Below are 69,633 nucleotides of genomic sequence, written 5' to 3'. Positions count from 1 at the left end.
TCTCAATGGTGGCTTATAAAAAGTAATCACCTAGAAATCTTAAAAATACTGAGGCCTAGTTCCTCTTGCAGTCTTCTACATAATTTGGTAATGGAATCCAGTATGGGAATTTAAAAATTAAAAAAAAAAAACTCTTCAAGTTGTTCTGATATGCAGATAAGTCTAAGAAACCTGGGTGGATCTGATAAGTACTTCTATAAGTGTAACTCTAGAACCAGCACGGCCAGCATCAACAGGACACATGAGAATGCAAATTATTGGGCTCCTCTCCAGATTTACTGAATTAGAATTGCCTGATGTGGACCAGAAACCTTGAACAGGCCCTCCAGATGATTCTGTCCAAAATGATAGGTTGATAGCCACTAGAACATAAACATTTCTTATGCAGTGCATCTGCAGAGGCTGTTGGCAAGAACTCACCAGAACGTATAAACCAACCTGAGCAAGCCCTTTGATTCTCAGCAAGTTCAAGAGGAAATGTCTTAAGATTTAAAAGGGAGAAGATGACCTACAAGCAGCAGATTCAGGGGATCCAACACCAACACCCTCCCCTGGTGCTTTAATGTATTTTTCAATACTGTCTTTAAATGCCAGCCTCCTTGTAAAGCTTCCTCAAAGCTCCAGTGAAAATCATTTCATTCTTGTGTTTATTCAGCAATATCTACATTTCTGTATCAGTTCTTATCACATCATATTGTAGCTCTATATTCTATGACTAAATTGTGTTGTCTCTGAAAACATGATGGCAGTCTCACTCATCCTTGGACCTCCAGTGTCTATTATAATACAGAGTCCACACTAAATTCTCTAGAATTATTTGCTCAGGGGAGGCATGAGGAATGGCTAGCTTTTGGGGCTACTAAGAAACTTCAAAGATGGATTTAGCTTTGTGACTTTATCACAGTCCCGGGTCTAATTCTGTTCTTTGAAAGCTAGGAATACCAAAATATTCTGCATACCAGGAGTCTGTTTCTGTGTTGGCTTTACACATCAAAAGATCTCAAAGATGTGTAACAATTATTGGCAACTTGTTTTTACCATAAGATGCATCATTGCCTAGTACCAAAACAACTCACTTCTACTTTGTTCATATTTCCACTTATTATAGGAAAAACATAATGTGAAATATAATGAACAAAATAAGGTTTCAGCTATCACAAAAGTATTTGTGTCCTTGGACCCCACCAGTTGCCTCTTTTCCAAGCACTGCTGTCTTTTGGTTCCTTGTGCTTCTCTAGTTTTATGATCTGATCTCTTCATCCCATGTCTGCTCACAACTGTTATTCAAATAAGATCAGCAGTTAGTAAATGAAAGTCACTTTTCAGTGTGTCTTGGTAAGGTCATACTCAGATTGGCATGTGTGTATGGTTATGTTCCCTACCTTTTAAAGTCACACATTGACAGGCAGTCCTTTAGTTGTATTTCCTAGGTACTTGATCACACATTCATTGACACCTCATTGTCACCTCAGTTACTGCCAAGATTAATAATTTCTAGATATTATAAAACCTTTGGAATGTATGTACCTGTTATTCTCTGAAATAGAATTTTTAAGCCTAGAGTGTAAACATGAAGAAAATTGATTTCGGTGTTCTGTGATCACCCAGGATTTTAATGTATGTATGCTGAAGAGCTTTCATTTTTTTCTCTATAGGCATTATATCTGATAGCCACTAATGGAACCCCAGAGCTCCAGAATCCTGAGAGACTGTCAGCTGTATTCCGTGACTTTTTAAATCGTTGTCTTGAGATGGATGTGGATAGGCGAGGATCTGCCAAGGAGCTTTTGCAGGTGAAAATATAATGGGACAATATGATGAGAGTTACTATGTTGAACTTTTCCTTGTTGAGGAGAGATGTAAGAGAGCTCTGTCAAGAGACACGTCATTAGAGTTAGTCTATTACCATTTGATTTTAGAGCACAGGCACATAAATATAGGCCTGCATCTATTGCATAATTGCTTGGTATATTGTTACCTTTATTCTGAGAAGTTGGCATTTTAATCTATAATTCTCTTTTGTTATTCTGGAATCTTATTTTACAAGGAAAAAAACCACAATGTTATAGACCCTTTGGTGCTGCTGGTTTTGTCATACGTTTTACTCATGCCCCTGGATGTTGTATTCAGGTGCTCTTGGCTCTGTGTAACTCTGGAATTATTTCTATGGCATGTGTTACTCTAGTGTTTTAGTAGTCAAATATCCTTTGATATGAAATGGCACCTGCTTGCCTGGCTGAACACGATCCAGTGGTGAGTGTCTCTGTAACCATTTGTCCTTTTTGTGGTTCTCAGGATTAATACATATGATGATAATTAAAACCTGTTATGTCCCAAACTCTTTGCATACATAATCTCATTCAATTCTCACAACAGCTCTGTATGGGAGATGTTATTATCTTATTTTTCAGATGTGGAAATAGAGGCTCACATAGCTCTTGAATGGCAAAAAGCTCTAATTTGAGGCTTGGACTGCCTGACTTTCTACCACATGCCTAATAGAAACCAATGTAAATTTTTTAAAGATGTGCTTATTTGACAAAGCAGCAGCACATGCCCAGGGTTACACAAATAGCTTTATTGCTAGGGACTGTTGGTGGTGAATATCAACACCTGGAACATCTAAGTTCAACAACTGCTTGTTCTCTCCATGACTTTGAACATACAAGCCCATTAAACAAAAGGTATAGCATTTGGGTATTCAGAGTGCTAACTGTAGACTCATTGTGTTCTAGCCTACTTCCTTTCATGGAAAAATATGTGTTTCTTTCACTTTTAAACTCGTCTAAAGACAGAAAATCACATCCAGGAAAAAAATCTCAACCCAAACCACACAAGAGCTTAACATATTTGGATGAATTAAAAAGGCTATGCTGTCTCTTTTCCAATACTTGTGAGCATTTCACAAATTGTCATAAGGTCCTAAAATATCAAATCTGGATGTTGCTCTTTAACCTAATTATTCTGGCCTCAAATCATGGGTGGAAAATTTGAGCTTGTGAATGCTTCACTTCCCTATCTTTCCAACCCTGTCACCCATATTCCCTGATGTAGATCTGTGTGGTTACACAGCTGTATAGAACAGAATCAACTATCTAATTAGTTCATCTCCCAATAGTATTTTTATGTGAACCAATCTGAAAACTGATTTTGAATGTAAATTGAGTAGTTTATTACATCTCTTCATTTTGTATATGTCATATCTCCTATATTAATTGATTCTTTTACTCTAGCCTATCATTGCCTGTTTTAGAGGATCAAAGGAGAGAGATGTACAGTATTCATGCCACTACTAAAAGGATGGAGAAAAGGCAAAGGTCTTGAACATTTGTGTGTTTTTATTTATGGCCCAAGTCAATTCATGCTGCTTCAGTTTGCAAATAAGTGTAGTGTTTGATTAAAAACCTGTCAAAGACTTGATTCCTACTCTCAAGAAATACACAATTTCCTTGGGTACATGAAAAAATAATGTAAGATTTTTAGAGACTTATGGAAGCCATTTGGTTTTTCTAGTAGTAAGTGACATAGTTGGCTAAAGAAATACCTTCATTGGCTCGGTTGATAAGAAAGTATCTGTAGCTGGGTATGGTGGCACATACCTGTAATCCCAGTACTTGGGAGGCAGAGAAGGGTGGTTCACTATGAGAAAGACTGAGGTCAGACTGGCCTATATAGTGAGTTATAGTTGAACTGGGGCTACAGGGAGACCCCATCTCAAAAACAAACCAAACAAAATAAAACCAGATAGAAAAAAGAAAAGAAAAGAAAATATTTATAAACAGAAGAATCCTGCTGGGCCTGGAAGTTGGTTTCAGAAAGCTGATGAAAAGAAGTGAAGATTGAAATTTCAAATAGAAGTGTCACAGTTTGTACACCCAAAGGCATGTAGTCATGATAAAAGGAAAAAATCATAGAAAGTGTTGCTGAAGTAAAAGTTTCATGTAAGGAAGCTGCAGAAGATTACATGAAGAGAGAGCCTGAATAAAGAGGTGGGATGGTTGACAGTGGGAAAACCTTGAGATAGTGAGAAACAAAGTTAAGAAAAGCTTTATCTAAGAAAAATTATCTGGCAGTGTGCAATGAGAATAAGCAATAGGACACTGGATACCCAGCACCACATGGCAGCTAACCATCCCTAATTCTAGTTCCAGGGGATCTGCCGCCCTCTTCTGACCTCTGGGGGCATTGCATGACATGGGTACACTTACATACATTCAGGCAATACATTTATTCATTGGATATGGTGGCACATGTCTGTAATTTCTGCATCTAGGAGGCAGAGACAGGAGGATCAACAACAGGCCACCATCAGCTACTTTAAGGCCTGGCTAGGCTACATGAGACCCTTTCTCAAAACAAAGAAACAAAACAAAGAATTAACAACAGGAGAAAATGGAAGCAGGTAAACCAAGGAGTGGTTATTATACTTTAATTGGGCCTTAAGTAGGAAATGCAAGAGATAAATTTAAGAGGCATTGTAAATTTACTTGGTAACTTATTACAATGTAGAATACAAGGGTATAAGACAAAAGTGACTTCAGGGTACTAAACAAATAGTTGCATTCAGTAAAAGAATGAGTTTTAGAAGATAACACATTAGGGGCTAGAGAGAAGGCTCAGTGGTTAAAAATGCTGGCTGTTCTTGCAGAAGACCTGTGGTTGATACCCAGTACTCACATGGCAGCTAACAACCATCCTTATCTGACCTTCGTGGACATGGCTACACTTACATGCATGCAGGCAATACATTCATTCACATAAAAATAATAATAATTTAAAAAAAGATAATGCACTAACCAACATTTATTGGCCCCTTTATAGCTTACAAGGGACTATCACTTGCCTCATTTAACCATTATAATAATCAGAAAGACAAACTGAAACAAAGTGTTTAACTCCAAAGCTCCTGTAGCTAATGTCACATAGGAGGACTCTGTTGGGGAGAATTTAGCATGCCTTTTAAATTGTTGAACTTAAACATTCCAGAGAAAATATCTAGCAGGCAGTTGAGAACTGGGACCTGAAGCCCAGGAGACCAATTCACAGTGCATACATTTTTGAGAGTTATCCCCTTAATTTTGATGACAGGTTGAAACTGCGAAGGAAATGAGATCTGTAAGAAATTATCTAGCCAAAAGAGCTAATGAGAGCCAACTTCTGGTATGAGAGAGATAGGAAGAGAAGTTAAAATGGAAAGAGATGAATCAGATCACATGCATGGGGAAAGGCCCAAGGTAGCATGTCACAGGTCCCTAAAGAGGAAATCATTTGAAAGAAAGAAAAGAGACATATTCGCATCAACTCTTGTAGATGGACCAAAAGAAACATGGTGGCAGCACAGCTATTGGGTTTGAAGGATAGGGACCTATTGGTTTCATAGTAAAATTGATTTCAGTAGTAGATTGAAGACTGAGAGCTGATCCAGAGACATCCATCAGTTTAATAAAGTTAAATAGTTGTTGGCCATTACAGACTGAGTGAAAACTTCCAAGCTCCTTGTTCAAGTGTTTTAAGTCATGCCAAGTCAGTTTCCACAGTGTTTTATGACACTGAAAGACAAAAAAGAAAACAAAAACAAAGGACAGAGGACAAAAACTGGCAAGGTTTTTAAACTAAATGGTGTCTAACTGGGTGCTCAAAATACATTTTAATGAAAAAGGGACTCTTGAAAATGTAAAGTAATATACTAGCTGAAAAAAGAATTCTAGTAATTCTTCTTTTTCCTTCCTTTCACAGCATCCCTTTTTAAAATTAGCCAAGCCCCTCTCCAGCCTCACCCCTCTCATCATTGCTGCAAAGGAAGCGATTAAGAACAGCAGCCGCTAGAACTGCAAGCCTTACCCTTCATCTCCCCGATGAGTAGGACTGTAATAAAACTCTGCTGCAGAAAACGTAGAAGAAATGACAGTCAATGGGGTGGGGGTTCCTTAACTTTCAAATAACTAGAAACTTCTTATAAGCCTTTTTCCTACTCCCTCAGATTATGTAATTTATTTGTAAGCCTGAATCGCAGCCCACACAGGGCAGCAATGTCGAAGTGACCAGCAAGTGGTCACTTCCACCGTGAAGCGAAAGAGCCAGTAGTGAATCCCCTCATTTTGTGCGTTCACTTTGAAGAAAAAGATTTCTCAAAGATGCACACTCCCTCTTCATAGTGTTGTGTTTGTTTTTAAGTTAGAGAGTAGTCCCTCTTGCATTCGAACCTCCTTCAAAACCCCCTACCTAATGTGATGTTTTTCACTTGCATTGTCATTAGATGTCCAGAGAAAAAGATGTCAAAATGTTTTTTTTAAAAAAAGAAAGCAAAAAAGCAAAGAAAAACAAAACAAATAAACAAAAAACAAAGAAAAAATAGAACAAGTATTGTGTGAAGCTGTGGAAGTCCATGCCCTAATAGAGTTGCAATTCTTTTATTCTTCTTCTATAGTGGTGGCTTGGTTTGTGTACCTGTTTTTCTGCATTTGTATTGGAAAAGGTTTCCTTTAAGACATTTTCCAAAAGCAGAGAGGAATATGAGTGTTCAGGAGGGACTTTGACAAACTGTATCTAAATAAAGTGCTAATTGTGAAATCCTGTCACATTTTAACAAGGATGCTTAAGTGGTAGCTAATTTGTCCTGTAAACCAGCTCGTTGGTCTTCTGATACCAGAATAAGGTCACATTGAAATTGTAGCTGCCCTGTTGGATAAGTCCAGGTCCTAAATTTAGGATATCCAGATAGAAAAAAAAATACACCCTACTTAAACAAAAATGGGACTTTCTCCAAGAGCCAAAAGGAAAACAAGATACATATATAATACAGAAATCCTGTTGATCATTAAGTAGGAGAAAATAAGATAATGAATTTAATCCTCTCCTGTGCTCCTGGAACACACGCATTGTAAAATAGGCATATTGTGAGAAAATAGATCCATTAACCAATGTTCTTCATGATCAAAATTATTGATTTTGACAATTTGTAACTCTTGGCATTTTTTAATGAACATCAGGAGAAGATATAGTAATCATTCAACTCTGTAAGAAATGGGAGGTCAGTGGAACCTGAATCCAAGTGAACATTTGACTCTAGACCCTTGTTCCTGTTTTTCCTGTATATGACCAATCTCTTTTTCAGGATATGTTGTATTCATACTGAGTTACTTGGGCTTTTAACTTTTAAAAATGTTGAAAATTGTCCTTGAAAATAATTTTGATTTGCAATAAAATACACCAAGAAATATCAGTCCAACTGAAATCCTTTGTGGCTTGAGGAAAATTCCAAAATTTAACTATTATTTTACCATATTTCTATTTATTAAAACCTCATTAGTTAGTACTTTCTGAATCTTCTGAGAGTAGAAAAATATCTGGAAGGTGTCTGCATGAGTGTATAGTCAGTCTTATAAATTCTGGAAATTTGTTTCTCTAAGCCTTTAAAGTGCTAACAACCTATGCTATAAAATATTTCTTAATTTTTAGAAATAAAGAATCTGAATAGAGCTTATCTACAGTCAGTGAGAAGAGAAAGAGACTGATAACATTGGTCTCTCTCCTCTGTGAGGTACATCTAGTCATCAAACCATCCATCCTTTCCTTCAAATGAAAGCACTTTCTTTAGAGTTTCTGCTAACTGTATAGTACATATGTGTATGTTTAAAAGATGATAGCACCAGTGGATTTCATATTTTCCTACATTATAAAATATGGGAGGGTCTTTCCCCTTCCCTACAAATATCCACGGTGGGATAAAACAATGTGAAAAGAAAATTAAATAACAATCTTAATTGCAAGATTACTTTGCAAAAAGGTGTCTGGACCTAAAATTTTAAATGTTACATTTCTCTCTTAACGAGAAAGAGAAGGAGAGGGTCTTAATTTTTATTTTACTTTAAATTATATTTTTCATTCATACCACCAGGGAATTTCACAAAATACCTGTAATGCAAATAGAATTCAACAGTTTGATGGCTATCCTCTGCCAGCAGAGAGAGACCAAATCCTGGTTGGGAAGTCCTAGTCATGAGTTAGCATCTTTTGCATGTAGTAAAGGCTTTTTGTTGTTATTTTGAAGACCCTGGAGCAATGATGCTTCAGATCACTGTAGGCAGAGAAATGGCTGCTCTTTATGTTTTTGGCTCAAGGCGTTAAGAGTAAAGAGCCAGGTACTTTATTTTTTAACCAAAATTTAATGATAATATTTCCCAGTAGGCATTGCTCTCACATTTTCAAATGAGAACAGCTTCTAAAGCCCCTTCCCCATGTTGGAAAGTTATGTATATTTCTAATAAGTATTAGAGAGAAACTGTTTCTCATGCCAAAATGATGCTGAAGGATTCATATTTGGTATACTCAAACAACTTGAATTCCAGATGATTACCAATTATTTCCCCCTCCCTGAATTTTTTTAAGCTCATCTTAACACAGGTGAGTCTATCCAGATCTTTACCATTGCAAGTATGCCCTGAGACAGTTGAGGGCACATTGTCCAATGTTGATTCCAAAATGTCCTGAGGTAGGAATAGGGCGGTGGGAAAGTCAGGGAAGGGTGAGAAGCACAGTAGAGATTATTTATTTAAGAAAGAATAGAACATTAATATTGTAGCAAGGATCCGGTACGTTGTCATAATCCCAAGAGGATTTTGGGATGGCACGATCCCCTCAAATCAGTCACCATGTTGGGTAATGACTTCGTTCTTGCTGATCTTGTCTATGTGTCATTGTAAATATTTGTGCGTCCATGCTCCATTTTGGCTACTGGATGGCCAAGTCCCATGAAAAGATTTAACTCAAGTATTTATTCTTCAATTGTGTTATCCAGATTTCTTTCAGTCTTGTGAATTGTCCCCTGATGTTTGAGTTTAACCACCTAATCCTCACATCTATCTCTCCCTTGTGAAGCACATTCCATTGCTAAAAGAAAAGAAATATAAAATTGCTTCCTGTTTTCTGTATAACTGTTGTAATAGTTTGAGATGTTTGTCTATAAAGGATATTTCTCAGCTCAAAGATCATGTAAATATTTATATTCCTTTGCTCAGTGGCTTGTTTATTTCTAATGAGGCTGCCAGTTGTCAGAGAGATTCTATAAATTCACATTTAAATAACATAAACAGGGATTACAACTATGTAAAAATAAGTGTGCATATGCACAAAGACTGTGAACACATATAATTGAAATCAGTTGTGTTAGGGTGGTGGGATTATGTGAAAATTTTCTTTCAGGAATTTTCTTTGATGTTATTACTTTACAATGAATAAACAACAGAAAGGAAACTATAGAAACATAGAAAAGATGCCAGAAGCAGATGCCTTTTGGCCAGAGCCCAGAGCATGCAGGGCACAGATATTTGCTAGTTACAATTATTTTATAGTCTTTATGCTTGCCTGGGTGCTGAGGTTGGCACATGCTCAGGTATGGCACATGCTTTCTTAGGAGGCTATTATATAAGTCAAAGTTAAGGAGATGTCACTGCTGGAACTCCAAATGCATTCTGCTATGGAACAGGTTGCCCTTGGCTTTGGTATGGCATCCAGGTGTCTACTTTGGTTGCTTTAGATTGGAGGGGTTACAATTTGGTTAGCCCCCTTGATAGCAGTTGTTTCAGGTGACATCTTTCTGGATTGTTTTCCAAAGACTTTCAGGTTCAATTTTGGAGGAATACAAGGATAAAATACCCAGCTACCAGCATTTCCTTGTATAACAAGAATGAATATCATTCACATAGGATTCTTCTTAACCTGTAGACAAATCCCATTGATTTCAATGGGAATTACCACTTACTAACTTACCTAATTCTGAAATTATTAAGACAAATATTTAGTATCACCCCTGTTGGCATTAAGTATCAGTCTTATTATTTTTGGCTTGGGATGGTCTCCTTGTGCTTTAGTACTGCATAATTATAAGTTTTAGGCCGTGGTTGTGGTTTTCAAGAGAAAGGGAGACCAGCCACCAAAAGAGAAGAATTTCCTTCTAACTCACCAAAGAAATTTTAGCTGAGGACTTTAATAATGCATGTTACACAATGTCATCAAAAGCAGACCCTAGCTCTAGGAAACTCATAGACTGTTCATTAAACATTATTAATATTTATGGAAGTCTTAACCCTGCCATCCCAGTTGAATGCTGAGGTCCTTTACTGAGCTATTGGCAGTTAATATTCACGTAAACAAATGAATGGCCAGTGGTGTAAACACCTCCCAGTCTTGGAACAAGAGGACAGCATTTGTAAACTAACAGCCTAATGGGCCTGTGATTTGGAATGACCTTAACACACAATTCTGAACATATATTTGCATGTGGATTGGGAAGGAAAAAAATAGGGCCTTGGAAATAATGGAAATATTTTTCCTATGAAAGTTTTTCATAAAAGATTTATTTCTGTAATTGTTCTGTTGGTTAGTTCTCAGTTTTCCCACTCCTTTTCTGGTACACACTCCTTTGGTGACCAAATATATCTAAGTAAACTTCTCATGCATGGGAATGTCTGCTACAAACGTGGGAACTGAGCTATCACCATGTGCACACCTCTGACCACAGATACAACTTGTGGCACTGACTGCTACTTAATTTCATTGAACTTGTTAAGAACTTAGAAAATCTGATTAGTGCCATCAGAATCTTCTTCAGAAGCTGCCATCAGGTGAATGCTGTTATGTAATACCAACAGCAAGACAAGTACTATGTTCCCCTGATTGAGTAGCTAGGAAGAAATTGACAGTAATACCAGAAAATGAGTAAGTTATAGTAGAAGGAATCCTAGCCAGGAAAGAGACCTGGCTTCGAATACGAACATTTTGCCTAACTTGCTGTGTGACCCTGGATAAATCACTTAAATTTTCCATAGCTATTTCTTCATCTGCAAATTAAAGTTATTGGACTAACTGCTCTTCAAGGTCTTTCTGAAAGCTGTGACATCATGTGGTGTAATAGGTTGCCTTGCAAATTCAACCTGCCAAAGTGATGGCAAATATCACTTGCTTAAGCCTGGCTCTCTTATATTGCAGTTAAATAGAACTGTGTGAGATGGAAAAACAAGTAAATGAATTTAACAATGCTAGGGAATGTTGATGAAACTGGTGGCAACCTTCTAATTTATTCACAATGTTTTGTTTTAATTTTAATGTCTTTCTGCTCAGTGTTCCCAGTTTTCATTTTCTATACACTGTGTTCGTGAAGTCTGGTTTCCATTAAGCTGTGGCTAGCATTTGCTACTAGAGCAGAAGTATACTGTCACATTTGCTATAATAGAACTTTACTTGGACCGCTCCTTTCCTATGAAGCAGTGCTGGGCCTTAGAGAGTTAAAGCAGAAATGGCACAAGATGGCAGAACCCAAGCATTTTAATGGGTGAAACTACAAAGAGTGGACCTAAGAACTTACAAGCTGCAGAGAGAGAAATGAAAAAGTAATTGCATGCTTTTATCTGACAAATTAACTGTTGGGGATCAATAACATTATTCATGGCAACTCCCACAGTGATTGGCTAGTTATATGAGCATGCTATTGAAGATAAACTAAGAAGCTAGTTTGATGGATGGTCCCAACTGCCTGCCTACAGAAGAGTGCCAACCAGCCCTGAGTGTGAAATTCAAGTTCAATGTGTGTGCTTTGTGTGTGGTGTGCTTTATGGACCCGCATATACTATATTTTTTAGTAATGGTACAATCTTTCACCATTAATGGGTTGAATTTTACATCTTAGTACATCAGCCAGTAGAAGCCAAGTCACATGGGTACTGATGTCTACTGGGATTGTACTCCTAACATCCAGATAAAATAAATTGAGAAGGATCTACATTTTCACTGAGTTGTATCTCATTTGGTTGTGCATTACTTTTGTCAAAATGTGTTATTTGTAAACCCATGTGTAGTGAAATTCTTCTGTAATTTTGGATTAAAGGTATTTATGGTCTTTTGTCTGTTTGATTTTTTAAGTAAGTTATTTCTTTTGTAGACTTGCTGATGGTATGGTTCCATCTTTCCAACCTCAGCATCTGATCTTTTTAAGGGTTTTTGTTTTTGATATTGTTGTTTTAAATTGTGGTTGAAGCAATAGAAATTTGAAATATGGATTGTGCATGACTGTGTCTTGAGTGTAAAAATATTGCAGTTTGAAACTTGGACCTAAAGTATTGCAAATAAAAATGAAAAATATCAGTGATCTGTTGCTTCTCTTGTCTGTCACCTTCCAAAACACCCTGCTTTCACTGGTCATTTTACCTCTGTATGTTGGAGGGTAGCACTGTATTAGAGTTATGGAGGTGATGAAATGCCCAGCCTTTTAAGAAATACGGAAGATGCCCTGCAGACTCTTCCGCCAAATACTCAGACTCAGAGTCTCTATTTGGCTTTTGCAAGGAAAGCTCAGAGAAGTGAATGTGTATATAGAGGGCAAAAACCTGGTTAAATCCCAAAGAAAGATGAAGGAAAATCACCAAGAGAATTCACATGTAACAAACAATTTCATTTTGATCAGCTTTCTGTTTGGAAATTCTTGAACTCATAATGCCATCTTCATAATGTTTAGTGTTTGTCATACTAGACATTACTTTATTTTGATTTATGTGTATGCATGTATGTCAGTGTGTTTCTGTGCATGTGAGAACTCAGAGAGACCAAAAGAAGGTGCCAGATCTTCTGGAGCTAGAATTACAGACTGTTTTGGCCACCCAGTGTGTATGCTGGGAACCAAACTCCTGTTGTCTACAAGAGAAATAAGTGCTCTTAACTACTAATTAGTCCTTGCCATATATCTTATATCAAGGTCTGTAGAACCGCAAAGAGATTCCAAACCAGCATTACTAAGAACATTCATTTACTCACATTTTTTAAAAAAGAATTTACACACTTGCATCATCCTTCCAAGCCTGAAACTAATTTAATGATCTTTTGCTTTCATTCTTTGCTCCTGGAAAAACTCTTCATCGTTACAAATCAAACTTGCTTCTGTGGACAGACAAGGCTTCTAGCACATGGTCCTCCCTAAGGTTATTAACTCAGTCATCACCTTTAAAGCAGCGCTGTTCTGGTGTGCACATCTCAAAACATGCTCCAGACTCAGGAAAGAGTCAATGTTATAAGATGCTGAGAGAGCAAGGAGCATTTAATAATGCCTATGACCATTCCTCATTTGAAGGAGTCATAGTATGGAGGCCCATTGTGAGGTATGGAGTTCAAGGATGCCACTGCAACATTTGATTATATATAACAGCTTTACAAGATGTTTTGCCTGATGATTGCCTAATAAAAGTGTGTTGATTTAGGCCACCAAAGAAGCAAGTACTTTAATTTCTGTTGTTTCATGTGCTCTTTCTTAAACATTAAAAACAGTGTGCTGCCTTTAATCCCAGTCCTTGAGAGACAGAGGCAGGTGGATCTCCACCAGAGGAAGGCCACCCTGGTCCATATACTGACTTCCAGGCTGACTGTAACTAGGGATACCCTGTCAAAAACAACAACAAAACAAAACAAAAGAAAAAAACAAAAGAAAAAAACAAAAGAAAAAATAATTTACTAAGCTCTTGCTACTGTGTGTCAAACATTATGACCCCTTTTCCCGTAAATATAGCTTTTCTTTAAAAAAAAAACCACCTCCAAATGAGTTACATCTGTAATATTAGTAGTTGGAAGACTGAAACAGCAAGTGGTCATAAGTTTGAGGCCAGTCTGGACTAAGGAATAAGCTCTATCTCAAGAGAAAGAAGAAAGAAAGAAGAAAGAGAGAGGGGGAGGCTGGAGATGGAACTCAGTGGTAGGGTGTTTACTCAGTATGCAAATTAGACCCCAGTACTGCAAGAGGGCAGGAGGGAGGAAGGGAAGGAGAGAGGGAAGGAAGGAAGGAAGGAAGAAAGAAAGAAAGAAAGAAAGAAAGAAAGAAAGAAAGAAAGAAGAAAATCATCTAAATCACAGCAAAGCTCATTAAAAATGACTAGAGGCGCTGAGAAAAGTTTACTTTACCAGTATTTCGCATAGAGTAGACATACTGCTCCTTCCTGAATGTGCATATAAAATGTTACATCTTTGTGTAAGAGGATACATGTTGGTGCCATCCATCTTCTCCAGGAATGCTAACTTGGGGCTTCTGAGGTGGCTCAGTAGGTAAAGGCACTTGCCACAAAACCTAATGACCTGAGTTTGATTTCAAGTTTCTATGTGGTGGAAGGAACGAACTGACTCTCATAGGTTTTCTAACCTCCACATTCGTACCATGGCTCACTTTCTCTCTCTCTCTCTCTCTCTCTCTCTCTCTCTCTCTCTCTCTCTCTCTCTGTCTGTCTCTCTCTCCCCTTTCTCTCATACACATGCAAATAAATGTAATTTTATATGCTAATTTCTTGCTTTCTAATGGACTGTACATATGTACAGGTCTTTTATTTTGTTCATTGTATCCTTGTTGAAAATTAACAGGTATTTTCTGTAAATATGAGGTGGCAAATGAATTTTAGCCAAGCTCTCTCCAACACATGTATATGAATAATTGTGTTGTTTTTATCGCTGTTAGCCTTATATCCTTGTCTTTGAAAGTTTCATACATTTATACAATGTATATTAGTCCCATCCGTCCACCACTACTTCCCTCCAACTCCACCTAGTGTCACCCACTCCGTCTCCTAACTTTATGTCCTCTTTTATTTTTTGTTTCAGTTATTGATAATCCTGAGTTCAGTTAGTGCTGACCACATGCACTTGAGTAGGTGGCAGTCTACTGAAGCATGAGCCCCCTACCAGTGGTCACATCCTCAAAGGAGAGTGGCTCTCACTCCCTCAGCAGACATCAACTACCAACAGCTCCTCCAATAGGAATGGGGCCTCAGGAGCTCCTCCCCAATCCATGGTAGACTTTTTAATGACTTGATCTTGTTCAGGTCTTATGCAGGTAACCATATCTTCTGTGAGTTGATGTGTGCAATAGCCATGTCCTATCAGGAATTCAGCATTTTACAACTTTCCTTACCATTTTGTAGTTCTTATTTTCTTTCTGCTCCCTATTCTGATAAGTTTCCTGGTTCTTGATTCATGAGAGGTTGATATAAATGACTTATCCAAGGCTGAGCACTCAGTTCTTTACACTTGGCGCTTTGACCAGTTATGAATCTCTGCATTAACCACTACCCATTGCAAAAGGACCCTTCTCTGACTGGTTTTGAGAGGACAAATCTATACGTATAAACATAAATACTTAGACGACATTTTGACAACATGACCATTTAGCAAAACAACAGCCATTGCTTTCCCCCCTAAGAGCCTATGATCTCCCTAATCATGGATTTTTGAACAGGTTTATACCAGGCATTAAATTCCTCCTGTGAAGCAGGCCTCATATTCAATCAGAAATTAGTTGGTTGCCCCCATAATTGCCATACCACTATTGCACCAGTGGGAACATCTTACCAGAAGGTCAGTATTGTAGAATGCAGGGTCTGATGTTGCATAAGACCACCGATGTCTTTTCTGTCCCAGCATCCTACATAGGACCTTCTGCCACTCAGAGTTTCCTGATAAGTTCAAGGTTGATTTCTTTATGTCCTGCATGCAAAGTTATTGTTGTCACCTGCAATAGAGTCTTACCATCGAGTTGTGGTTGAGAACCATGAGCAATGAGCCTCTATTGTTTTGGTTGCCTCTCTGAACAGTAACTTGTAGGGAGGTATCCGGGTCCTGGCACTGAGATTTTCATTTAATAGGTCATATCTTCTGAAACTGGCAGGATACTGCTGTTCAACCTCCCTACTACTTTATAAAATATGTTTTTAACTAGTTTACAAATGAGTGTATTTCCATAAGACTTCTTATATCCTTAGTTTTGACTAACCCACCCACTACCGTCTCCTCTCTTCTTATCCCTACTTAAACCTTTCATGTGAGTATATTCCCTCTCTCCTTTCACATCACCTGTGTTCTGATATCTCCTCTAACTGAAATTTTTCTTGGGCTGGAATTCAGATGAAAACTACTTTAAGATCACACCTTGCCCCAGACAAAATGACCAAAATCAAGAATAGAACTGACAACAAGTGATGGCATGGATATGTGGAAAGAGGAATCCTTATACACTTTTGGCAACAGTGTAAATTATTGTAGCCATGTGGAAATCAGTCTGGAGATATCTCATAAAACTAGAAATAGAATTACCATATAACCTAGCTATATAACTCATGGAAATACACCCAAAGGATTTTAACCTACTGTAGAAATACTTGCACATCCGTGTTCATTGTGACTCAATTTACAATAGCTAAGAAATGTAATTAACCAAGATATCCATAAAATTATGAATGGATAAGGAAAATGTGGTACCTATACACAATGAAATACTAGTCAGCTTTAAAGAAAATGAAAATCATGAAATCTGCAGGTGAATGGGTAAAACTGGAAAAATTATACTGAGTATGGTCACCCAGGCCCAGAAAGACAAGTGCCAGGTGTTCTCTCTCATATTTAGATTCTAGCTTCAATATTTTCTTTAATCTGGAGTATGTGTAAACACGAGGTAACTAGAAACTGGCCACTGAGACTGGACACCTTAAGCAAAGCAGTGATAATAAAATAAATGTAAAATGAAAATGGAGAGGGGCATACAGAATGCAGAAAGATTCAAGCATCGAAGGGGGTAGGGAATGAGGAAATGAGGTGTTGATGGAAGGCTTAACCAGAATGAAGGGTGCATGGAAAAGCTATAACTCAAAAATTACCAATTTTTTATCAAAAAAACTTTAATTGCATTTTCCTTTACCACAATAACTTGGAGGAATAAGGTCTAAACAACGATAAATGGGTTCTTTCACAACTTAGCACTGTTGGTTTGATTGCTGGAACTCCAAACTTGTCCAAATATCTCATATCCGAGTAGGGCCTAACACCTGAAGTGCCTCACAAATATGGTTGTTCTGCATATTCTGTGAAGCATTAGATCCTAGGAACTTGGTTGATATCTGCTGGCTTCCTTCATGCCTATGCTAAATACCACTGTTACCACTGCCATCTGCTAATGTTGTACCAGTGTCACTGTGCAGTTGTGTCAGAGCATGCTGATCTACCCTCTACTTACCTGTAGTCACACCAGTGTCTGGTACTAGTAGAATTCTGGATAGGACACTGGAGTAAGCCATTTACTTGCAGTACTGTAACAGACTGCTTTTTCAAACATGACAGCAGAAATCTCACACATGGGATCAAACCATTTTGATACATCTTCATACCATTTTTAGTGGTTCTGTGGCAGTTATTCATTCACTCACTGAATCAGGAAGCATGTTTTGTTTTCATTTTCCCTTCTCCATTCCTGGGGCCTATCAGCCCAGTCCTTGCTTGGATATTCCAGCCCCTTTTAGGTCTGCCATCTGCCATGGAAGTCAATCTGTAGCTTTTTCTATAGACTTTGCTTTGTACATTCTCTCTGTCTTTGCAAGCAGTGGACCTTGGAGTTGACAGTTTGGCCCTAATTATACATGTACTTTAAGATTTACCTCAAGTGCTCTGGTCCTAATTGTTAGGAATACACTTTCCCACATAACAAGGCTATATTGTTTTTAAAGGGAATTGATAAGTGATCTCTCCTAGTTTTTACAATTACAAACAGATCTTTAATCATCTCAAGAATTTGCAGAAATAAAAGCAAGAAATTATATCATACCTCAATCTTGGCATTTCAGGGGTCATTATAAAAGGACAGAGGCTGGCTATTTTACCCAACACCAATTCTACCACAAAATGTTGAGGCCTCAATGGGAAGGCAGACAATTCAAATGTTCTGAGTTCTTCCCCGTAAACATGAATTGACTGGCTTCTTCGCCTACACTGTCACACAAGAATTGAACTTACAATGAGAGACAGCTTTTGATTTTATAACCTGTAAAACTGAATTTCTTTCTACAACAAGATGTGAGGAAATCCATACTCTAAAAATATTATACTACGAAATAAGGCTCTTGACAATGTGTCCTGAGACTCTCCAGTAGGCACAAATTAATATCTCCATGTTTTCCTTTCTAAAGTCTCTTGAACAAATATGAGCAAGGAAACTTAAAATCTTTCAAATTTAAATATAACTGACAGAATTCAGTTACTTTAAATCACTTAAATAACATACAGTTACTCCTATAGTATTCAGATAGAGGGCAAGGAGCACCAAACTATCCTCTTACGATCTAAACCCCTGTTACTATTTGTTCTCTTACTACCTTTGGTAACACTTTTTGTTTTCATTTTGGATATAGCCTGTTTGGCGAGCTGTTTTTCACCAAATGTAGAAATACATATGTCATACTATGCTTTTAGGATATTTGTAGTTTAGCAATTGATGGAAAATATGACTTTTTTTCCAATTTATAATTTGGAGTCTTCAAACTCTTTTAGTTTGAAGAAAAAAATCTGTCTAGATTTTCACATTATTTATCTGACCAACACCAGCATATCTAACATCAAAATAATATAAGTACCCCACAGCGTGTTGGGTTGCATCACTAAATCTCGAATAATCTAGGTTTTAATCTCTACATTGAAAGCCAGTACCAAAGGTTCTTGCAAAAAGAAGCATTCATGAAGTTTTCAATCCCATGGAAAGTTCCACTTCCACAGCAGAGTTGCATGGATAAGAATTATAGTGATCTACTTTCCAATGATGCATGTATGTATATATTAATAGTGGAGAAGCTCATGGTACTGAGGCATGATAGAAAGACAGGGAGATTAGGGGAACATGGAAAGAGAAAGGAGCCCACAGAGTCTGATAGTATTATCTCAAAAGCTGAGTTAAGAATTCCAGCATAACTAACAAATTTTCTCTGAAGTTTGTTTGTATAGAGATAATATTCCTTTAAAAATAGCAGTGAGCCAGGGGCTGGAGAGATGGCTCAGCAGTTAAGAACACTGGTTGTTCTTGCAGAAGACCTAGGTTCGAATCCCAGCACCCACATGGCAGCTAACAACTGTAACTCCAGTTCCAGGGGATCCGACAGCCTCTTCTGTTCTCTGCAGACATTGCATGACACAGGTGCACTTACCTACACACAGGCAATATGCACATACACATAAAATAAAAATAATAAATAAAATATGAAAAAATAGCAGTGAGCCATACTTGAGGCTTCAGAGTACATGACCTCTGAGTACAGCCTTACTACTTACTTCCCCAGATATTTTCTAGGAATCTCACAAGTAAGACTGTAAACTTTTTTTAAGAGTAAAAACACCTTAACTTAACCTGCAACTCTTGTGATCTAAGATTTTTCACTTATCAACAGTAATTCTATTCTGTGCACATCAGGAACCACCCTATAATTTGGTTTAAGTTCCTTGGCAACCCTGGGAGACATAGCATCAAAATTTTACACATGGCTATAGAAAAGACACTTATTTTCAACTGTTCTTTAAGAAGTTCACATCTATACCAGTTAAAGTTTTATTTTTAACTACTTTTTTAATTTAAAAATTAAAGTAAAAAATTAAAAGTAATAGATTTCCAGATGCAGGGTTCCTACATATTTCATTCTGTTTCAAACCCAGTACGCCCTCACATCTGTGTAGCATCCCCAGCTCTACTCTTTTGCACTCTTCTATTTTGTATGATTGTCTTCTTCCACACCTGTGCTGGATAGCGTACACTGTCAGCTGGACACACCTGGGTAGAGGGAGCCTCAATTGGAAAATTGCTTCCATTGGACTGGCCTTTGGCCATGTCTGTGGGCCATCTTCTTGATTATTGAGTGATGTGGGAGGGCCCAGTCCACTGTGAGTGGTGCCAACCCTGGGCAGGTGGGCCTATGTTGTATAAGAAAGCAGGCTGAGCATGGGCCAAGGGAGCAAGCCAATAAGCAGAGTTCCTCCACGGTCTGTGCTCCAGCTCCTACCTCCAGATTCTGGCCCTGATTTCCTACAGTTCAGTGATGAACCATTACCCAGGAGATGTAAGAAAAAATAAACCCTTACCTCTTCAAGTTGATATTGGTCAGAGTATTTTGTCACAGCAATTGAAGGCAAACTACAACAACCATTTACCAATAAAGCCTCTTTTATTCCAATCACATGGCATTTGTCTTTCTGAGCCTGGATTACCTCACTTAATATAATGTTTTCCAGTTCCATCGATTTTCCTGTAAATCTCACAGTTTTATTTTTCTTTATAGCTGAATAAAATGTATATATATATGTATATATATATCACATTTTCATTACACATTCTTCCAGTGATAAACATATAAATATTTATTTGTGTGTATATATATATATGTTTGTGTGCAAGTGTGGTTTATGTGCATGTGTTTGTGTCCATGTGTCTATGTGTATATATATGGTATATATCATATATATAATATCACTCTCCATCTTATGCCTTATAAGAGGGTATCTTGATGCTCCATCTTATGCCTTACAAGAGGATTTCTCACTGAACTTGGAGCTAGACTGGCAGCCAGCAAGTCCCAGTCATCCTCCTGACAGTGTTCCACCACAGTGATGGGGCTGTAGATGTGCGGAGCCACATCCAGCCTGTTACATGGGTGCTGGGGAGTTGAACTAAAGTCTTCATGTCATACAGCAAGTGCTCTTACCCACTCAGCCAACATTCCAGTCCTTAAAATATTTTCCATTCCTTTTATTTTTGGTCTTTTTTGTAACAGGGTCTCCCTGTAGCCCCAGCTGGCCTGGAACTCGCTATGTAGACCAGGATGGCCTTGAACTCACAGAGATCCACCTGCCTCTGCCTCATGAGTGTTGGGATTCGCCAAGCCTTTAAAATATTTTCTTAATAAAATCCAACTGTGCTTCATACTGAAATTCTTTCCTGAAATGAAGTCAAGGATCCTAACTTCATGAGTGCGAAGGCCTCATGTCCAGGAGACAGCATTTTACCTGCCAAGATCTACACAAAATTGTGCTAACCAACATTCTATCTTGAATGGAGGAGGGTCTTAAGAGACCCTACTCCTTTTTGAGAAGCAATTGGTCGTTAACGGCTACTGGGAGATGCAGGAGTTTTTTGTTTGTTTTTTTTTCATTAGAGTATCCATTGGTTAGTAGCCTATGATCCAGTAAATCTGCCAACAACAGAGGCTTCCCTTGTCCCCAGCATAAGAGGCAAAGCCTCTGCAATGCACAGCCTGGAAAGCTTTGACCCCCTACCATGAGCCACAGTTCCGCATCCCTCTGATGGTAGGCTGGTGGTGGAGCAGAGCAGATCATGAAGGACTCCCTGATGTTGAACAGCAGTTTCTGTCTTCTCTGAGTGACTACCATGCCCACAAGCTCCCTTCCCTGGTGTCCCAGTGTGGCTTCACCTATGCCCTAATTGAACTTCTAGAGATAAACATCACATTCTGGAAAGTTTAAAAAAAAAAAGAAATATAAACTACCATAGTAACTAAGCTAATATAATTCTCAAAACAAAAAATAGGCATCTTAGACTATAAATCCAAAATTCTATATGCTTCTATATTTTTTGAACATTGTTTACTAACAAAACTGTACTACCAAACTAATGTGAAATTTGTCACTTCATGTAATGTGAGTTTGCCAATCATTTGCTTTTCAAATATGCCATCTATACAGACTTTCAATGTAACCATGTTACTTCTTTTTTAAAATATTTCACTCATTATTTTTATTTTATGTGTATGCGTGTACTGCCTGCATGTAGGTAAGTGCACCCATGTTGTGCAATACCCGTGGAGGACAGAAGAGGCTGTCAGATCCCCTGGAACTGGAGTTACGGACAGTTGTTAGCTGCCATGTGGGTGATGGGATTCAAACCTGGCTCTTCTGCAAGAACAGTCAGTGTTCTTAACTGCTGCACTCTCTCTCCAGCCCCCAGTAACCATGTTACTTCTTAAAGAAAGAAATTTTTTTTAATTTTTTATTTTATGTGTATGCATGTATTGCCTGCATGTAGGTAAATGCACCTGTGTCATGCAAGGCCTGCGGAGGTCAGAAGAGGCTGTCAGATCCCCTGGGACTGGATTTATGGACAGTTGTTAGCTGCCATGTGGGTGCTGGGATTCAAATCCGGGTCTTCTGCAAGAACAGCCAGTGTTCTCAACTGCTGAGCCATCTCTCCAGCCCAAGAAAGCAATGTTAATAAAATATTTTTGAATTGGAAACAGGACATGAAAATAGGAGAGGAGTTTGGTGGAAAGAGATATGTGAAGGACTATATGTAATCAAAATACATTATGTACATGTATGAAATTGTCAAAGAATGGAAAGAAGAATAACTTCATCCGACTAGACGTCTCTGAGATGAATTCTTCAGGTTGCAGCAGAGGCAGTAACATCAACCTGTATATTAGCCTGTTGTCTACTGCTGTTGACAACACTGAAATCAATAAGTGTTGTCCAGAATATTTTCTTTTCATTAGCAATCATATGACCAATGAGCTTTAGGGATTCCCTTGTCTCCAACTTCACCCACCCCCCAGCCCAGTGCTGGGATTGCACTTATGCTAGACCATGCTGAGCTTCTCACATGGGTGCTAGGGATCTGAATCCAGGTCCTCATACCTATGTTGCAGGCATTATACCAACTGAGAAATCTTCCTGGTCCCCTGGTTCTGCCTTTTAAGGACCGACAACAAAAAATGAAATTAGTAATTAGTATGGTTTAGATCTTAAATGTCCCTGGAAGACATTTAAGGGGCGATTGGTCCACAACTGAAGGTTCTTGAGAGGTTCAGAGAGCTTTAGAAAACAGACCTAGTAAAAATAAGTTAGGTCATTTGCGAGCAAGCCCTTGAAGTGGACTGTGGAATCCAAGTCCCTCCTTCTCTTTTTGCTAACACAGAAATAGAACATTTGTTAGGAGAGGGGGCTTAAGAACATGAGGGTAAGCTCCTACTGCTGAAGAAACCACACACTTTGGTCACAGAACTTAGAGAAATCATGCAGGAACTAACCTGGAAGCCTCCTTTATGAGGGCTACCTCTCATAGTGCTGGAAGGTGTCATGCAAACTTCCAAGAGAGAAAAGTTATTAACTGTTCCACCCAGCTGTAAAACCCATGAACCACAATGACTGGACAAGCAAGATATCCCCAGCAGTGCAATAGTACTACTTACATCCTGGGGTAACTGACACTTGTCTAATTGAACCTAAGGTCTACTCAATAGACGTGAACTCATGCTTGCTGCTGCAAACCTAGCCAAGAACCCATAGCCCGGGACATCATAGTCCTTAGAGGAAAACCTAATATATCTCTTTGCTAAATTAATATAATTTCTAAATGTTTTCTAAATACTTACACCCATAGAGAAGTGAAGCTTTCATCCCACATCAAAGATGCTTTTTGCAACAGATGGAGGTTATCTCAGAGATCTGCAACTGCTTGAAATGCAGAGAATAAGTGATTGTGACATTCCCAGCTCCAAATGGGAAATCTTTAAAACAACTCCTACACCTAAGGCTCAGAGAACTTACAGAAAAGGGAACAGAAAGATTGTAGGAGCCTGAGGATCTGGACAATTACTGCAAGACAGCATCTCCTGAACATGACAAGGATGTTGCATCCATGAAATATCAATAATATGGTTGTCTAAGCAAGACCTGCAAAGATCATACCAGACAACATGCCAACATGGATGGAGGAAAATTTCACAAGTTGCCCACCCTTAAAGGAAGAGCTACAGGTAGTCAATGGCTGCTAAAGGAGGGAAAATCAGTCTCCAGGGATGAACTCCCTGACAGGTTAATCCAATTCCATGTGGTCAGCCTTAAACTCAAGCGCAAATAAGCAACACTAAATGGATTCAGTAGATAGCAACAACAATTATAGAAGTGATGAATTTGAGATGTGGTGGGGGAGATGAGAGGAGTTAGAGTTGGAAGAGGGGTAGGTAAAAATGATGCAAATACAGTGTATTCATGTAAATTCTCAAAAAATATTTCAAGAAAAAAAATGGGGGATCTTGGAGAGTGCCTGCTCCGATCTCCATCATAAGGGCTGAGATCTCAGAAGTCTCTCAGAGAGTACCTGTTCTGGCCTCCCTCTGGCATAGGAGCTGACAACTCAGGGGACTGCCTGAGGGTGTCTGGATCCTGCCTCCACGTGGTGGTGAGCTTCCCTAAATCATACTGTACTCAACCCCCTAACTGGGATTATGTGAGACCATAGCAGACAGCCTGAGAGTGCCTGCTCCAACCTCCATCATATGGGATGAGATCTCAGTAGGCCACCAGAGAGTTCCTGTTCTGGTCTCCCTCTGGCATACTGCCTGAGAACTCAGCAAACCACCTGAGAGTCCCAAAATCATACCCCCCGACCCTTAGGGAACTTCTTGAATGTACCTGACGTGGGCTTCTGCAGGATTTCCCGAGTAGCTGATCTGAAGCCATCAGTTCCCTCCAAAACACAACCTGAGAGAATCTAAAACCTGTACTAACCAGCTTTACATAACCAACAAGAAAATGACCAAGGCACACAAATAATACAAACAGAAGCAAACTTAAAGAACTAAAAGACAACCAAATTTTAAAATGGGAAAATAGCATAGGAACAAACACATCAATAGAAAAGATACAGAAACAACTAACGAGCACATGAAAAGCTTTTCACTGCCACTAGCCATTTATTATAGAAATAAAAATTTATACTACAGGAGATCCTAGCAAACAGCCTGAGAGTGTGGATTCCTACCCCCATCAGTGTAATGGCTGTGATCTCAGCAGACCCCCAGAGAGTGCCAGTTCTGGCCTCCCTCTGGCGTAGGGGCTGAGAATGCAGGGGACTGCCTGAGAGCATCTAGATCCTACCTCCACATGATGAAGGAAGCCTGAGTGCACCTGACTGGAACCTGACTTGACGAAGCCATCAGTTCCCTTCAAAATAAAACCTGAGAGAAGCTGAAACGTGTACCAACCAGCTTTACCTGACCAATAAGGAAAGGACCGGGGCACAGCAATAAAACAAACAGAAGCATATTTCAACTTAATTCTCATATCAGAATCATAAACAACAAAAGAAATTCACATGCTAAAAATCACAAAAGAAGAAAAAGAAAAAAAGAAAGCCAAAACACTATGTCTCCACCAAACTCCACCAGTCCTGTAGAAGAGTTTTACAAGGTGAACCCCCTAGAGATAACCCAGGACACAGAATTTAAAAGAACAATAAAAAACATGATCAAGGAATTCATTGAATTTAAAGAAAACATGAAAAAACAAATCAAACAACTAAAAGAAGATAGCGGTAAACTTCTGAATGAATTCACAAAAGAGATAGAAACATTGAAGAAAACTCGGGCAGAAGTGAAGAAGGAAGTGCAAAACTCAATAAGCCAACTTGAGACAACAGGAGAAAGCCTCACCAATAGAATGAATGGAATGGAAAACAGAATATCAACACTGAAGGATAAAGTTGAAGAATTGGACCACTCAAGCAAAGACTATGAAAAATTTAATAAAACACAGGAATGGAACATGCAAAAGATGTGAGACACCATGTAAAGACCAAATCTATGTATCATAGGCATAGAGGAAGGAGAAGAATTTCAGGTTAATGGTATTAACCAGATTTTAAACAGGATTGTAGAAGAGAATTTCCTGAAATTGAGGAAAGACATCCCCATACAACTACAGGAAGCACGTAGAACACCGAATAGACAGGATCATAAAAGAAACTTTTCATGACATATCATAGTAAAAACACTAAATATGCAGAACAAAGAGAATACTGAAAGCAACAAAAGAAAAACAAGAAGTCACATACAAAGGAAAGCCCATCAGAATTACAGCTGATTTATCAATGGAAACTATGAAAGCCAGAAGAGCCTGGTTGAAGGTATTTCCAGTTCTAAGTGACAAAAGATGCCAGTCCAGAATACTCTACCCAGCAAAAAAGTCTATTATAGTTGAGAGGGAAAGAAAAATCTTCCATGACACGAATAGCCTGAAAGAATACATGTCCACGAAACTAGCCCTTCGAAGAATACTTGAAGCAATACAAAGAATGGAGAAAGAATGACTATACCCCAGAGACAACAAAAGAAAACAAATAAAGGAAAATTGAAGAAACACAAAATTAGACAAAAAATGCAAACAGCAATCAAAACGATGTCAACCAATACACATCTTTCAATAATAACTTTATATATCAATGGACTGAACTCCCCGGTCAAAACACGTAAGCTAAATGACTGGATTAAGAAACAAAATCCATTTCTTTGCTGTCTGCAAGAAACCCACCTCAACTTCAAGGGCAGGCACTACCTTAAGGTGAAAAGATGGAAAAGAATATTCCAAGCAAATGGAAACTAATCAGAAGAAATAAGGAGGATCACTTCATTCTGATCAAAGGAACAATTAACCAAGAAGATATTATGCACCAAAGTCTGGTGCATTCAAATTCATAAAAACAACACTACAGGACTTTAAGACACAGATTAACCCCAACTCAGTAATAGTAGGGGACTTCAATACCCCACTGTCTCCATTAGACAAGTCAGCTGGACAAAGAATAAACAGAGAAACATCTGAATTAAAAGATACCATACATCAAATAGACCTAACAGACATCTTCCAAATATTCCACCCAAGCACCAAAGAATATACTTTCTACTCAGCACCCCATGGAACTTTTTCAAAAATTGACCACATAATGGGGCACAAAACAAATCTTGACAAATACAAAAAAGTTTTAAATAATTCCATTCATTCTATCAGACCACAATGCAATAAAGCTCAAAATCAACACTGGAAGAAACCCTAGACACTACACGAACTCACGGCGATTAAACAACACTCTCCCAATGAGTGGGCCAAAGGAGAAATTAGGAAAGAAATAAAATAATTCCTGGAATTCAACAAAAATGACAATACAACACAACAAAACCTCTGGGCCACTTTAAAAGCAGTCCTAAGAGGGAAGTCTATAGCTCTAAGTGCTTATATTAAAAAAATTAGAAAGATTCCAAATAAATGTCCTAACACTGCAACTCAAGATGTTAGAAAAGGAAGAATAAATGAAATTTAAACCCAGCAGAAGAGAAGAAATAACAAAAATCAAAGCAGAAATAAACGAAATAGAAACAAAAAAAACAATACAAAGAATCAATGAATCTAAGAGCTGGTTCTTTGAAAAGCTAAACGAGATAGACCCTTAGCCCAGTTAACCAAAGGAAACAAAGAGCAAATCCAAATCAATAAAATCAGAGATGAAAGGGGAATCATCAGAAAAGACACCCAACAGATCCAGAACATTATAAGGGAATATTTTAAAAACCTATGCTCTACTAAATTTGAAAATCTAAAAGAAATGGATGGATATGTAAAATCATGAGACCCACCAAAGTTAAACCAAGAAGAGATCAACAGCTTAAACACACCCATAACATCTAAGGAAACTGAACAGTAATACAAACCCTCCTGACAAAAAAAAGCCCAGGTCCAGATGGATTTACAGTAGAATTCTACAAGACATTTAAAGAAGACCTCCAACCGATACCACTTAAATTATTCATAATGATAGAAATGGAAGGGAACTCTCAAATTCCTTCTATGAAGCCAGCATCACTCTAATACCCAAACCAAGTAAAGACACAACCAAGGAAGAAAACTATAGGCCCATATCTTTAATGAAAACACATGCAAAAATTCTCAACAAAATACTTGCAAACTGCATACAGATGTACAACAAAAAGATCATTCACCATGATCAAGTAGGCTTTATTCCACAGATTAAGGGATGGTTCAATATATGCAAGTCAATAAACATCATCAATCATATAAATGGATTCAAGGACAAGAACCACATGGTCATCTCAATAGATGCAGAGAAGGCCGTTGACAAAATTCAACATGCTTTTATGTTCAAAGTCCTAGAGGGAATTGAACTGGAGAAAACATACCTCAACATAATTAAAGCTATATACAACAAACCCACAGCCAACAGCATTCTAAATGGAGAGAAACTTGAAGCATTCCCATTAAAATCAGGAACCAGACAAGGCTGTCCACTATCTCCACTCCTTTCCAACATAGTGCTTGAAGCTCTTGTGAGAGCACTAAGACAAGAGAAGGAAATTAAAGAAGTCCTAATTGGAAAACAAGAGGGCAAACTACCCCTTTTTTGCAGACGATATGATACTCTACCTAAGAGATCCCAAAAGTGCCACCGGAGAACTCCTAGAACTGATCAACACTTTCAGTATAGTGGTAAGTTATCAAATCAATCTACAAAAATCAGTAGCCTTTCTATATATCAATGATAAGCAATTGGAGAAAGACTACAAATAAATGATCCCATTCACAAGAGCTGCAAAAAAAAAATAATAATATAATATCATGGAATAAATCTGACCAAAGACACCAAAGATCTCTACAATGAAAATCGTTAAAGAGATTGAGGAAGACACCATGAGAAGGACCTCCCATGCTCATGGATTGGAAGAATTAATATTGTGAAAATGACCATCCTACCAAAAGCAATATATAGATTCAATTCAATCCCAATCAGAACCCCACGATGTACTTCACAGAATTAGAAAAAAAAAAATCCTTAAATTCGCATGGAAGCACAAAAACCCCCGATAGCCAAAGCAGCCATGAACACAAAAAGCAACACTGAGGGATTACCATACCAGATCATCTCAAAGTATGCAACAGAGCTGTAGTCATCAAAACAGTGTGTTACTGGCAGAAAAATAGACACATAGATCAATGAAACATCATTGAAGACCCAAACCTGAGCACACGCAATTTCAGCCAGATATTTGACAAAGGTGCCAAGAACACGCAGTGGAGGAAAGATAGCATCTTCAACAAATGGTGCTGGCAATACTGAATCTCCACCTGTAGAGGAATGAAACTAGATCCTTATCTTTCTCTTTTCACAAAAGTCAACTCCAAATGGATCAAAGACCTCAACATGAAAGTGGAAACCCTGAAACTATTAGAAGAAAATATTGGCAGAACCTGCAATATAAAGATGTAGGAAAGGATTTTCTAAATCGGACAGAAGTTCCTCAGGAATTAAGGTCAGCAATCAACTAGTGAGACCTCATTAAACTAAAATGCTTCTATTTAGCAAAAGAAACAATCAAAAAAGTTAAGAGAAAATCCACAGGAAAAAAATCTTCACCAGTCACACATCTGAGAGAGGTTTAACATCCAGAATATATAAAGAACTCAAAAAAAAGAAGCAAAAAATCAAATGACCAAATTAAAGATGGGCTAAGTATCTAAACAGAGAGTTTTCAAAGGAAGATATAAAGGTGGCTAAGAAACATCTCAAAAAGTGTTCAACATCATTAGTAATTGGGGAAATGCAAATTAAAATAACCATTTGGTTTCACCTTACTCCAATCAGACTGGATAGGATCAAGAGAACAAATGATACCAAATGCTGGCGAGAATGTGGAGAAAGGGGAACACTCATTCACTGCTGATGAGATTGTAAACTCATGCAAGCCCTATAGAAAACAGTGTGGCGAACTCTTAAAAAACTAAAAATGAACCTACTATATGACCAGCTATACCACTCCTTGGCATATACCCAAAGGACCCATCCTATTGTAGAGACACTTGTACAACCATGTTTGTTGCTGCTCTTTTCACAATAGCTAAGAGACAGAAGCAAGCTTCAACTGACAAGTAGTTAACACAAATGTGGTACATTTATACAATGGACTTCTATTCAGCAGTAAAAAAGATGAAATAATGAAATTTGCAGGTAAATGGATGGATTTAGAAACTGTTAATACTAAATGAAGTAACACAGACCCGGCAAAAAAAAAAAAAAATGTATGTTCTCCCTCATATATGGGTCCTAGCACCAAATCTTTTAAATTCCATGTTCTTTTAATAAGTTGATGCTGTATAGCAGTCTCTTCTGCATGAAATAAGTACCACCGTCATGACTTCACCTGTGCCTGCTTGCTAAACACTGTCACAATTGGGCTTGTTGACAACTATGCTCCTTCATTAAAGGAGGAGCAAGCAGGGTCAATGGATCCTCACCAGAGTATCCAGCTACTCTTCCCAGCCAATGCAATGTATGCAATGTGGCCCTAATCACACATGGTTTCCTGATTTGGGGATGACTAAAGCATATAATCTAGGAAGGCTAGGAAGAGGCTTGATTCATGCTTCATAAAGGCTTTCCAGTGTGCATACCCCCCAGGTCACTCATATACCTCAGCAACCCATCAGTCATCTCTGGAAGTATGCTCAGTAAATTCATTGGTTCCCCTGGAAAACTTTAATCAAACATTCGTTTGACACTAGAACTTTAAAAGGAAATAAGCATTGCTTAGTATCCCCAGGAAAATAATTCTCACAACAGGTGAAAAAATTTGTTAAGGTTATTATGTCTCATAATTAATAAAAAATTAAATGAGAATGTAAAAGATTTTTAAAGGATATGGGAATGGAAATATTTTCCAAAATAGAAAAAAACAAGAAAGACTAAGCAAGTGATGAAGGTCTGAGTAGGTTTGTTATGATAAATAAAGGATGAGACAAAAATAGTACACAGGTAATCTTAAAATTTCTAAGGTCATAGTTTAGTCAGTTAGTTTAAGGAACAAAATATATGTCCAGTCAAGGTTTATCTGAGAACATTTGGTTTTTGCCCAAGCTTTACCTATGTAGCATATGGTAATTAAATGTACCAAACTGGTGGAACTAACCTTCTTGGATGTTTAACAGCCATACTTTGAGGCCTATACTAATCTGATCACAGGGACTTAAAGGACTGTTTTTTCCCCTTGCCCTCCAAGATCAACTAAGTTTCAAGAGTCTATGGAGCATCTCCACAAATATCCTGTAACTGTGGTGAGTCACCTGTCTGATTGTTCAGGGAGGCCATAGAGACCCCATGAGATGGACTTGAACCAGTGTCCCGTCTACAAAGAGGAGGGGCAACACAGGAAACAGTTCCTCCATGCTTCCAAGTGAAGCCAGCCATGGTCAAGCAGGACTTTTGACTGATCTTCACATGGATGGTACTGGTAAAAGAAAGGAGCCAGGGGCTCTTCCCAATCCCATGTGACCCCCAAGGGACAGACCCTCAAAAGACCTTAAGAGTGAAAACAAATTGGTTTATTTGGGCCAACTGTCTTGTCTTAAACACCCAAAAAGGAAAGTCTAACCAAAGAGTAAAGTCATCAGTATATTACTTTAAGAGTTCAAATGATTATGCTTCCCAGACATTAGCCTTAAGTCTATATAAAATGTTATTTAGACAATTATTTCTCATTGATGATTTTGTTTCTAATCACAAAGTGCTGCTCCGGTGTAAGACTTCAAATCTTGGTCAGCAATACTGTAGGCTCACCTGTAGCTAAGGGAGACAACCCACTATTATCCTAAAATGATGGCTAAATTTGTTTTCTCCCCCTATCTAGAAGCCTTTGCGAGGGAACTGACACTGACTCTAACCACTCCAACAGCTATCAAAATGCCTGAAAACAAATCCTGAGCCAGTTGCTCTCGAGTCCAGCCTTGGAAGACAATAGGAAAACGAGGAGGAACCCAACTTAAGGATGCTTTTGGAAGTTCTCATCAAGAAATTCAAATGGACTCTGATATGAACATTTGAAATTTGTCATGTTTTGACTTTTTTCTGGTTCCCTGTCTAGAACTTGTAATGCTAATTACTCTTACTCTTGCCTTTACTTCTTCTTCACATCTCCTAGGCACCAGTCAAGGACTTTCTTTTCTCCCTACAACTAAGAGTTATGCAAAATGGGAGTCTTTTAGATAGACCCACTGAAGGGGTACCCCAATTGCCTCACTCTGCACCCCTGTTCAGCATGGAAGAAGTCAGAGCAGTCTGTGTCCCAATTCCCTGTTGGAAATTTGGGTAACCTCTTCAGGGGATGGTGTTATAAGAATAGAATGTAAGAATTGGCTAGGCAGTTAGGGTAAAAAGACCCCAAGGAAAAGTAGCCAGTTTCTTGGCTGAAAATCAAAATGTCCTTGGGCCTCTTTGCAACATGCTCTGTGCCAAAGGCCAAAAATGTCAAAAATATTTGGGAGCTCTTATCTAATCCCTAAAAGATTTTAAAGCTGCCTCTTCAGAAGAGGGAGTGTTGGAGAAGCAAAAGACCCATTAAAAAAAAAAAGAAAGAGTGCACACAGTTGTTCAGGAAAAAGTGATGGGGAAATATGGGAGGAGTTGGAGGGGAAGGAATGGACATGGATTTGACCAAAATACATTATATGTATGCAGGAAATTCTCAATACATTTTTAAGTTAAAAAGTGGGGGAACTTAATGGAGATTAGCATACACTTTTGTAAATGACATTTGCTTTACTTTTATCAAACTTTGCACATAGCCTGTGTTAATGTTAATGTTGTTAAATGCTACTCAATATTGTTAAACTGACAATATTATCCAAACTTATCTACAAGGTCAATTCAGTTTCTGACAAGATTCCAGCTGGCTACTTTGCAGAAATTGACAAGCTGACTGAAAAAGTCATCAGAAATAAGAGCTTTCAGAATAATCAAATAATCTTCAAAAAGCAGAACAAAGGTGGAGGTCTCACACTTCCCAATTTCAGAATGTACTACAAATTAAAGTAATCCAAACAACATCATATTAACATAACTATAGGCTTATTGAGCAACAGATTAAAGATGACAGTCCAGAACATTTGAGGTCTATTAATTTTTAGCAAAAGTTACAAGATTATTCAGTGGGGAAAAATTGTCTTTTCAACAAATGGTTCTGTGACAACAGCATATCAGAGTGTAAAACGATGAATTTGGACTCTTTTCATACCATATACAAAACTAGCTCTGAAATACCTAACACTAAGACTTCAAACTTCTCAGTAGAAAATATAGCTATAAATCTTTGTAACATTGATTTAAGCAAATTTTTAGATAACACACCGATACCATAAATAACAAAGAAATTAAATAAATTGGACATCATCAAGATTAAAAACTTTGAGATGATCCAATACTCATTTTCATATGGACTCAGTGAGAGAGGAAATGGGGGAGGGGTTGGAATATGATCAAAATATATTGTATGAAGTTCTCAAAGCAATAAAAATATTGACATTGGGATTGGAGATATGGCTCAGTGGTTAAGAATACTGACTGCTCTTGGAGAGGACATGGGTTTGAATCCTAGCACCCACATAGCAGCTAACAACCGTCCATAACTACAGTTCCAGGGGATCTGATGCCCTCTTCTGACCTCTGCAATCATTGCATGACATGGGTGCCCTTACACACATGCAGGCAATACTCATATACATAAAATAAATTAAAAAATTAAAAATATGTTATTAACATAACTAAACAAATAATTAAAGAAGGATATGAAATTGAGATGGAGACATGATGTGGGGTCCTAGAGTGAGATGGAAGTTGGAAGTAGGTGGGAGTGGATATGCTCAAGATACATTCTGTATACATGGATGAAATTTTCAAAAATATATTAAAATACTCAAAAAATAAAATATCCAAACCTACAGAGTAGGACGTGTTGGTTCAGGAGTTTAATTCTAGCACCTGAGAGGCAGATGTAGATAGATCTTTGTGAGTTCAAATCCAGCCTGGTCTACATAGTGAGTTTCAGGCCAGCCAGGGCTATATAGGGAGACCCTGTTTCAAAAAAAATAAAAATAGAAAAAGACAGAAAACATTTAAAACTTTGTGCTTTATAGCATACCATCAAGAAATAGAAAATATTGAGCTCTGCTGCCCATTTCCCTAGTTCTATGCTGGGTTTTTGTCTGCTAGAGTTTGCATGGGTCTTGTGCATTTTGACACTATTGCTGTAGTTTCATTGATCTTCTTTAAGGGAGTGACTCTAGATAGGCTGACATTCACCGGTGGATGAACTTGCACTGAGGGATGTCTGGGTACACTAACTTGACTCATTAAGCCATAAAATAAATGACAGAATACACGAAATCCGGTGGGGGCAAGCTATGGGATGGTGTGGATGGGGGAGGGGGTATAAAGATTATTAAGATGTATGAAATACACAAAAATTCAATAAAAATTAAACACAAAAAAGAAACAGAAAAGATTGCCAACAGGTATAGGAAAAATATTTTGAAAACCACATATCAGTTGAATGACTTAGATCCAGTATATGTAAGTAACACCTACAACTCAATAACAAAAAAATGGTTAAAAGATCTGAATAATGTTTTCTTTCCAAAGATGTATGAATCACACATACAAAGATGCTCAGAACCCTTAAACATCAGAGAAATGCAAAACAATAACCAAATGAGATTTATTTCTGTTCTTTGAAGTTCCTGGCCAGTATGTCCCCATCTTTCCCACCTCCTAGCTTTGTAACCCCAAATGTACCTTTTCTTATGTGTTTAACTAATTTTAGATTTCACCTACAAGTGAGATCATATGGTATATTTTTTTGAGTCCAGATTTTGTCACAAAGCATAATTAGTAAATCTAGAGATCTAATGTTCATAATAACTATGCCCCCCTCTACCATGAGCTGGAACTGTGGTCCCCAGCTGTGAGCGAGGGCTCCACATTCCTCTAGTGGTAGGCTGAGAGGAGCATCATTTCCTATTGCTTTCTACAGCCCCAGTGTACCTCACCTGTGCCCTAAAGAAAATGTAAAACACCTAGTTGAATTCCTAGAGATAAAAATCACAGTCTTGGAGGTTAAAAATTAAAAAAATTAAAAAGTAAAAATAAAATGAATACTGCTTTTTATATGTGAATTTACTAAGAGAATAGATTTCATGTGCTTGCTCTATAAAAATAACTATGGCAAAAGATTGATATAATTTTCTTGACTGGGTAAAAGGGATATAGGTCAGTGTTAGAGTGTTTGCCTAGTATGCACACAAGATGCTCAGTATCCAGCACCGAAAATAATGATAATATTTTGTTTGGTTTTAGTAATCATTTTGCCATGTATATGTGCATTACAACATTGTGCTATATGGCATTACCTATAAAATATATACAGTTTCTATTTTTATAATGTGTCACTTCACACACATTAGGCTAGAAGAATATAAAAGACAAATATTCCATCTGAAGATGAGAATGCAAAATGGTCCAGTTGCATGGAAAACAATACATACTCCTATTATACCAATGGTTAAACATTGAGTTTACATATATTATTCAGCAATTCAACTCCTAGAGATATGCCCAACAGCATTAAAATATAGTCTCATAAATTTCACCAGCATGATTTATACTATGCAAAATGGGAAACAAACCACATTCCATAAACTTGTGAATGAATAAATATAGTAGATTAATAAAAATAAAGTGTTATTTAAGTATGAAGTCATGCTACTATATGAACGAATCTTGAAAACACTCTGCTAAGTTACAAAGACACAAAGAGCCATATGTTATATAAATTCATTTATCAGAAATGCCCATAATAAGCAAACCCATGGAGAAGGAAGTAGATGAAAGTTTTCTTACAGTGAGGGAAGGGAAGTTGAGAAGATGTTGTCAGTGACCACTGAAACATATGACATTTCTTCTTGGAGGTGGTGAAACTGTTCTGAAATTTATTGTGGCATTGGTTGTATAACCTGGTGAATATACTGAAAACCGTTGAATTGTACATTTTCAATTGGCATGTGTGTTCTATTTCAATAAAGCTGTTATAATAAAATTCCAATGTACATCCATTTTAGAAAAACTAGAAAGCTGAGAAAAACAAAAAAGAAGAGAAAGTCTTCCTATGAAAAGAATGTTTCCCCATTGTTACCATGATTTATTAAGTTAATAAATCCTTATCCTGAAATGAAAGACCCCTCATGGCTTGTCACCTCTTTATGTCTTCAAAATCATTGTCCATCATTCCTAATTTGGCACCTTATGTTCAAACCATACCTAATATTTTCTGCAAATATTCCATATTTCCTGTAAGTTCAGGCATTTGCAAATGTTAGTCTCAGTGCCTGTAAATATATGTCCTTCCTTCGATTTGGCTAGTTGTACTCTTCCATCAGGATTCCACTTAGATAACACCTTCACGAGAAATCTTGTCCTGGTCCTTGGGCCCTTCTGTAACATTTTAGTATCTAACAGTTCCTATACTTATTTCTGTAAAATCATTTAGCATACATACATTTTTTAATGAAAAGCAATTTAAAAATTATGCCCACTAAAAAGTGAAAAAAATTGCGTAGCCTCAAAGATTCTTGAGATTGTATCAAAAGGCTAGAGAAATTGTTCAGGATTTATGAAAAATTTGATACTCTGGCAGAGGATCTGAGTTCAGTTCTCAGCACCCCCATGGTGGAACTGTAAGCAGTTCTAGGGGATCCTGTGCCCTCGTCTGGCCTCCACATTCAGTACCTGCACTGCACATACATCTATGCAGGGAAAACACTCATACACATAAAACAAAAATAAACAAAATATTCAAAGGTCTTAACATTGCTTCTAAAGTCCCCAAAGGGGTAACAAAAAACGGTGTTGTATGGCTATTACTTCCAAACATTTGCTTCTATAAGGAGGCCCATAATACTGGGGAAATAAACAAAATTTAAAAGGTTCATGAAACTTGCAAAGTTTAGGAAGCTCACAAAATTATGACTCACAAAGCCCAGCCCCAAGGTTTTAAAAGCAACAGTTGCTTAGAGAGAGAGGAAACATTTAGATGGAGCAAGCAAGGAGCTCCAGGAATGTAGGTTTCCTAATCATCGCCCATGCTAGAGTGGACTTTTTGGTGATACAGCTGGCATTAATTCACCCATACTTCTGTAAGTAACTGCAATGCACTTATTGGTTGAGCAAGGTGGACTTGCGTGAAACTACTCCATTGTTCTGTCATTAGAGCCCTTTCTGGGGTGAACTAATGTTTGTTCATGTCTCCCCAGGAAAAGTCACAAAACAAAGTGATTGCTGCAGAAACTTTTTAAAATAAATAACTGTTGCAAACTACCCAGACTTTCATCAAGAATATTAATTTACAAATTTAAGAAGACAATGAATGCCAAAATGGATAAATTTAAAGAAAATCCCTAGATTCACCATTATTTTTGTTTTTTATCGTAAAGGGGTGTTGGATTTTCTTTAAAGGCTTCTTCTGCCTTTAATGAAATGATCAATTTCTGTCCTTAAGTCTGTTTATCTGGTTATATTTATTGATTTTTGTTTGTTGAACCATCCCTCCCTCTATGAGATGCAGTCAACTTGATCATGGTGGATACTTTTTTGATGTGTTCTTGCCTTCGGTTTGGGAAGGTGGGATGACTTGAGGGTGGGTGGACAGGCTCTAAAGTTCCTCACCTGGACTTGGCATCAAAGGAAGTCACACAGGCCTGAGGTCATCATGTCACAGCGGGTGGGGTGACTAGACAGGCTTTAGGGACTTTTTATTTCTTACTTATATGTATGTATATATCTGTGTGTGGGCATGTGCACATGCATGTAGGTTTCCACAGTGGCAAGCAGGTGGAATAAGATCCTATTGAGCTGGAGTTACAGACAGTTGTGCACTGCCCAATGTGGGTGCTGGGAGCTAAACTGAGGATCTCTGTAGGAGCAGGAAGTGCTCTTATCTACTGAGCCATCTTTCCAGCCCTATTTGGATTTTTAGTGTATTTGAATCACATGTTTGAAGTTCAAAAGTTCGTTGAGGGGTGGGAAATGTATGAGGTTTCACTTGTTAAACAGTGGTTTTCAGTAAAACTCAGTTGAACCTCGAAAAAAACATATACTCAGAAAATCAACAAGGTGATCAAGATGCTGGTTCCCTAACTTGTGTATTGTGAGTAGTGCAGTAATAGGTATGCAAGTATATCTATAGCAAGCAGTTTTTAATTCACTTGGGTATATATTCAGAAGTAGCATAAATGAAAATAATTATTGAGTGAAAAACTATGAGGTATGTTTTCACTCTATAGACTCTGAAAGTGTCATTAATAGAAAAGAAAATCCTTAGTAATTCATATTCATGGTTTTTCCTGATAGTACATTGAGTTTTTTTTAAAAAGTCAATCTGCAAGCTCGAGAGACAGCTCAGCCAGTAAAGTTCTTGCCACACAATCATGTGAGCCTGGGCTCAATCCCCAGAACCTATGTAAAAACAATCCAGGTGTGGTAGGAGGGTCTTCTATCCCAGTGCAAGGAATGTAGACATAGGTGGATCCCTGTGGTTCACTGCCCAGCCAGCCTAGCCTAAGTGGAGAACCCCAAGCCAGAAAGAGACTATGTCTCAAAAAACAAAAGAATGGCACCTAAGGAGCAACACCCAAGGTTGTCCTTCGGCTTGCGCGCGCGCACACACACACACACACACACACACAGACACGTGTCAATTTGCTTACTAAATAACATATTCTTCCTTAATAATTAGTAAATACTTGACAATTTTTAAAAATTTCATGTGTATGAATGTATTGCCTGCATGAATGTGAGTGCACCCGTGTCATGCAATGCTGTGGAGGTCAGAAAAGGGCCTCAGATTCCCCTGGAACTGGAGTTAAGCATGGTTCGTAGCTGCCATGTGGTTGCTGGGAATCGAACCCAGGTCCTCTGCAAGAGCAGACAGTGCTCTAAACCACTGAGCCATCTCTCAATTTTAAATATTCTCTTTCTATAATTTGCCATTGAAGCCATTTTATAGTTAAAATTAAATAACTGAACAAAACAAATTATCTTTCCAGCAAAAAATAAAAGTAAAAATAAAAACAATATCAGCAGTTTCAAGAAAATGAGAATAATCATTATACTCTTTCTTCCCTTCCTTTCCTCCCATGAAACTAATGATATGCTTATTTGTCATTATAGATTAACTTGCTTTTCCTAGATTGTGTATAAATGAAATCAACCAATATTTCCCTTTTTGTCTGGTTTCTTTCATTCTGCATAATTACTCTGAAATACGTATATGTTTTATCAGAAACATTAAGATACATTAGTATACATTGGTTTCCCTTTGGGGAACACCAAGTCTACCCACACATTATGTACACACATGAAGTATAAATTAGAGGTATAAATTCTGAGAGAAAACATTGAGTATGTTATCTCCACCATTCTTTTTGCAGAATTTGAGACACCTCTGTTAATATATAGATGACACATCATCATTTCTGAAGTATAACCTACTTTCATAAAAAAGACTCAAGCTTCAGAATCACAAGGATAGTTTCCTGAATCTATTGCTTTCTGGCTGAGCAACTGTGAGCAAGTTATTTAACCTCTTTTTTCCCCCTTAACTTATTTATCTTAGAAAAATAAGGATAAGGACAGCACTTCATATGACCATTAAAACTAGATAGAGTAAACATGGGGGGGGGATTCACAGTTTTAAAAGAAACGAGTGTGTTTGAGCTTAAATACAGCATCATAGTGCCATCTGCTGACCATGCGCAATGATTACATTATCTGTGCAGACACTCCATTTCTAAGAAAATTATATACTATTTTAAACCCATGTTTTCTAGCATATCATTGTAAGGACCGATAGTGAGGGCTACATTTGAGAGCTGTTTTGTTGAGTAAGACCCCTCCCCAGGCTATGAATCCATTCATATCAAGAGGTATACTTCAAGGGAAATGAAAGGAACTTTCCCCCTAGCCTGTCCTGTGATGAGCAGATGGTAGGTAGAGTATGTAAGCAATTGCGAAGGGTCCTTATCTATTTGGGTCTGAAGAAGATGCTATTAAAAAAATGAGTTGCTGCTTTCACTTGTTGAGATGTCTTCCCTTCAAGGATCTAGCTAGGGTAGCACTGGTCTCCAGTCCAGTTCCAGTGAGGTTTCAAAAATAATGTAACCCCTATTTACCACTCTAAATGTACACTAAAAGAAGGTCCTTTTTAATTCTACCAATTACCCATCACATAGAGAAAGAACTGCACTCTCAGAGTACCTCTAAGCTCACATCCTCCTTCTTCTCCCAGTGTCACTGAACACCGGCTCTTAAGTAAGAACTTAATATACTTCCTCATCATGAAAGCAAACACTGTGGGGATTGGCTTAGCCTAGTTAGAGCAGAAATCATCAGACTCATACTCCAGTTTCACGAAAGCACCCCCATTCATACTTCCAATACCTCTGAAATGTGTCTCAATAGATGACCACCCATGCCATCCCTCCAATACCATAAATTAGTCAAGACTGATCAATTGAATATGAACTTTATTGTGATTTAGTTTGTGTAAGGCAGTGTGGAAAAGGCACCTCAAAAGTTATATAGACTGCAAAATATGGTAGAAAATGAGTAAGCTTAAAAAAAACCTTCAAAATATATTTTTAAATGAATGCATGCTGCACTAGACTACTACAACTATGTTTCTTATCATTGCTGAAGCGTTGAAATATTGTTGGTGGTGGGGTTTGGGGGTGGGATTTAGAAAGGCGTCATGGAGGAGGTGGAATTTATGTTTATGCTGGGCCTTGAAATAAGGACAGAATATTGATAGACAAAGCTTAAGGGAAGAACTTTTAGAATGACTGACTACAGAAAATTCTGTAGAAACACTGAAAAACAAACTCCTGGGGAGTGAATCTTCCCAATTGAGGGAAACCCCGAGGGTTCTGGGCTAGAACCCCAACTCTCAAGTTGTCCCATAGGGTCTTCAGTACCAGTGATATTAAGGAGGCACAGGGCATTGGGCTTGATTGTGAATCTAGCAGCAGCAAGATGTTTCACATTGCAGTCAGGGACCCCAAACTGGCTGTCCTATTACTAGATGGTTTCTCTCAACTTTTCCATGTATGTGATACTCCACTCATCCTTGTTCTTGCCCACTGACTGCCTGAACGGTAGTTCATGTGCGCCTACATGCGCGTGTGTGAGTGTAGGTGTGTGTGGATGGGTGGGGGACTAAGGTTTTGTCTCCCACTGCAGCTTCTTCCACTTTCCCCTCTTGTGGCACACAGCTTGCTTCCACCTCACTGAAGCTCAGGCCCATCTTTTACTCTCTCATCCTCACTGAACTCCAGCACTTGATTAAGCACCTAGGAAGCTTCCTCTAGATGAAGGTAAAACACTGTGGGGGGGTGACTTGGGTTAGGGCAGGACTACACTTTTCTGGAGCTGGTGATGGTGGTGGTGGTGGTGATGGTAAAAGCTGAGAACTTTAAAAGTCATCTCTGGCTACTGGGTAAAATGCTGCTGGTAAGTCTGTATTGTCAGTCAGGAGCTGGGATGCCAGGCTAGACCAGCTTGGCCTTGATCATCCCTCCTCCCTCAAGATGCCTTACAGGGGAGATACATTGGGCAACTGAAACTAGCAAAGACACATGTATAATGTCCAGACTCTTCTTATTGTCCTACTTGAATCTCACCTGTGGATACCCCAAGGATCTTTTCACAGCAAATATTCTCCAGAAAAGACTGTCACTTCCCCCTGTCCAGCTGCTGGAGGTATATAGGTTATGTAGCTACTGATGCTACTTGAATCGGGAGGTATGGGAAACTTATCAGAAAAGAGGAAACGTTAGTAATTGTGAACTTTCTTTCAACATTTGTGAAACTTAGCTAAGACCTGGCGCCTGACACAGAAAGGTGGAAAATTGTCAGGATTCTCTGAGATTGGCTATTTAGAGCTCAGTGAGATCATCACTGGAAATCACTTTGAAGCTGATGTGGCCTTGCTTGACTTTGGCAGTGGGACCACCCTTCTTACGCAGGTACAGAGATTTCAGATCACGGCAGTCACTGGGGTCAGCATCCAGAGTAACCTGCCCCAAGAACTGATCACAGAATTTTCTGCTGTTCCAGACCTGAAAAAACAAATTAAGAAAGTGAGGATGAACAACTATCTGTGACACTGATGCTTGCACAGTGACATTTAGAACATAAAAGCAAGACACAATTTTTATCCTTTCCTGATGGCTCTTTGGCTGAAAAGATGATGTCCCAATAATATAAGATGAAAGCAGATCTAAGGATCTTCTTTGGCTTGTGGGTTAGATACCTAAGGATGATCAGAATTATTAAGTCAGAAATACTGCTAGACAGCAGTGGTCCATCTATGTAGGTTATCAGAACTGACATATTCTTCCTTTCACAGGACTTTATGGTATATGTGTTCACAAATGTACTTGTGAGCACGTGGGATCTGCCTACAATGAAATAAATGTAAGAGCTTTCAGGTACAGATTAATAAGAAAGTCAGTGTTTTACTTAATGAGAAGTATTTTGAGTATAAACCAAGTGAATAACAAAATAGCTTTTTGCTTTACTTGCTAAATATTCACTCCCAAAGAGTCAGGTATCTTACCTGAATTATTATGGGAATGTCAGTGGTCCTTCTGTAGAAAATGGCCTGGGTATCAAAAATGGCATGCACGGTATTCTTCTGGATAGGGGAGCGGACTTCTTCCTTTCCACACTTAATGACCAAATATGGGTTTACAGCTGGAACAAAGTGGCACTTTTTTTAACACAATGATTAAAGTTTCCTTTCTAGAGAGGCAAGCAGCTATTTCATAAAGTCAAATCTGGGACTTTCCACATAACTGGAGCACCACAATGACATAGGTCTCACTACTTGTGTTCCTTCTTCCCTTTAGTTTTCCATATTTTATACAGGAATTCAAAAGTGAATATTATGTAGACATTGCCAAAGAAGTTCACATCCCATTCCGTAGTATGGTCGACGCCCATCTTGACATCATCTACACTGAAAGTACCATTGGAAATAAGTTCTTATCGTGTTTTCTAATCACACGTGAAATAAATAAAGCTGAAGTTTGTTTTCCCACATTCCCTGTCCTTTCTTACTTTCATTGGCATACTTCTTCTCCAGGCCCTCAGCGCTGTGAACAGTGATCTGAGTAACTACCTTTGGGTAGCCACGTGCCAGGTTCCAGCAAGACATCTTAGGCATATCCATAGTCAGTTCCCTAGAACATTAAAAAGATGTGTCATCTCACAATAAAATGGACCTGCCTAAACAGAGTCATAATTAAAACACACAAGAAGTTAGATGTCCTAGCCCATTTCTCCCTCAGTCCTAGAAATGGCTTGTATTTCATGAGTATGGTTTCCCTTTCTCTTGTTTTAAGAACATGCACGTAAATATCAGGATCACTATGGCTGCAGTGAAAAGCTAACTCTGGTGGACCTGCACCGAGAACATAATAGAAGAGCACTGAGGAATATCTGCTGCTCAAGAAAAGACCAGAGAAGAGAAGGTAAAATAAAATACAAATGGGAGCACGTAGGTGACAGATCTCCTACCAAATGGAATTTCAGAGCTCTAAGTTTTACACTTCCTTTGGAAAATTCCATAGCTTCACTTTGAGAAATATTTCAACTACCATTGATTCAACTAGTGAGGTTTGACTTGAACACATCATCGCATTGCATGTATGAATAGAAGAAAACTGGCAAAAGATTTAGGATAGAAGCAAAGAAGCGAACAAGGGTTTTAAAGAGTTTCCCAATAAAACTTAACCTGAGTTGTACAGGCACTTCCGAGAAGATTCTCAGCAGAAACTCGCTGGTACGGCCATGTTGGAACATGGTTGGAACAAGCACATAGTTGCCTTTCTTCAGGTACTTGCTCAGAAACACAGTACGGGTGTCAATATAGGTGGAAGTCCCAGCACGCTCCTGGATATACAGATGGTGAAGGCGGAATCTGCGGTTCATCTCCACCTAGAAACAAAATAGGTTTTTTTCTAATTCGAGTTTCTACATTGGAAAGTTCTACCACTTCTTTCTCCTTTATCCCTTCATAATTCTCCTAACTCTAAGCCTTCATAATTTAGATTCTGAATGTCTTTATTAGTTCTGCTACAAATGCTATTCTTACCTTGAAGAGCTCAAAACCAATGATGTAGTTGTCAGGTCTTCCCATTCGGCGGTAAGTGCGCAAGTCCTTCTGCTGCAAGGACATGATGATCTTGTGCCCATCCTCGGGCACAGTGAAGATGTACTGAAGGAAAGGGGCCACCAAAGCACTAAGTTAGCACTCCCATTTCAGGTAATCCATTCTAAGCTTTAGGGGATAAAACTCTACATTGGAAAGCACAGTCTGGGGTTAATTTCTGGGCTTTAATATTGACCAGATAATGAAGCCTTGGAAAATTAATTCATTACTAAGTATAGATCATTATACTTGTTTCTCTCTGTGGCATTCAGCATGTACTCGAGACAACTTCATTTTAAGTCTTTAATGTCAAAGACAGTATGCTTTTAATAAGTAAGTTCCTGATAAAGTATTGGCTTCCTACTAGTATTATAGTGCCATGCTTGAAAAAGCTAGATACAAAAAGATTCTAGAACACAAAGACAAAATTTTTAATTCCACTCAATCAAACTTTGCCACACAGCCCTGGAATAGATTGATAATGCCAGTCTTCCATTTCTTTGGAGAGTTATGCTTTATTACCATCACTTTAGGGAAGCTATAGCCTTTCTGAGAGCTTTCCAAATATTATTTGGCAAACCATGCTGCTATTGGGAGAAAAAAAAAACTAAAAAGCACCAGATATTTCTATTTCTGTTTATGTCTTTTCCTTTAGTAAGAAACAGAAAACAAGTGCCCAGCCAAGGGCCCTGAATCTTCTGTAGTATTGTATATGGGAGTGAGGTGTGTGGAGGGTGTACGTATGAAGTTTATTTAGGGACAATTAAGATGGAAGCAGAACAAGGAAACTATGAATTAAGTGAATCAGTACATCAAACCTTAGTGTTATCTAAAATGCCCTGGTAAAGAGATCCACAGAAAGAGGAGACATGCCCATGGGCAGTGAGGCAACAACACAGTCAGAATTGTCTCCTAATGATTTGAACCACCTTCAAGTCAACTATTGTAAATTCAGGCTTGGGATGCGGCTATTTTTCCCACTTAGGATGTGCCTCACCTGGCCACAGATCTGTCACCTGGAATAGGACAGTGACTGTAGATGGAAGAAAAGGAATAACTGACATAATTGACAGGGCAGTGATTCAAATCCTGAGAAAAATCGTCTGGTTCTAGAAGTGAAAAGCAAGGTATGATGGGTTTCAGAAGTGTATCCTTTATGAATAGGAAGATAGACATAGTGAATAAGCATCAAGTAAACTGGGCAGTGAAGACAAATGAGGAAGAACTGAGATAGCATCTGGAAGCATATCTTCTCTGTGCAGCGTAAGACCATCACAGGAAACCAGGAGTTAAGAACTGTAACAATTTGATGAAGAGAGAAGCAGCTGAAGATGCCGACCTGAATTTGATGTTACCAAGGTATGTCTCTGCAAAGACACCTTGTCTCCTGAAGGTTATAAGCATCTGAATCAATCCTGAGAGTCCTGGTTGATGAATATTACACAAAATATTACACAATAGATTCAAAAACGTAATGCTAAATGAATACTCCAGAGGATCAAAGTGAGACCTGGGTTCTTATTGCCTGGATAACTTGGAGGCAAAGGATAATAATTGACACTAACCTGGGGATTCTGAAGGAAGGTATCACGGTTGTTATAGCAGCCTCCTGAGCGGTTCATTAGTGGGTCATCATCCACAGTCCAGCATCCCAGAACTGATTCTAGCTCCTTGCGGCCAAAAACAGGGTTGTTCACATTGCGGCAGACATTTAGTTTGTGAAAGTTGTGGCAAAAATCTTCCAGGCTCATCCTGCATGAAAGGAGCAGGGGAAATATCAATGTAGTACTTAACGTTTATCTCTTTCTAATAGAAGTCCCAGTTCCCTTGTTGCAGGAAACCTCTGCTTACCAAAACTCTCCATCATCAGACATAACAAGTCCTAGGTTCTTGCGATCTGTTACAGTCAGTTGCTGCCACTCTTCAGAACTAAAGGGAAATAAAGATAAAAAAGATAATGCCATTATACTTGTCAGTATGTTAAGAGAAGAGAATGTGTGAGGATCAGGCCTACTTTATTTGCCCTCTGGCTGGGCTGCAGACTGCCATGCCTGACTAGCTCAGAGATGTCACTGTGGTTTGATAGTCTACTGGTAGTCTGGATTGGGAGAACTACAGAGATTTGGAAGTGTAGCAGTGAAGGTGAAATGTGACTCACATTTCACTCCAAGGACCACTCCATTCTTGTCTTCCCAATGGGTTCCTCAGACGAACCATATACAGTTTCTCCGTGCTGAAAACTTCCACAAGTCTTTCTCCAAGACAGATCTTGCGAATATCAGTCATGGTGTAGGTATGGCCCTTCAATAGACCCCAATCTGTTTCAACTTCTTGTTCCTCCTGACTGGGAGACTGAAAGCAAAGAAAGACACATAAAAGCATAGGAATTGTAAGACCAAAGTCCTAAATCCCATTCTTCATTGGTTGGGTGTGGTTGAATCTGATTCTCACTATCCAGATAGAAATTTGATCCTGACAATCAATCAATCAATCACAAAATCAAATGAAAGAGAGAAAATAATGCAATATAATAACTCATTTCTAAAGGTCTGATTCCAAGTCATCACTGCACAACAGTGATATGAAATGTGATAAAATATGCTAGGGCAGATTCATTCTTTCATTGAGCCGCTATAACTCCAGGTGCTGAACTGAGAGTATTAATTTACCAGAAGCTATTTATATCAGCTTGGATGTCGCACTGACCCTCAGTGTAATGAATGGTTCTAAAGGATAAAAAAATTGATGTTCCCATGTTTCCATGCCAGGGAGTTGTGTCTATGTTGGCTTTCTGGGTTCCACTATTTTTTTTTTTTGGTGTGTGTGTGTGTGTGTGTATGTGTGTGTGTGTGTGTGTGCATGTGGATTTCCGGGTTAAGGGCCATGTTCCCTGCTAAATTTTGTCATCTTATGTGCCAGGAGTGGGTATAAAGCAGTTGTTTGGGGTGAACACAAACCTCAATGGAGCAGCAGATCAGACCTCCTTTGGTGAATGTTTTGTATAGTTCTCTGAACAGCTTGTACTTCTCCTCAACAAGATCAGTATATCTTCCTTTCTGCATATCAACAATTTCAGACAAGGTGCCCGTGAAGTCCACGATGATATCAGCAATAGTCAAACCATCCAGGGCCTCATAACAGCCTAGCAGTCTGGAGGCAAATATGCAAAGTTTTCTTTATAAAATTATTTATCCAGGTCACAGGCATAATGTTCCCAAGAATTAAAACAATCCCTGCTGAAACTTTACCAGCTGGTTTTTCTCTAAATATTAAGTGGGAATATTTTGAGATTACAGCTAGAAATTTCTAGGCTTAGGCTATCTTGGTAAAGGATAGCTCATGCAGAAACTTCTTTCTACAGATACATGAAAAATGAGGTGACAATTCCATGTGAATTGTAGATTAGGAAGCTCAAAGGATACCTGGGAGACCTGGGGCCAAGTAAGGATTTTTTTTTTTCTCTTCAACTTTATTGAGGTATAATTTTACATATAGTATCTTGTAATCATTTATTGGGTACAGTTTGATGAGTTTTGACAGATGCATATACCTGCAAATATAGTCCAGCTAGCACAGAGAACATTGCTATCCCGTATTATTTGCCTTTCTGTTGCTATGATAAAACACTATGACCAAGGCAACTTATAGAAGGAAGAGTTTATTTGAGCTTATGGTTTCTAGGGGTTAGAGTCCATAATGGAGGGGAGGCATGACTGCAAAGGTGGCTGGAGCAGAAAGTCATGTGATCACATCTTCAAGCAAGCAGGCCAAGTAAGGATTTTACAAAACCAGAGCAACTGATTTGTCTGTCACTTAGGACTTCTGATAGCCAGACCCAGGTCCAAAAAAATTCTTTACACCTGACTGAGATTCAATCCCATTTTAACTCTGGGGTTGAGTTGGGAGAGAATGAGCTCTTAAAGACAAATGTGAACTTTCTTTCTTCATGTATCCTGAACACAGACAACTCAATCCTCTCCTTACTTTGCATAAGCTTTTTCCAGTAGAGCATTCCAAAACTCATTCATGGAGGTGGAAAAGGAGAAGACCAGATCTCCATTTATGGTGGGCAGCAAGTCATCGATCACCACCTCAGTCCATTCTCCAAAATGCCAGAAACGGAAGCGAAATATCCCAGCATATTTATCTGGTTTACGAGGATCCCATTCCTGTTCCTTATGGTTTGGAATTGTCTGGAAAAACAAGAGCATTTTTTTCAACCGCTATTCACAAGAATATATTCAAATTACAGTGAAGTTCTAGAAAAAACCATAAAGCAAAAGGAGACATTCCAGATACAATTGGTTTGAGTCTGGATTGGAGAAGCCTAGGATAGGGCATTTGGTCCACAGTTTCTGCTTCACTAAGTCAGTTTTGCCGAGTGTGATATTACTATTCCTGTTCTGAATACATAGGATGCTACACACTCAGGGATTTCCCATGGATAATTTATAAACCCAACAAAGGACTAGTTGCATAGATTCATGATAGAATGTTTAAACATATGAACATGTTATTGAAAAACATAAAATTGGGGCTGGAGAGATGAGCCACTGATTAAGAGCGCTTGCTCTGCAATCATAAGTATTGGAGTTCTGATCCCAGGACCTGAATAATAAGTGGCGTTTCATTACAACTGCCTATAATTCCAACTCCAAGGATGGCAGACATAGAAGGATCACTGGGGCTTTCTGATTTCTAGTCCAGTGGAGAAAATATGAGCCCTGGCTTCAGGGATAGACCCTGACACAAAAGAATTAGAAGGGTAAATGAAAGAGATACCCAACACTGTCTTCTGGCATCTAAGTATGCATGTGGATGTGCACACACCTCACACATATACATATTCACAAATAAGTAATAAAATGAATCTTAAAAATTTGAAACCAAATACAAAGCCTACTCTAGTTTGTTTAAAAATGTCCATTCTAAAGTTTTATATAGATTTATCCTACATAATATAGATTTTATTCATGTTATGAATAAAATTACATTTTTGGAATTTTCTTTTTTTAACAATCGCACACTAATATTCCAATTTTGTTTTTATGGGGAAAATGTTCATTGTCCCAAATCAAATGTTCTTTGTTGTTTTGAATTCTATTTCAATATCAAAGGAATTTTGTATTATTAATAATTTATTAGAATGTTTTCAAGGATCTGTTTCCATCGTTCTCACCTTTTCTGTTATGCATAAATGTGATAATGACTTCCTGGCTCCTGCTGTCTCTATAGCCAATAGGTACAAAGAACATAAAATGAAGAAATACCAAGTCAAAGCACTACAAATGACAACCAAAGATCAACTAGTATGTGTACCAAAATAAGTAGGGAAAAATATCCATTGTAGAATCTAGTGCATGTGGATTTTCACTGCAAAATTCAGCTTGTCTGTATTTGTGATGATTCTTAAATGGTATGGAAGGAAGTCAGATTGTTAATATTATTTTTGGCTTCAGGAAATTGAAAAAAGTTAGAAAATTATGAGCTGGTTTTCTGTAAAGTTATTCAAGAAGAAAGTGGAAATAGATTAAGGTCCCGCAGAAGGGAGAATACCTTTGTCCAATGACACTCCTGAACAGTCAAACAGGAAAATGCAGGGACCATTGACTTATGCCCCAGTCTCCCCTGGATCAGCTGATGATTGCTGATGTTGCCCACAATCAGATGGGGGTCATCACAAATGTCCTGTGGATATAAGAATTGGTTATCCAATAGTCCATGAAGAGTTTTTGAAAGTCACTATAACCTAAGCGAGGCAGGGCAGGCTTCATAAAGGAGAAAGGGTTAGGGTTAAAGGTGGCCAGGATTTTTATAGATGGGATAAAGGGAAGGCTGAATGGACTATGTATGATAGCAAATGACAAAACTGTGGATCACCTATGCACGGGAAAAGGGTCAAGTCAAGAATGACTGAAGAAATAGAAGGAGAAAATAAAATTCAATAGGAGGACATGTGCTGGGGTGGAGCGCTTATCATTGGAGTCTGGAAGCATTTTCACCAATCAGAGATCTTTGAAAGAAGAGGAGAACTAAGGATTAATACATTGCATTCTGATCCGATTTTTGTTAGGATGAGACTTTTTGGAAGCATCTGTACTTGGAAGAGTGATTACATGATTACATTTAAGAGACAAGGTCACAAAGTTATCAGAAAAAAGTGATCGGGAGATATGGAAGGAGTTGCAGGGGAGGGAGTGGGCATGGATTTGATCAAAACACCTTATATGCATGTATGAAATTCTCAATAAATTACTTTTTAAAAAAGAGACAAGGTCCAATAGAGGTGAACATTAGTGTATCTGCCTCTCTAGGAAAATGAGTTAGAAGGCCTAACACAAAGTAAAGGCAGCAGCAGTCTCCCTGGCAACAACTTTTCCCAACCTACACCTTTGTATGAATATAGATAACAGCAGCATTAATAGCAGGTGCAATAGACCATGCACAGGAACACTTCAACAGACACTCCTCCCACAGCGGATATTCCAAAGGGATCTGTGCATAGAGTAGTATAGTACTTGATTGGGGTGTATGTGTGTGTTTTCATCTCAGTATATCATAAGCTATGTCATTCCCTCTGTGAATAAGAAAAATGAGACCCAAATAATGTTATTATAAAAAATGTGATCAAAGCAGAATAGAGCCACTTTCAAAATACAATCGGTGCCTACAGGAAAAGAATCCACAAAGTTCACCAGGTGGAAGAGTATGTACTATACTGATTGAAGTACTTGAGCTGACTACAATTAAGCTGTTGGGAAATGGAAACATCAGGTAGAAAGAGCAGGCATAAGCAAAGGCATAGAAGCATACATGACACCATAAAACTGCAAACATGATTGTGTGGCTCAGAGTATCAGCACTTGTAGCGTTCAAAGGCATCAAATACCAATGAAGTCTTGATAGATGGAAACAATTTCATGGAAGAGGCTGTTGGCCCATACCTTGACATCCTGCTTATGCCACAGAAATAAATCCTAGTTGCGAATGGAAAGAAAATCTAGACATACTCCCTTTAAAAGAAATTATTAAATAGACACGGCTATATTTTTCTTGTGCTCAATGCTCTTTTTTCTAAATGGACGTAATTCTCTTTGATGAACGATCTGGTCTACAGAATGTAGCAGTCCATATATTTGTTAAAAGCCAAAATAACTCTGGAAAGAAATAGGCATTCTGGGCAGGGACCCATTCAAACAGAAGATTAATTGGGTATGTTTCTGCCAAAAGAAGATGATGAGATGGGCTGTCGGCTTTGCATTTTCTGCTTTTTAAAAGATGCATGTCTGGTGTCTTATCACTACATCTTATCATAGGAAAATACATCTATCTTATTAAATAGTTTATGGGTTGTCAGCTGGATTTTTCTTCATTTATTGAATACAAAGCAGGTGTGTTGGATGCGTTAGATCCTGATGATTCTTCTCTTTCTTTGCTTTTTCTAATATAGAACTAAGAATCATTTTTCCTCACTAGGCCAGATATCATTTTATTTGGAGCAATACACAAAGTTATACAGTGATTTCTTAGATCTCGATGAAGCCATAAGATTGTTTTCTAGCATGGAAAACAGGAAGGTAAACACTGATAGATGAAAAAGTTTGTTTTTATATTAATAAGGCAAATTATTTGATGATTTTATGTAGAATTACTAGTGATTGGGGTTATTTACAGTGTATTTAATTTGCACAAGCAGGAGTTTACAGTCAGTCAATATTTTTGACATGGCAACTTCAATTCAAAATATGAAGGGTCATGTAAGAGAGCCAAAAGACACATAAACATATATAAAATTGAAAAACTGGATCATTAGTGTATTTACCTGGGTATATTTATTAGGTATAACATGTATAAACATATATATTCATATCCATATATATGATATATTCATAGCTGTGTGAAATCATAATTCAATATAAATTTGGGGAAAATCATATTTCTTATTCTGTCCTACAACCTGATCTATTCTTATTTTGCTTCACAATTACATATAGCATATATTTAATGGTAGATTTTAAAACACAATAAAAGTCAAAGAATGTCAAGAACAGAAGAGATTTTAGAGGCTATCTGGTCAACTTCTTTATTTGGCATCCAAAGAAACAGATTCAGATAGAGGCAGTAAGTTGTTTCTCAAGGTATCTAGCGTGTTAGTATGATTAAAATATACTGTTAGAAAAGGGACATCAAGACTTCAGCCGGCCCATCCATTTGCCTTTAAGCTTATCTGTGGCCTATATAATATAAAATGAATTAGTATTGTGCAGCTCCCCAGGGATGAAGATGCTTGACTTCTTTCAGCTTTCCATCCCAATATTGTATGCATCTGCTTAAATTCCATTTTTGCAAGACTTTCTTAGCTTCTGATTTTAAACTAAATACCTCCAACTGGCATTGATTTCCTGAATTCAAGTCACTAAATATGACTCCATCTTCCACTATATGTAAGTATCATGATGTGAAACATAGAAAGAAAACATTTAAAAGTCGTAACTTGTATTTCTTAAAGGAAGTGAAACATTAAATGATTAGAAAATAGCCAAAGAAAAAGGATAAGGGTACTGAGCCAGTGCAAGTCTAACAGGCAAATGACTTTCTGGTCATAATTTGAAAATAATGAAATGGCTGTTTATTGATTTTTTCCTGTACTTTGGAATACATTGGATATCTTCCTGTTGAGGTTAATAAAGGAAGATTAGAAATTGTTTTTCTGTAACTTAAAGCTGAGATGCAGGTGGGACATTCAGCCTGAGCTATGCTGGTACAGTAAGAGTGGGGTTCAGACAGAGGTGACAATGCACACATCCATAATATTTGGGTGGCTTGAGAATAAGTAGGAGATGTGGGAGATGTGGAGTTCCTAATGGCTCCAGCTGTGTTGGCACAGTTAAAGTGGTCCTTGAAATGAGATATTTGTCAAGGCAAAATAATTTCTTAGGTGGGAAACACACCCAACTAAGAAACTGAAGACACAAAAAACTAGCGTTCCACACATATCCTCAATGCAAGCTGAAATATTCTGTAAGTAAACCATCTTTTTAAGGAAATATATTCTCTACTCTGAGCATTAACAGGTCTCTTAATTATGCTCAGCTCGCTTCCCTTCCCATGGCCACTTGCCAGAAGACAACATGCACTGACCGATGAGGACTGTGGTGCTGCATAGGTCATTCTGCTCCCAAGAATTACATGCAGACCTTTAGTGCAGAGACCAGTGCTGCAGCAGTCTCTCAAAGAGTCAACTTCACTTGCTGGAAAATTGTATTTCTGCACGAATATTTTGTCATAAGTAAAACATTTTCTCTGTTACAAGGAGAAATCGGTATGAAATCTAGGACTAACAACTTGAGTTCATTTTCAAATTCTAATCTAGACAACAAATCATTATATAATGATATTCTTTTTTTTTTTTATTTTATGTGTATAAGCGTATTGTCTGCATGCATGTCAGTGTACCCATGTCGTGCAATGCCACGGAGGTCACAAGAGGGTTTCAGATTCCCCTGAAACTGGAGTTAAGAATGGTTCATAGCTGCCATGTAGGTGCTGGGAATCGAACCCAGGTCTTCTGCAAGAGCAGTCAGTGCTCTTAACCACTGAGTCATATCTCTAGCCCCATATATAATGATATTCTTATTTGAACGTTCAGAGTCTTGGTACAAGACTCTAGGTACAAAGCCCAAACTTCTTCATTGGGAATAATTTACATTTTCATTCAGTGGAATACTACTCAACCATGAAAAGGAGCAAACTGATACATGCTATAATATGGATGACCCTTGAAAATACACTAAGTGAAAGAATTAAATAAATGTTAAAATTACATTTTAAGGGAAAATTCCGTAATAGACAAATCTGTATAGAAACTGAAATAGGTTAGTGGTTACTAGTAGATGTGAGCAGGCTGGGAAATTCACTGAAAATGAACACAATGGGAGAAAATACTTAGGACCACTTACGTGGAAAGACAAGATCTCCGGGGAACAAAGAATTAATGAGCAATCTGAACCCAAACTGCTGTACCGCAGTGTCACAGTCAGTTCGTAGATGGAAATTTCTATTAGAACAGAGTATTGCTTCCATTACTATTCTCTCATTCGCTGTCTTTCTCCCAAGCCTACATATTGTGTTTCTCCTTAAGTCTTTCCCTGCCATTATTCTAACCATCATTTTAACCCAAAACTTTATCACCTTCCTCTCCCACTCAGACAATGTAGTGAAATGCCACTGGGTAGGGTGCTTCCCACAGGAATACTGAAGAAGAGCATTGGCAATAGAGGTATAACTCAAAGCTTGACCAGGAGATCTGGCAGAAGATCTTGTGCAGGAGCCATTTCTTCTTCCACAGCTGGCTGTGCAGATTCCCAAGAGGCTTTGTTCTAGATAAGTCAGGGATTAGATGTGTCTGACTCTAAGACAGTATTGTAGGTGGACATGAGTCAGTAAGGAAAAAAGCCAGAATGAATGGAAAGAACTAGAGAAAGGATTTATGTGGGAATTTATCAGGCCAATTTCAGCTTAAAATTCATATCTACAGTCTTAAAACACACTTCAACTTAGTATAACTCAGTTTTCATAATTTATCAAGACTGTGAGTTGGGGTTCAGGAGGACAAGAAAGCTCAGGAGCATATGGTTTGGGGAAGACACGTGTGTGCCCAGAATGCTATGAGAAAGCCTGGGGCCACTGGCTCATTGGAGGAGCAAAGGAGAAGGGTTTTCCTCTTCAGGGTATGAGTAGATCATCTGCCACTGAACAAATGCAAAACATATTTATAATTCCTGTGTATCTAAGTCTCTTTTAAACAGCAAGAGCCATGTGTGGAGATACAAGCCTGTAATTCCAGAACTTAGGGGTGCCCAGGCAGGACGATGAAGAGCTCAAGGCTAGTCTGGAACACACAGTGAATTCAGGCCGGCCTGTACCATGTAACGGGATTCTGTCTCCAAACAAAAACACAGACTAAAACTAGCAAGTGGGATAGGAGGGGAGCCCATGTTTGCCCCACAAAGATATTGTGAACCTTCCTATAGTTAAATTTGTTCAAATATCAATGGTATTCAGGGTATGGGTTCTTAAAAGGCAGAAGTTTTGAACACAGAAGAGACAGAAACCTCAAGATTCAGTCTGTGGATATAGTGGTAGAGAGCTTGTCTACCACAGTAAAGACCTGGGTTTGAGCCCTAGATTTGCAAAAATAGTATGCCATACACAGTTGCATATACCTGTAGTCCTAGCTACTTTGCAGGCTGAGGCAGGAGGATGAGAAGTTGAGACATTTTCTCAAAATAAAAATTTTAAAGAGCTAATGTATGTAGCTCAGTAGTCCAACATTTATCTAGCGTGTACAAGGTCACAGACTTCATCTCCAGCACAGGAGAGAAGAGAGAAGAGTGAGAAATTTTGGTTAATCATGTCACCTATACGTTAGAACCTTCTGGAACAAAAGCCCTGATTGACTGTGAGGCTGTATGATACGCCAAGAGAAATGATGTCTTTGTGCTTCCCTGTGAACCAGGACCTCAACCTTCCTAATGAGTTAATGAAGGGCAATGACCCATCTGGTCCTGAGTCAATTCAGAGAGGTCTAGTACTGTCTCTCAGCTTTTCTGATGGGCTGTCAGAGAACTTTGACATGGTTCTTGACCAAAAGCTTGTCCTCTATTCTGGTTGGAAAGGAATCCACAACTTTTAGGAAAGGCTCAAGTCTAGAGCTTTATTTCTCTCCAGTCTGCAAGAGAACTGCTCAATTTGAACACATGGTGATTGATTCTCCACACAAAACGCCATATAATTTCCTTTTTGAATGCTTTAAAATAACATTTCATGTTTCCACCATAGTCCGTACTCATCCTCCTATCCAGCATGGGGGTGCTTTGTCCCAGGCTATAGTAGTGTGGCATAGAGCAAGCCCTCCGAATGGTTCTCAAGTGCCTCTCCCTTTCTGCTTAATAACACTGTGCTCCCACAATGCCTTCCCTAAGGAGACGTGGATTCAATTTGTGAGTACATCAACACAGTGAAGACAAATATAAGTACTGACTATAAAGAAGCTACAAATGTGTCTACAAAAAGAGGTGCAAACAATATGACAACACAGAAGAAAAATCTCATGTGGACTTTGGAGTCAAACCTAGATTCAAATCTTAGCTTGCCAGTGGTTGTATCCTGAGTGATTCTTCACCTTCCCTTTGAGACCAAGTTACCTCATCAACATTATGGGCAGAGTATGTACAGTTACTTTGTTTTCTTTTGATATTTATTATTATTATTATTATTATTATTATTATTATTATTATTTGTGCATGCACAAGTGACACCATGGAATATGTGTGGAGGTCAGAAGACAGCTTGTGGGAGTCAGTTCTTTCCTTCCACCATGTGAGTTCTAGAGACCAAACACAGGTTGTCAGCCTTGACAGCAAGCACTCTTACTTGCTGAGCCATCTTGCAAGCCCCTGTTATGTTTTTAAATCAGGAAATTGTATTAAACAAAAGAAATTGCAACATACTTACCTTGTTATGTTGTGGTTAATAGATGGAAATGAAATAATGTATACAGAACTTATAGAACACAGACACTTTCATCAGAGTAGCATGTCATACATGCCTTTTCTGCCCCTCCCTCTGTGCTCTCTGTCTCTCTCCCTGTCTCTGTCTCTCTGTCTTTCTGTCTCTCTGTCTTTCTGTCTCTCTGTCTGTCTCTCTATCTCTCTCTCTCTCTCTCTCTCTCTCTCTCTCTCACACACACACACACACACACATGCACACACACACATATTTCCTTACCCTAGAAGGAGTATTGCTTGCTTCAGAAGAAAAGTGAAAAATGGACTATGGACTATTGTCGAAGTTATGAAGATTTTCTTCCTTTCCCTACTAATCCATCTAGGATTAAATATACAGAATTTGGATGATGAAGGCAAAGGACAAAAGAATTGAGCCAAGACATGGGGAGGGGGGATGCATCTAAAGACACACCAGCACAGGTAGTGCTATATACTTGGTTCATATCTGGGGAATGGCTTCATGTTGGCTTCCAATTTTGCTGCCCACCAGACCACCTCACACTGCCTCTAAGACCTCACCCCCATCAATCATTCTCTCTCCTGCATCTTCAACCTCTTCTTTACTGTCTACTCCTTAGCCTGTAAGTATGCTCAAGTCTGTCCCATTTTAAAAGAACATGCATCCAATACATTTCTTTCAATTTCCTGCTTCCTTTCAGCTCCTTCTGCCCATCATTAACATCATGGATTCATAAGGGTGACCCCCTGACAAGATCTCTATTTGTTTTCAACTATTTTTTGAAGAGAAAAAGGTTTTACCTCTTTGCATCCCCAAATACTGGCTAATGAGTTCTGCTCATGATTCTCAGATTTTTATTTCAAGCAAGCAGATTTATCTGCAGCAATGTCAACTATTTGAGGCATAGAGAGGCAGAACTCCCAATCTCAATGTTTCTCTCTTTTTTTTTCAGTTTATGACTCTGCAGATTGAACCTCCACTTTACTGCTGAGTTACGCCTCCAACTGCCAGTCCCACAGTTTCAATGGCTATCATTCTAAGATATGTCCTTTAAGTCATATAGAAAATAAGAATCTTACTGAAACTAATGTATTTTTGCACCCCCTGGTGGCAAGATGCATGAACTAAAGTAACGCTTGGACTTCCATTTAAGGGTTTTAAGTGGTGGAAATAAAATAAAAAATAGTTGACTCCTTAAAGAAGCAAATATTGAGTTGGTGACTATGGTTGTTCCATAATCAGGCACACTAAGTTATCCCCTTAAAATGACGTTTTCAGGATTTTGTGAAAGTCCAAGAACTCACATTTTACAAAGCTCTCCATGGCCTATGTACATGATCATCAGGAAGGAGCTCAAAGAGAATATCCTTCTGTCCAGTTATACCCTTTTGATACAGCAAGGGTGCTATTTATTTTCCAGACCCCATCGCTATATCTTATTACACATTGAGCTGTCATTCATATTGAGTGTATGACAGTGTCTTGATCCCTGCTTCGAGACTGCATACAGATGTTCCATAACAAACTGTAATCATTAAGAGTTATCATTAATGAATGGTGAAAGACTGCAATTTTATGTGAATTCTATCAGTCAACAATGGGATGATACAATAAATGACATTCAACAAGCAACTTAAAAGCCTCCCTCCTCTAATGCAAGTTCCGTCTTCTCCCTGTAGAGTTCTCTTTATTGAGGATCAGTGTCTGAGATTCTTCTTGATGCTCTGACATTATCTTTAATTTTCTATGCTAGTTAGCTTAGTAGAGAGACAAAAGTAGAGTTGCTTTCTGGATTGCTATATTTACTCAAAGAAGTTCTAAAAGTAAGCACATTATATTTCCTGTTTCACTGTTGCATTTTTTAAATGAATAATCTAACTGAATTTGACTAAATTTTGAGTCTCCTCAAGCTAACGCCTGGAACACACACGCCATTTTAATGTTGGCTCTGTGTGAGAGGTGGTAAATATGTCAGTTCATTTCTGGTAATAAATTTTAAATGTATATGCGTATGGAAAAATCATGCCATCCATAAATACTTACAGTTTTAGTGGTGAATTATACCACAAGAGAGAGAGAAAGAGAGAAAGAAGATGATTTAGAAGGAGGAGGAGAAGAAGCAGAAGAAGGAAGGAAGGAAGGAAGGAAGGAAGGAAGGAAGGAAGGAAGGAAGGAAGGTTGGTTGGTTTACTTCCAAATTTTTCTAAACAGTAGGTAAGTGTAAGTGAAATAGTGAGTCAAGTGGAGTTTTTGAATCAGAAGGCCAAACAGACAGAAAATGGGAAGAAAAATGAGAGTTACCTGGGGACGTTTCCACACAACCTTTCCTGGAAGCAATCGGTTGTAAAAGAGAGAATCATTCTCGGGCAGAAAAGTGGGGTCACAGAAAAGTCTGCCATCTTTGATGCATTCCTGCTTCAGTTCTTGGTACTTCTGGTTTTTGAAGAGCTTCAGAGGAGGACCCATTGTGTCCAACTATGCCTGGAATGACAAAAGTTGATGCTTTGGGGTAATAAGTTCTCAAGTCTTTCAAGTATTATGTGAAATCGGTCAAACAGCAGTCATTGCACTGACTTTCTCCCAGAACTGGGGTACTCTACATTTGCTTTCCAAGGAAAAGCTATCACGTTCAAGGAAAGACAGGCTGAAGCTCCATAGCTAATAAATGTTGGGCTTTGTGGGAGCACCTAACTATTTTAGGACCTCAAGTTGTTTATATGCCAAGTGGGACAATATGCACCTTAACAATATGATTGGAAAAGTAGATAAACAAATGTGATAATTGCTAGCTAAGCAAGAATCATTATAACTTAAAGGACAGTTTTCCATTTATACCAGCAAAGAAAAGCTTTAAAAAGTATAATTTGAAATAATTTGAACATAAAGAAAAAAGAATCACTTTACCATGTTCAGAATAAGTCCACACCCTGGAAAACCGCATACTTGGTGCATAGTGGAGGAGCATCCTCTTTCAATTCAATGATTTTCATTGTATCATTTAAAGAGCTGTGTGTGTTTCACTACTGGCTAATGTAAGAAACAAAGCTTCAGTAGATGGCCTCCAAAGACAGGAAAAGATCGAAAGATAGTATGGTCTTTTCTTCTTCAAAGTACATTGTACAATCATTTGCAGACTCCAAAATCAAAAGACAGACTCTGAAATTCAATTTCACTAATTTGATGGACTATAGATTGTTATCCCATGAGAATGTACTATTGCTTCCTTTTCTTAAAAAGGAAGAAGAAAAAGAAAACTCCACGTGATTAAACAGAATTAGTATAGTGATTCTTCATACAATGTTTATCAGACTGCCCTATACTCAAATATCCTTAAAATATGCAAAAAAAGGTTTTTGAGAAGATAATTTGAAAGACAAATTTTATTCCAAATAGCTTTGTAGTGATAATAGACCTTTCAATGTCTTTATTTATAAAGGTAGATTTGTGATGATTTGAATGATCTTCACAATATTTAATAGCAAATAAGGAGTGTGCTGTGAAATCTTCATGGTGTCAATCATTTCAAACATAAATTACAATGATAACTATAGTCTAGAAGCACAAGATGGATGAAATTAAAAGCATGACCATGGTTCCAGGTTCTGAAAAAAAGGATTAAAATGTCAAAAAAGTAAAACAAAAGTGAACCCCCAAACTGGCTACATTATCATTTTGTGTGTGTACATGATGTATGCATATGTGCACATTGTGTGTGTGTGTGTGTGTGTGTGTGTGTGTGTGTGTGTATGATATGGCACATATGTGGAGGTCAGGGGACAGCTTCGGGTTTTAGATCTGGCCTTACACCTTGTTTGAGACAGAGTTTCTTGTTTACCTCTGCCCAAGACAGGTTAACTTGTTTGTCAGTTTCCAGGAATTCTGTCTCCATCTCCTACCTTGCCATCACAGCACTGGGTTGCATATGTGTACTACTATACCTGACTCTTCATGGGTTCTGGGCATTCAAACTCGGGTCCTCACACTTGCACAGCAAGCATGTCACTCACTGAGCCATCTTTTCATACTTTAAAGAGTATCTCGGTGGCATTTGCTATTTTATAAAGATAATAACATCAATCATACCTCTCCATTCACTCCTTTATGCCCTTTAGTAACACATGGCAACACCTCGCTAATGAAACAGCTTCCCCGCTTGAAAATCATACAACTTTAAATTTAATTTTTCCAATGTTATTTTATGGCAATACTATTTACAAGATACAAGTAACAAATATGCCCTTTCTCTGAATCTGAGCAATAAAAAGTTGAGCATAACCAAAATTTTTACATAGCCTTATTTATTGTCAAGTGCTTTTCAAATTAAGGATTGTGGAGACACTGTAAAACACAAAACTGCTTTCTGTCAACCAGATTTAAATCTGTTTGTGTGCTTTAAATATTAGTATATTTAATTGTATTTAAAAGCATGGGTGGCATCAGTAATAATTCTCAATTAAGCAGCATCAGAGTCAAACTGAAATGTTTGCCCAGGCTCCTGTTTAGAGCCTTACAGATGGACCCCAATTTTCATGTGTGTTCAAAGTTACATCAAACCTTACTGTGCTTCTTGCTTTCCCTAGAAGTTTTGGTAGATTGCCAGAGGCAGGTGACTATAAATACAGGACACTCGTAAGCAATTAGGATACTTAGTTTGCCAGAACTCCCTAGTCCCTGAACATTCTGGATAAATGGGTATTTCCTGCTCAGGAAAGCCATGTGCTCTCCCACGTCTCCTTTGCTATTCAGATAGTAAGGCTCACAAAAGCTGGCAAAAGGAATTTGTTACAAAGAGAGCCTGTCTATATACAGAAGCAGCATCAAATCAACAAAATTAGATTAGATTTTAGAACGACAACAACAAAACAGGCCTAGCAAGATGGGTCAGTGGGTAAGGGCACTTGTGACCAAACCTGATGACCTGAGTCATCATGGTGGAAGGAGAGGTAGACATGTTGTCCTTTGATCGCCACATGTGTGTCATGGCTTGCATATACACACATGAAAGAGAGACAAAGCGAGCCCACACCATGATCCTAGTAGATTATTTCAGAGGCAAAATGTACAGCTGTATGGATGAGTCAAACCCTGATAGAAAGAGCCTTTTGAGTGAGAGTGCTTGCATTTGAGAGGCACATGGAGAGATGAATAACAGCAGGCTAAGTGTCTGAACTTTCATTAGAGTACAATTGTAGTCCCAAGTCCTAATGGACTTACATAATAGAACTCACCCCCATTTCTAACTAGGCATCAAGAGAACACTCTTTTATTTGTTCTAGGACCTTCATCCCTTTGTGCTTTGATTTTATCATCAGGAGAGTGAAGGCATGTATCCCTTCCCATTACACTGTGACTCTACCTCCCAAGATGGTTAGTGCAAAGTCAATTTGAATAAGTAGAAAGTACCCTGTTGAATGCATGACATACGTTAAAGTCCTCTCATTACTAGGCACCGAGCTCAGCATCTCAGCATTGCACAGGTGACATCTGTTGAGCAGATACATCTCTGAAGTAGAAAATCAATGTCTTTATGGCAAGCCATTGTTTCAAATGTGCACTGTACAATTTAGCTCACATTGTCTTTCTTCGCAGCAGTGATGATTTGTAAGACACAACCTGTGCCCTTTCTTCTGTACTCACAGAAATGACAACTCCGAGAAACAGCAGCTAGAAGCTGGCAGAGCTGATTCAAACCTCAGTCTGTGCAATGCCAGATCTGGTGTGTGGTTTTCCATCATACCACATTTCTTCTTTTGGTTGCTGCATTCTTTAAAGAAAGGATTTTTTAGTTCATATAAGGAAATTCTCCAAAGCAATCATGATACCTAATTTGAAGCATTCTGTCTAGAATTTATTGCCATGGTAAATATTGAAAAGGTTCTTTATTTTGATGGTTTAAGGATCATGGGAGAATCCAAACCCTTTACGTCCAAGTGGTCATTAGTTAACTCGGAAAACATCTGGAAATCCAAAAATCTGTAAACTGGTAGTATCATGTACAATTTTCTCTATCAGGACAGAGATGTGTGGAAAAAGGAATGTTTCTTCATTATGTTCCACTGCACCAGGTGCTGATAAGGGGTAGAGAGTGATTAAAGACCACAGTTTTTTGTTTTGTTTTGTTTATCTTTTTGAGACAGGGTCTCCTTGTAGCCCCAACTGTCCTGGAACTCGCTATGTAGACCAGGCTGGCCTCGAACTCACAAAGTTCCACCTGCCTCTGCCTCCCTAGTGCTGGGATTAAAGGTGTGCACCACCACCCCCGGCCTAAAGATCACATATTAAGAAAATTGATAGACAGAAATAAAAGCTAGAACTTTCCAATACAATGCCCCAGTTTCTAGCTCACCAGGACAGTGTGGAAAATTATGAAGAGAGACTTTGTGGACAGAAGGCTAGTGGCATGTGTAGCTAGGCAGGACAAACTGAGGGGTAAGCATTGATGTAATAGCCTTAGGCAGTGTTATTTGAATTCAGACCCACTGCCTAAATAAGAAAGAATGTGAGGAACACTGTGTCTACCAAGGCAAGGGACAGGGACAGGCTCAGTGTGTGGGAAGTCGGGAATGGCCAGGAGAAATTGAGGGAGCCTGCCACGTGGAACACAAACAAGGCTGCAGCTAGCAGAAGGAACGTTTGCTACTCACTAGACTTGAAGCTGTGGGAATCTAGGCAAATTCTGACAGTGAAATCATTTGCTTCTTTTTGGGGGGAGGTGGGGAGGAGGAAAGGGTTTAATCTTATCAGTTTAATATCATTTGCTTCTTTACCTGTGGGTCAGCCTTAGAACAGAAACCAAATTAATTCTAAAGTATCTGATAAAATAAATCAGATCTGTGCTCAGAAATGACTTTAGAGTCAAGTGAGGCGGCAAGGAAGGCAGGGTAGTGAAGGGCATAGGAGAAGAAAGCATGGCTCTGGCTACATTCTCCCCTTTGCAGTCTCCCCCTCCTCCTTTATTCTGCAAGCGGTAGAGGTAAAAGCAAAAGAATTTGCAGACAAATTGAGTACAGGAAATCTAAGTGTCCTGGCATGAAGTATGCCCACTCTAGACATAATCAGTATCCCTTATCCCCATTACTGGAGGTAACGGGGGACAACATGGGACTTTGATGGGAAGAATAAAAATTCAGCATCCACATGCTACACACAGAACAGTCCTTTCCACCTCTGCACAAGCAGAATCTTAGTTTACGTCATAGATGGCTGCTCAGATCCATATTTTTGGCCAGACAATCTGGGATCTGATAGGATCCTAAAGATCCACTAATCCACTCTACTGTCTTACATAGGATGCACTTACTCCTTCCACAGAGAGGATTCTGTTCAAAGAAAGAAAAAAAACCCATATAATCCTCTCTAATTCCGTTGTTGAAAAACTGCAACAAAGAGCAAAAGGCAAGTCAAACATCGTACAAAGAACACAGGTCAGGAGATCCAGGATCAAACCCCGATGTCACCATTTAGTGGTCCTCAGTTTGCCCACAGGCACAAAGGGAATATGATTGCTGCCCTGCCCACTTAAGGTGTTATGGGAAAAGCTAATGAAATTAAGCAAATTTTGATTGTTAAGGATAGTTAACATATGGCAGCAGTATTAAGAAATGCTTAATTTTAGCAAATTAAATTCCATTTCTTAGTAGGAACAGAGGAAATATAATCACATGCTTAAAATAAGACACATGTTGACATTTAAAAGACCTATGTAAAACAGCCCCTCTGCCATTCTTTATTCCTTATTCTACCTCCCCTTTTTGGCTGACTTGCTCTCTTGGCTGACTAAGCCTATCCTAGAAGTCTAATTTTACAATCCTTTCAGAATCTAATTCTGATTTTTATAGAACGTTATGCTGGAAGGACTTTTAGAAAACCAGTTAGTACCACTTCTTTCTTTCACTTGGAGGTGGAGACTTTACCAAGGTTACATAGTGACAGAGTTGGCACGAAAACTGGGACCTACTGCCTTTTTCACTGTGATTATTTTTTGAAAACCATAACAGAACAAAACGGTGGCAGGGAGGAAACATGCAGACCCAAAGCTACAAGCAAGACATTGCTTTGGAGAATTCTTACTGTATTCTTCTTGCACGTAGGAGTTTTGTTTATTAATTGCAAGCTGTCAGAAGGTGAGACCATTTCAGATCAAGGCAAATCAAAGAAGCTGTTTTGGGGTCACAAAGGAGCTTTTTTCTGTTTTTAATTTAGGAACTGAAAATCTGCAAGGATATAGAAAGCCTGCTTTTTAACCTATTCCTGACCACGTACATATTTTAGCTTCCCCCTGGACTGCTAGGGACTCTAAAGACTAATGAAGAATGCATTTCAAATGCAAAATATTCACACACATTTGTACACACCCATGCACACGTGCACATACACACACATGCACACATACACACTTCCAGAGGAATAAAAGCATTTCAAATGCAAAATATTCACACACATTTGTATACACCATGCACATGTGCGTGCGTGCGTACACACACACACACACACACACACACACACACAAACACACACCTCCAGAGGAATGAAAGCATTAACCAGCAAACCCCTGATATTTTTTATTTTTTCATTCAGGGTATAAAGAGCCCTGGATTTCACAGGAAAGATTAGCAAATGAAGCATTAGCTGAAGTTCAATAAAAACAGTACAATACAAACCAGGATGCATTTTGCTAAAGTCAAAAGTGGCTGTCAGAAGAGTAGAATTTGCTGAATTTTCTGATGTGGTTTTCATCAGAAACTTAGGCTTGTAAATCCTTAGAAGCAATTGTTTCCATTGCAATGCGTGGCAGCTCCTTTTTCCTGCCCCACAAATGAAGTCAAAGTCAGCTCTGGTCAAGTAGCCCAGTTAAGCCCCAACAAGAGTGTAGTTAGGGTGGGTTTGGGGCATGGAGCCTCAAGTGAAATTCAAATTTTAAAACAAAGATAGAATCAGAGGGAAACCAAACCAGGCCAGGGACTGATAATGGAACAGCCAACATCTACCTGTCACCAGGCAAAAAGACACCAGAACTTGCAGACAGAAATTAAGATAGCCTAGGCTACTGCTCTTGCTTGTGTAACAGTTCGTGGCCTGTACACTCCACTGCCAGGGATCACAGGCCACTGTAAAACAGTGTAGCTCCAAGGTTGTGGCCGCATTTCAATACTTTACCTAGAGCTGTGGGTCAGCAGAAGCTAACTGGAACTCTGACAGCCAGCTAGGCTTGTTGCCTTCACACTTCTCTCACAGGTCTCTTTGATTATCAAGTGTTTACCAGAAGGCGCATGCAAACACACACATACACACACACACACACACACACACACACACACACACGCATGCACACGCACAATTGATCAGCAGTCCCCCAGAAAACTTACTGCAACACATCCCAAATCACTGCACACGACTGCACACCCACTTCAAATTCCAGTTCTTTTTAGAAATTTCAAAACTGCTATTAATATTAATTCGATTTTAAAAAACATAAAATTACAGTTACAAAGTTTGATTCAGTTTAAAGCTGAAGTTTCTTTGCTTCTCTTAGCTGCTAAGTTACTCCTGAAATACAATGCAAGGCTTAAGTTTAAGGATACCCACTCTACTCACCTGAGCTATCCCAGGAGCCCTGCTGCTGCTGCTGCTGCTGCTTCTTCCACCGCCGCCACTCTTAGCCAGGTAACCCCACTAAGTGTGTTCACTCACTGCAGCTGAACAAAGATTCTGGCTTTCTTAACCTGAAAACTATTTGGGCTGTACCAAGCTCTGCTCACAGGGGGAGGTGCTTCACAGCAACTTCAGGAGTCTCTGCCCCGCCCAGTATTCAGAAACTGATCCTGAGTCATGAGGAAAATCTGGAAGGAGTCCCTGCCAGATGTGCAGATGAGATGCCCACTCCAGATCCACCCACCAGCAAATTGGAAAACCCAGAAAGCCACATTTGAAAGCCCTTTCTGTTTCAAGGAGAAATTGAACTTTCAGGAAGCGGGTCTGTTGCTTTCTAACTTCTCTGTCCCAGGGATAAAATTGCAGACATGGATATTACTGGAGAAAGGACATAAACAGCAAAAATGTTGAAGTGTCGGCAAAGTTCTAGGGAGCTAGCTTGCAGACATGGCCCTTGTCTGCACTTTTATGATAGCAGCGAGGACTTCAACACCAAGTAGGAATGAAGGGGTACCTAATAGCATGCAGGGACATAATGGTCACTTTGTGAAGGAGCAAGTAACATTTAGCCAAGGGCAGGGGGAAGGAAGGTGAGCAGAGTTTGATTCCATGGCCCTGCAAGTAGCCTGATTTCTAGCAACAGCATGGTGGAGATTCTGCCAAGCAAACAGTGTAGGATGAAAAGTGGGGCAAACGACAGCTCTGAAAAGGTCAACCAAGAAGTTTTAGTGGGACGTTCAGCCTCCGGTAAAAAGTGTGCTGAATCCCAGGGTCTTGGTCGCTTTATCCTGAGATTTTCATAAGGACAGAACTGAAGGGATGTGATCCCCATGGATTTTGTTGATTTCATATTCACAAATTGTGGAGGCTCCCACTATCTCATTCAACATATTTCCAGCCCAGTATACTGTTTACCATTGAACCTAAAATTAGATTCTGCCCTTAACCCTGCGCTGATGCTCATTCTGGTTAGTTGAAGGTTTAACAGAGGAGGAGGGAGAAGGAGGGAGGGAGAGAAGGAGGGAGGGAGGGAGGGAGTAGAGAGCCAGCAAACATCTAACATCTAACAGGGAAAGGATATATGCTATCCCTACTCCTTGGCTCTATACCAATATTTTTCATGAAGCGGATCTAAGCATTTCTATAACCAAATCTTGGAGAATTCCCCCTTGACATTTTCCTTTGTGTGTTTTTTATGCCAAGATGGAAATTGAGCTACAGTTAGGGGGCAATACAAAATGCCAGAGCCCAGGAGAATTAGGCCTTTAAATATTGCCACCCAATTTGGCTCAAGAGTGAGGGATTTCTTAAGCAAATATGCCTTACGTAAGATTTTGGCTTTGAAATCAAGGGAGGATGTTTTGTCTGGGCTCATCTTCGTCCATGCTTTCAATCTCCATAATTTACAAATAAGTAGGAAATCATAAAATGTGAAAGCAGTAAAGCACTACCTATATACTTGCTCAGTATAGAAATAGCCTCTGGATAATCTGGAAAATTCACTCTTATATAAGGTAGTATATTCCATATTTGACCATTCTTCAAATTGTTAAATTGTCTTCCTTAGGTTGAACAAACTTTAGCCTCATACAAACTATATCTAATTTTTCTTTCACACAGCAGCCATTTAGAATATCTGTCATGGTAAGTCAAGCCATCCTTCCTCAGATTAACATCCTCAGGTCTTTTACACTGTGCCTGATAAGATACGGTTTCCAGATCTTTTTCTGTTCTTGTTGTCTTTTGAGCGTAAACCTGCCCTGTGTATAGCTTGTAGCTTAATTAAAACCCTCTGCAGTTTCTTGCTTGAGCTCCTATTGAGTACCTCATCCTGTATTTGTACAACTGACTTTCAGTTTAACCTCCATGTGGAGCTTATATACATCTTCATAAACCTTCTCCCTCTTTATTTCAATCTATCCCTTTTCTCAAATTTTCTTTCATTATTGCACCTCTAAATGGAATTTTTAGGCATAGTGCACTATAGCTCCTAGATACTTAATATAACAGATGTACTCTATAGATGTTTGTGTACTGTATCTATCTATCATCTATCTATAATTATATATCATCTATCACCTATCTATCTGTCTATCATCTATCTATCTATCTATCTATCTATCTATCCATCCATCTATCTATCTATCTATCTACCTATCTATCTGAAAGGGGACAATATTACCACCATTATGAATGCAAACTCTATAATAGTAAGGCTTTTAAAATATTTTATTTATTATTTTAATTTATTTTATGTGTATGAGTGTATTGCCTGCATGTATTTAAGTACACCCATATGTGCAATGTCCATGGAGGTCAGAAGAGGGCATCAGATCCCCTGGAACTGTAGTTACGAACAGTTGTTAGCTGCCATCTGGGTGCTGGGAACCAAACCTGGAACCTCTACAAGAGCAGCCAGTGTTCTTAACTGCTGAGCCATCTCTGCAGCCCCTAATAGTAAGCTCTTTATCTGCATATTTTATTAGTTTCTAATAAATGCATTGAATGAGGCAGGATTAGAACAGATTATTGCAGTGCCACCTTAAAGTCCTGTCCTTATTAACAATCACTTTGAATAAGGTTATTCAAACCTGAAGCAATACTTGCAACTCTGGCTACTACTCAGCTCCTATTTTGCCATTTTCTTTATGGTATATATAGATATTTTCAACCATCTTAATGAAATTCAGATACATTATACTATGATGTTCTTCTCATCTCCCCCTGTAGATAGCATTTCAAAAAGGAAATGGGCTTAATTAGGCATGACTTGGTTTTGTAAGCTCATGCTTACCCCTAGTGATTTCCGCTCTCTGTCTAAAGCCTCACAAATGACCTGCTTAATAGTGCGTTCTATACTTTTGTCAAGAATCAATGCTGTGCTCACTGGTCTTGAGTTTCCAAGATTTATAATTCACATCCTCAGTACCACCGTCCACTGTCACTAAAAATCAGGCTGTTTGCCTCTTTGAATCTCTCATCTCTTCCCTTGACTACGATTCTCAAAGGCTACCAAGATTGGTGTTCTGATCACATCTCCACATGCTCTCAGTAGCCTGGGGTGTAATTTGTCTGAGTCTGGAAACTTGAACTCATTGAAGGAAGCTAAGTACTCCCTTATTATCTCCTCATCTATCTTGGGTTTAAATTCTCTTTCCAGTTCAAAGATCATGCTCCTTGATGGAGAGGTTAAGTAGCTTGCCTGTGGTCACACAGCTAGTAAAATGGCCGAGCTGGGATTTCAGTTTACGCTGGCCTGCCCCTACTCTGGCTGTTTACCACAATGGTCTGTATTTTTCAGATAGCCAGTGACTTATTAGGATATGATCTATTGCGGGGGGTGTGTTCAAAGTGGAGGAGAGATGTTCTATCAAGTGTTGCAAGGCAGGCTTTGTCAAAGGGGTTGAATTTGAAGTGAATCTTCAAGAATAAGTACAATTACAGTAGGAAAGGAGAAATGATGTGTGCATGTGTTGGCATAGGTAGTGGAGGAGATTGGGGATATATCCCTCAGAATAACAAAGCACCTGGGAACTGCCTCATAGTCTACTTGGCTATCCAAATACTGACACTGTATATGGTTAAGAGATACCCAGGCTGTTCCTGTCTTTCCTCAAAAACTATTCATTGAAGCTTTGTTGCTTGCCAGTTATACACCCTAGGGCAAGGCACAGTCCTTCTGATAAATAGCTTCTTGCTCTATAAAATGGGAATAATAATGGGCCTATTTTTTTTTTTT

The 69,633-nt window shown here is 38.6% G+C and overlaps 2 protein-coding genes across 6 annotated transcripts in view; one reads left to right on the top strand and one right to left on the bottom strand.

Annotated features, from left to right (window-relative positions):
* Positions 1-11,426, top strand: part of Pak3 (p21 (RAC1) activated kinase 3) — a 290,822-nt gene extending 279,396 nt beyond the window's left edge. For all 5 annotated transcript variants that reach the window (XM_008852948.3, XM_029556029.1, XM_029556026.1 and 2 more), the window contains 2 exons: positions 1,656-1,793; positions 5,737-11,426. In XM_008852948.3, the coding sequence (XP_008851170.1) occupies positions 1,656-1,793; positions 5,737-5,826 (228 nt within the window). In that variant the 3' untranslated portion in view covers positions 5,827-11,426. The remainder of the gene's footprint in view (positions 1-1,655; positions 1,794-5,736) is intronic.
* Positions 11,427-40,015: 28,589 nt separating this feature from the next.
* Capn6 (calpain 6) lies at positions 40,016-65,976 on the bottom strand. Its single transcript, XM_008852946.1, has 13 exons — positions 65,838-65,976; positions 58,545-58,724; positions 49,272-49,403; positions 47,700-47,908; positions 46,673-46,865; positions 45,874-46,067; positions 45,567-45,644; positions 45,281-45,467; positions 43,659-43,781; positions 43,299-43,501; positions 42,623-42,744; positions 42,120-42,256; positions 40,016-41,619 (listed from the first exon to the last, which is right to left on the bottom strand). Exons 2-13 carry the CDS (start codon positions 58,707-58,709, stop codon positions 41,437-41,439), a joined length of 1,926 nt encoding a protein of 641 aa, XP_008851168.1. The 5' UTR covers positions 58,710-58,724; positions 65,838-65,976; the 3' UTR covers positions 40,016-41,436.
* Between the last annotated feature and the right edge of the window lie 3,657 nt (positions 65,977-69,633).

Source organism: Nannospalax galili, unplaced genomic scaffold (genome assembly GCF_000622305.1).
Source record: "Nannospalax galili isolate Female #2095 unplaced genomic scaffold, S.galili_v1.0 scaffold25, whole genome shotgun sequence".
Taxonomy (NCBI): Eukaryota; Metazoa; Chordata; class Mammalia; order Rodentia; family Spalacidae; genus Nannospalax; species Nannospalax galili.
This window is presented reverse-complemented; position numbering and strand designations above follow the sequence as displayed.

Bases quoted from the DNA above. Each gene is read 5' to 3' on its own strand.
- Capn6 (XM_008852946.1), bottom strand. From the start codon at position 58,709: ATGGGTCCTCCTCTGAAGCTCTTCAAAAACCAGAAGTACCAAGAACTG. The intron at 46,866-47,699 runs GTAAGGAGAGGA...ATTTGCCTCCAG, and splicing joins CTGGAAAAAGCTTATGCAAA to ACTGCTAGGCTGTTATGAGG. The intron at 43,782-45,280 runs GTTAGTGTCAAT...CCTTTCCTTCAG, and splicing joins CCTTCCTTCAGAATCCCCAG to TACATCTTCACTGTGCCCGA.